We start from the raw sequence: 72,089 nt of genomic DNA, 5'->3' as shown, positions 1-72,089 counted from the left end.
TTAGCCGTTCTAGGTCACTCCCCGTACCTCCCCTACCTCCTCCTAGTGAGTCACAACTCCCCGCGCCCCCGCGCGCACCTATATTTACTGCACTCCTGATACACTAGGATTGTTGTGTTGTCATTAGTATCAGAAAAGCAAGTATCCTGCGAGATACGCATATCCTAGAAAAAGTTTTATATTGCTCTATATTGTGCTGTACTATCTGCTGATTTGTCCTGTGTTTGACTGTGGTAATATACGTGTAAAGGTTGTTGCCGAGAGTTTTTGTGTCCTGCCTCTCTTTATTGCACTAGCTCCGGTCTCGAAAGAGGACCCCGCTCCACGTTGAGTGAAATAGGAACGAGAAGTCGAGCCTAATTTCACCTAGCATTACAGGGGGTGCTTGGTTCGTAAACCACACAGATGCCGAACCTTACCCAGGAAATCATACCTACAAAGTAAGTGGCAGTGCCAGCCCCACTTCAAGCCCCACTACCGTATCTTTAGGTGATCGTCCTCAGCAGGGAAGTACTGTACAAGAAAATGGACGATGAAAGCTTGGTGATATAAGGAAAATTAGTATCGTTTCTCCATTTATTCCTCAACTAAATGGTCGTATAGCTAAAGAAAAGTTTTATAAATAAAAAATGTTATGAGTCATGCATCTAAAAGGCAAACGATATTTGATAAACTGCACGAGCAAAGTGCAATAAGAACATCTACTCTATGCTGTGTAGCCTAGTCCTGTCGGTTAGGCCCACCTTGCTGTTAGCACAGCTTAACTTTGCATGTCCATTTAGATTTTTACAAACCACAGTATATTTCTTCCCAATTACCAACAAATCTTAAGTATTAGCTGGATTCAAGCAATTTTACCTTAGTTCTTAACGATTTACCAACACGGTAGCGTTTTTGGCGACATTTTAACACTAAGGGTAAGCTCAGAGGGTATTTGGCAACTACAAGGCTGCTACTCCCGATTTGCGCTTCCTCTTCGCCCTCGGTCGTATCCATAAACTTTTTTGATCGTAAGGTTTGTATAAGGTTCGTAGTTTATACAGTATTTCTGTCATCACTTATACAGATGCCATACACATCACAACCAAGGATAAGTGATAGTGAAAAATACAGTCAATGATTCCTGGTAATAAGTAAGCGTTATGGAAGTATGTTTGCTGTACTGAGGAAACTGGCATGATAATGTACGAATAGACCTACCAGAATCTCTCTCTCTCTCTCTCTCTCTCTCTCTCTCTCAAATTGTTGTATAATGTACACGAAGTGTAGATCAAATGTTTCAGGTTAGCCTGTACGTTTAATAAGTTATATCGTTTCTTACACGAGAAAAAGAAACATGGATTTACAGCACTATTGCTACAAACTTAACCTTTCCTGAGACGGTCGTAAATATAATAATTTTTCCTACTTAATACCTTTATGATTATTTTAAATCAGTACAATTTATATCGTAAAGAAGAAAGTTAAACGACTACTGTGGTAGGTTTTATTTTATCCGCTAAAGTCCGATAACGTATTTGAGTTTTTCTTTCTCCTATCTTGATTTTATTCAGCTCAAGGGGAGAATTTTCGGGCTGGGGTTCTTAAATGCTGAATGAAATAGTCCGGAAATAGAATTAGCGAAATCGTCTGAAAGGAATAATTATACAAAGTTCAATTTCTGCCCCGTCAACACTGAGTTCTTGTAGGCTACTACTGACTACTCTGTTCTTCACTTAGTCCTGTGCACTGTTCTTTTTCCCCAGTTGTTCTTGACACAAAGGGGGGGTGAATCACTTTTTCTATCTCCTGGGTAATGTTCACTCTAGGTCGCACTCGTAGGTTAGGTGCAGGGAGGCTCTCCCGTCTGGGGGCCTCGACCTGGGAGGCGGCCCTCGTACTAGGGCCGTCGGCTTTTAGTTGCTCCTGAAGGGGAGAACAGCAAGAGAGGGATGCACTGGGGCAACTCTCTCTCTGGTGTACTAAGGCCGGAGCCTGGGGTCACCTTCCCCTTTACACACTTTATAAGGCCGTAGCCTTGGGCCTCCTGCCCTAGAGGGTGTAAAAAAGCCGTCAATATGGTGTTACCTGGGTCTGAAACTGGTTCAGTCCCACCCCTATTCTGACGACCATTGCTCTGCCCGCAATGTAGTCTCCTTTCCCTGATCACCTGGGGTTGGGGCAATTGCAGGGAACAAGGGCCCAGGGTCGTGATGTCCTGGTGACCCTCTTGAACGGGGTCACTAACCCCACCATTGTGTCCTCCTGGGGTGGTGGTGCGGTGGCAGCCCAGTGGTGGGGTGGGGGGTGGTGAGGTGGGAGGTCCGGCGGCGGGCATTTTACCACCCTCCGCATTGTAGAAGTCACGACCTCGTGACTGGAGGTGGTAGGTGGTGGAGGTGGTAGGTGGTGGAGGTGGATGTCTGGTGGGCTAGGGTGAGGTGTTGGGTGAGGCTGACCCAGTGGGTGGTGAAGGTGTTGGGCTCCTGATGGGGGTTGAGAGTGAGCCGGAGGGAGGACGGACGGTTGGTCCGGCGTACGAGCTGGAGCAGGTGGTGGGTGCTCCTGATTCTGACAGGTGGGCAGTCGTGGTGGCGCCATAGCACCCTCTCAATTTTTGTCTCTGGTTGGGGTGGTACAGTGGTGGTGGTTGTTTCCGTGGCGGTGAAGGTGGGAGTTGGTGATGGGTGGTGTGGTGCGATGTTGGTGATGGGTGGTGTGGTGCGATGTTGGTGGTGGGCGTTGCGGGCGGTGATTGAGAGTGGTGGGTTGGAGGAGGTGGGGTATTCGGAGGAGGTGAGGTTGGTGAAGGATCAGAATCGGAGGAAGGTGGTGGTGGGTCAGGCAAGGGTGACGTGGGGGAAGGGGTTTGTGGGTATGGTGAGGTTGAGGGTCGGGTGGGGGAGGTGAGCGAGGAAAGAGAGGCAGGTGAAGGTGAGGAGGTGGATGGTGTGATAGGGAAGGCGAATGAGTTGGCTGTGTAGGTGGGAAAAATGAGTGGCGGGGATGTGATGGTGGTGGGTGGTGGGTGGTGCGGGGTGGTAGGTGGGAGGGAGTAGACAGGAGGAGGCAGTTTTGGGAAGTAGGTTTGGGAAAGATGAGGTAAGGGTTCTAGGAGGCCTGTGAAGGCGGGAGGCGGTAGTAGTGGAGAAAGTGGTGTGCGAGGTGGGAGGGTTAGGAATAGTGGTAGGAATAAGGGGTCCAGTGGAAGTCGATGCCGCAGCCCTCCCCTGTCGGCGCCCCTAGACACATGGGCGCGATCTCCATATGCCCCCACGACGCCGTAAGGCTCCCACTTCAGGCAGAGACTTACAACAGAGGTTCCTGGAGCTATTCGGCCCTAGTCCCGAGGGCCACACTCCTGAGCCCAGCCCAGAAGCCACAGGTAGCCCAGGACGTGAGAGGACGCCCTTACGAGTTGTCCCGTGCCCTCTTGGCACGCCTCACATTGGTGGTGCCCCTAGCCCAGCAGGATTGCCGACGGCATGTTCCCGCCTATCCCCACGATGAATACATGTGATGTTACAGTGCGAGTGATTTAGGTTAAGTGTGATTTCCCCTAGTATAGTATTGTGCAGTGACTTAATATAGTGAATATCGGGGCGAGTAAGATCACAGTAAGAACCTAAAGGACCAGTGTGTGGAACAAGATCTGATGAACTATATTTATGAGTGACGTCCCTTATGTACAATTAGTAAGCCTGTGCCACCTGGAGATTCCTCTGTAGAGACATACCCCTACTACTGTGAGCTCTAAAGGAATATTATGAAAGAGAGTATTAATGGTATTCCCTCCCCACCCACGCTGCCCATAAATCTTGTATGTCACTCTCTCATCCCAATATCTAGAGTATGTGTAAATCAAGAATAAAATCAATTACCAAAGTCCCTTTGCTAGTGGAAAACGTATATGCTTCATTGCTAATATCTGCCTCTCCCCAGTGTTACCATAACTTTCCCCTAGCCGTCACAAGTCACTCCCCGCACCCCCCCCTCTCCCCTCCTCGTGAGACTCACCCCCCCCCCCGCGCACGCCTATATTCACTGCACCCTTGATACACTAGGATTGATTGTGTTGTCAGAGAAGTATCCTGCGAGATACCCATACCCTAGATAAGGTTTTATATTGCTATGTATTGTGCTGTAATATCTACTGACTTGTCCTGTGTCTGATTGTGGTAATATAAGTGGAAAGGTTATTGCCTAGAGTTTTTGTGTCCTGCCTCTCTTTATTGCACTAAGCTCCGGTCTCGAAAGAGGACCCCGCTCCACGTTAGGCGGAATAGGAACGAGAAGTCGAGCCTAATTTCACTTAGCATTACACTGGTGGCCAGCGGTGGTTCTAGACCCGGGCGTAAAAGAGAGGTAATCAGGAATATTTGGAAAAATGGCAACTAAACCGCACGTTCAGTTACCCAAATTTGACCCTGACCAGTATGATATACACACATATCTGGCAATAATTAAACCCTTACTGGATATTGGCTTTGAAAATGACCAACAAAAAATTGCAATCACACTACCACTGTTGGGTAAAGCGGCGGCGAACATAGCACCGAAAATCGTCCCTGAGCTCACCTTGCAGAACTTTACAAAGTTCACTGTACAAGCCATCACCCCATCATTAGGGAAAGTGGTGGAACTATCTCAACTGGATAGTCTAAAATTTGACGGGAATCTAAATGATACCCTAACTCTGGCAAGACGCCGAGTCACCACTGCCTACCTGGAGGCAGGTGAACAAACCCGGGAACAACTCACGTTTCATACACTCCTCAGGATTCTCCCTGATTATATTAAAGAACATTTCATAATACACAAACCGATGGGAGACCTGGATAATGAGATCAGTTTAATGAGGCGCCTTCTAGCCGTCCATGCCACCCCTCAACGCATCGGCGAAATAAATCAATTCCCCGTTGACCTCATCACCGTCAACCCGTGGGAATTTTCTCCGTGCTACCACGGATGCCCGATCCACGACATCCGTGAGCAGCTAGAAGCTGCCCAGTGCAGCCAAATGACACGAGGGTGCTTACAAACCTCCCCACCATACACAAATTCCCCTAAGCCACCATACACAAATTCCCCTAAGCCTCAGGGGAAGAAAATACAAAAAAGGAAACACAAAAAGCGCCCCCCCCCACTGCCCCCGCATCCCACCGTAATGGCGGGGGCCACCTCACATCTCCCCCAGTCTACAACAGGGGGGAACGTTATCTTTCCTTTTCTTCCCCTCTCACTATCTCTTCTGTTCTACTTTCCCCTATTCCTGCCCCTAGTTCTAACCTTCCCACCCCACACACCACTATACCCCCTCAACACAAAACCAGCCTCCCTCTTCACAGGCCTCCTAGGACCCTTTCCTCATCTTCCCCTAACCTTCTTCCTAAAACCACCTCCCCCTGTCTATTGTCTTCCACCTACCAACCCGCACCACCCACCACCATCACTTCACCACCGCTTGCTTTCCCTGTCCACATGGTTAACTAATTCACCTTCCCTATCACACCCTCCTCCTCATCCCCACCCACCATTTTTTCCTCGCTCACCTCCCCTACCCCACCTTCAACCTCACCATCCCCACAGACCACCACCTCGTCCCCAATAACCTCACCAGATGCCTCGCCGCCCACCACACCCCGCACCCCACCACCCATCACTCTCTCATGAGCTCAACCCCCTGCTACCACCTGCACCGCCCCATCCCTGAACATTCAGACAACCCCGCGAGGCCGCATCTCCCCACCACCACCGGCTCCCTCTCCCCCTACACCTCACCCCACCTTTCCTCGCCTCCGACGACACACACCACCTGCCACATCCCACTCCACAGCCCCTGCCAAGCCACCACGGTTCCAGCACCGCACACCGTTCACCATCACCCCCACACCCGCACCATCCCCTAGCTTCGTACCCACCGCCCACCCCACACCACTAGCACAGAACCCTGCTACCGCCCAAACCACTCCACCACCAAACACCGGGATGGCGCCACAAGATCGCACTCCCTCCTCTCCACCTACCCTCCAAGCCAACTCTCCTGCCACCTCACCACCGCTACCGACCCCACACCCCCAACCTCCCCCTGCTTCTGCACTGCCTGTCACTTCCACATACGAGTGCTATGTTTCCTCCTCGCCATCCCCCTCCACCCCCCCCTACCACCTCAGCCTCCACTGCCTCCACCACCCCCCGCATCTCACCTGACATCTCACCCGCCACACCTCGCTCACCCTCACCCCTTCCCTCCGCCGCCTCACCCTTTCCACCCAAGCCCACGTGCCCCGCCCACCCCGCCACCCCCACAGGACAACCCACTACCACCGCCCTCTCCCCTCCACACTTACGCACGCCCACTCCGACGATCTCACCTTCCACCGCGCCCCCAACGCGTGCAACAGCCCGTGCTAACTGACCCCGCCCACCCCGCACGCCTACTTCCCCACCCACACCCACCCTCAGAACCACCACCACCACCCCCTCCGGCCGACTCTCATGCCCACCCACCCAAGACACCCACACTCCTACACCACCCACCTCCCCACGACTTCACACCATTAAGCTACATCAGGCCCAAACCCCCTCCACCGGTACTCCCCAGAGACTCAACGCCGCATTACCACGGTACAAAGCCCGGCCCCTACCCTCGGTGTCCAGCATTCGGCTTCCGACCACACCGACAGCCACACCAAACAAGATGAGAGTAAGACGGGCTGTATGGGCGCCTACCCTTGGCAGGAGCCACAGACTCCACGGGCCACACCACCTGCTAACCCTCCTCCAGTCTACCACCACCACCTCCAGCCCGTGTACACCACCTCCAACACGCAAGCATTCCACCTCCAGCCACGAGGACGTGACTTTTTACAGGGGGAGAGTGGTAAAATGCGTGACTTAAAGAACAGTGCCCCCGAAATATACCATAGTGACCCCGACAACGGGGCAAGCAAGATGCAGCCCAGTATGCCCGGAAACGTGCCGACATCCCCACACGGACTCCACGGGGTATCCGCCACCAGTCGGAACAACTCCCGGCAACAGTGACATATGTCAGCCCGGGCCATGCGCCCCTATGTCACGCAGCCACCACGCCGTCGCCGTCGTAGAAGGACACTACCTTCACGGAGTGGGATTGTTGAACCAGCTAGGGGTGGAGTTGTCATAGGCACTCCAGACGGCGCCCCTCTTCGTGAGACGGCCTATTGTCGCTCCGAAAGTGCTCCGGTAGAGACGGCCTATTGTCGCTCCCGCCCTCGTGAGACGGCCTATTGTCGCTCCGAAAGTGTTCCGGTAGAGACGGCCTATTGTCGCTCCCCTCCTCGTGAGACGGCCTATTGTCGCTCCGAAAGTGTCCCGGTAGAGACGACCTATTGTCGCTCCCGCTCTCGTGAGATGACCTATTGTCGCTCCGAAAGTGCTCCGGTAGAGACGGCCTAGTGTTGCTCCCCTCCTCGTGAGACGGCCTATTGTCGCTCCGAAAGTGTCCTGGTAGAGACAGCCTATTGTCGCTCCCTTCCTCGTGAGATGACCTATTGTCGCTCCGAGGGTACACAAAAAGAGGCAAGGAGCGAGACGTCACTCCGGCAGGAGACTAGAGCCCAGGCCTCCCATCCCAGAGTGACCCAGACAGGCCTCACAGCCTCCCCTGGCCTCTGCTCCCTACGTCTGGCTCTGGAGCAGACGCACCTGACAGGCCCCAGTGGAAGTCGATGCCGCAGCCCTCCCCTGTCGGCGCCCCTAGACGCTGGAGACCGCAGTCCGCAGTCTCTCTCGATTCTCCCCAGGACACACGGGCGCGATCTCCATACGCCCCCACGACGCCATAAGGCTCCCACTTCAGGCTGAGACTTACAACAGAGGTTCCTGGAGCTATTCGGCCCTAGTCCCGAGGGCCACACTCCTGAGCCCAGCCCGGAAGCCACGGGTAGCCCAGGACGTGAGAGGACGCTCTTACGAGTTGTCCCGTGCCCTCTTGGCATGCCTCACATTGGCGGTGCCCCTAGCCCGGCAGGATTGCCGACGGCATGTTCCCGCCTATCCCCATGATGAATACATGTGATGTTACAGTGCGAGTGATTTAGGTTAAGTGTGATTTCCCCTAGTATAGCATTGTGCAGTGACTTAATATAGTGAATATCGGGGCGAGTAAGATCACAGTAAGAACCTAAAGGACCAGTGTGTGGAACAAGATCTGATGAGCTATATTTATGAGTGACGTCCCTTATATACAATTAATAAGCCTGTGCCGCCTGGAGATTCCTCTGTAGAGACATACCCCTACTACTGTGAGCTCTAAAGGAATATTATGAAAGAGAGTATTAATGGTATTCCCTCCCCACCCACGCTGCCCATAAATCTTGTATGTCACTCTCTCATCCCAATATCTAGAGTAAGTGTAAATCAAGAATAAAATCAATTACCAAAGTCCCTTTGCTAGTGGAAAACGTGTATGCTTCATTGCTAATATCTGCCTCTCCCCAGTATTACCATAACTTTCCCCTAGCCGTCACAAGTCATTCCCCGCACCCTCCCCTCTCCCCTCCTCGTGAGACTCCCCCCCCCCCTGCGCCTCCCGCGCACGCCTATATTCACTGCACCCCTGATACACTAGGATTGATTGTGTTGTCATTAACCCTTTAACCGCAGGTGTCATTCCAGAATGACATCAACAAAACTGGACCAAACCGCGGGTGTTATTCTGGAATGTTCGTGAATATTTTGAACACCACGCGTTTTTCCTGTGCGCAAATTGTCTCACGCAAGAGTAGCTGTCGAGTTCTTTCACGCCAGCCATCCCACACCTCCCTCCTCCCACCCCAAGGGGGCCCCCCCCACCTCTGCCCTGACACGCATCAGTCAGTATCTGTCCAGCTCTGTGCGTGATAATGGCACTCCGTCCCGACTCAACATTGTTCGCTTCCTCCTGGCAAATGATTAGTGCTAGTGTGCCTTCGACCTCTACACTGGTGAAGGGACTGCCGACGGCGAGGCAGAAGGGGTTGAGCACTCCAGAAATTAGAAAAGAGCTGGACAAAACTGTAAGCACAACTCTGGATTGTGGCAGTGAGAGTGATACACTTACAGCAAGTAGTGACGATTTTGCAGTGATTGGTGGTGAACCCTTTAGCATTGACAGTGACAGTGATTAAAGTGAGCGTGTAGTTTCCCCCCCACACCCCCAACTTACTCTGGGAAAGGGAAGGTGCCTATGGGGAAAATTTGTGTTGCACGTGGGAAGGGAGTGAAGCGCAGACATACATCTCCTACACCAGGCCCTAGCAAGCATTTCCCACCACTTTCCTGTTCCCCTAGCCCTATTGCCCTCACATCATCTTCATCTTCTGCCGTGCCCTCTCCTCAGTCTACATCACCTGAGGAATATGAATTGCCAGAGCCTGCACAGCGAGGGAAGGCAGGCCGTGCAGGCAGGGTAAGCAGGGCAGGCCGGCCTAGAACAAAGGGGATGCGTGGCAGTTGGAGGGCAAAGCTGGGTGATAAGCGAGGTGATAAGCGGGGAAGAAAGGGTCAAATTTCACCACGCACCAGATCAGTAACCCCCCCGCCTGCCCCCCGCTCAGCTCCCTCACCCTCGCCACCCCCCCACTCACCCCCCTCCCGCTCGCCTCCTGCCTCACCCATTGCCTCCACCTCAGCTCCTTCTCACGGGGAAACGAGTGCAATGCGACCTGCCACTTCCACTGAACCACGCACAGGGAAAGTTGATGCATTTGTTTGGTCTGATGATGCAGATTTTCAGCCACACAATGTGCCGTTTGATATGACAAATGCTGGAATACAGCCTGCCTTTCCATGCAACGCAGGAGATGATTTTGTGGACTACTTCCTGGCCTTCATGGATGACGAAATCGTGCAGCATGTCAGTGATGAGACCAATAGGTATGCAGCTCAGTGTGCAGCAGAAGGGCTGGGACCTATTGGCTCACCAAAGCAAGTGTCGTGGTTGCCTGTCGGGCTCAGAGAGCTGTATGTGTTCTTTGCACTGATGTTCTTGATGCCCCATATCAAGAGACATGGGTTGGAGGAGTACTGGCTCGTGGATGACATTACTTCTATCCCAACATTCGGGAAGTATATGTCACGGGATCGGTTCCGACAGCTGCTAGGATACCTGCACTTCGCTGACAATGGAAACCCGTCCCAAACTGACCCTTTGTGGAAAGTGAGGGATTTTCTCAACAGGATTAGGGATCGATTTATGCGATTTTTCCGTCCTATGCAGAAAGTCGTCATAGACGAATCCCTGGTATTGTTCAGAGGACGTCTCAAATTCATGCAGTACATCCCCAGCAAACGCCACCGCTTTGGGATAAAGTTCTTTGTGCTGTGTGACTGCGAGACGGGGTATATCCTTGATTTCGTCATCTACTCTGCAAGCACAATGGACATGAACAGGAAAGACCCCCTTGGCTTCTCTGGCTCCGTTGTAAAAGTGCTGATGGAGAGGTATTTTGGTGGGAATCATGTGCTGTACACAGACAATGATTACACAGCACCGAAACTCTCCAAATACCTGGCTGAACACGGCATTGGCACTGTTGGCACTGTATGGAGCTTTTGGCCAAGTTTCCCAGAAGCATCATCCTCATCCAAGGGAGATGTGCACCTGAAGAAGTCAGACAATCTTCTGGCGATCAGGTGGCATGACAAGAAGGTCGTGAATATGATCAGCACCATCCACAAGGGGGAATTGCAGAGAACTGGGAAGGTCAGCTACAGGACGGGAGAGCCAATCATGAAGCCTGATGCCATCATTGATTACAATCTGAACATGAGACTTGTTGATAAGTCTGATATGATGACTGGCGAAATAGACTGTCTCAGGAGAAACACCCGATGGTACAGGAAGGCTTGCCTGCACATGCTCGATATGTGCATGCTCAACGCCTTCATCCTTTACAAGACACAAGTCGGGGGCATAAGGCAACCATCCCTGAGACAGTTCTCCAAGACTGTCGTGCAGCAGCTGCTTGCACGATTTGGTCAGGTGACGGCATTGATCCCGAGGCGACACTCTGACACACAACCTGACCGTCTTGAGTGCCGCAATTACATGAGCCGGCACCAGCTTGTGAAATTGCCTCTTACCGCAGGCGGCAGGTTGTCACAGGGCCGCTGCAGAGTATGTCATAACACCACACGGAGGCCTCGGACGAGAAAAATGAGCACACACCAGTGCCAGGAATGCCAAGTCGCTCTCTGTGTGACTCTGTGCTTTGCTGAGTACCACTCTCTGAGTAAATACTGAAAGTGACAGTGATATACAGTGATGCGACAGTGACGTGCTTTACCAATAATTGTATAATGGATAATGTAGTAATAAGGGATATTTTGCCTAGAAAAAAATGTAAATATTGGCCAGTATAATAAGTGATATTGTAATAAGAGAATCTGCGGCACTTGTGTAATTCTGCGGCACTTGTGTAATTCTGTGATGCGACAGTGACGCAATATAGTAATAAGTGCAGTGTAAATGTAATGTATATTGCCCAGATTATATGTAAAATAATAATAGAAGTTAGAAATAATGAAAACATCGCTGCTAACCAAACGTCAGTGAGCGGGTGAAGCCGCAGTGAAGTGCGGGCAATTACAGTGCCTTTTACCTACCTCAGTGAACACAGAGTGGGCGTTTATCGTATGTGCAGTGTTCATATATGTTTATATTACTATTATCAGAGAGTGGTTGGCATTTGGTACTGGTGTGTGGGGCATAAAATAGTGATTTTACACCCCTCACTTCTATCGGCACTGCCTGTCTTGTGAAAGTCAACAAAGTCATGAAACCTACATCAATGGAAAGCTGAAGGTTAGTACTTTCTAATGGTACCTTATTTTTTTCTCTAGCTTTATTGTGTGCAGAGTTATTAAGGTTTAAAGGTTTGTTTACATTTGGCTGAAACCCCCGCGGGAGAGGACAGTCAGGCCAAAACAATGCCCGTGGTTAACCCTTTAACCGCGGGTGTCATTCCAGAATGACGTTGCAAAAACTGGACCAAACCGCGGGTGTCATTCTCGAATGTTTGTGAATATTTTGAATACCCCGCGTTTTTTCCGTGCGCCAATTGTTTCAAGGGAGAGTAGCTATTAAGTTCTTTCACTCCAGCCGACCCCCACCTCCCACTTCCCCCTGGGGCCCCACCTCCCACCCCCTGGGCCCCCACCCCACCCCTGACCAAGCGCATCAGTATCTGTCCAGCTGTGTGAGTGACAACACATGTTGATGTGGCAGTGAAGTGCAGGCAATTACAGTGCCTTTTACCTGTCTCAGTGAACACAGAGTGGGTGTTTATCGTATGTGCAGTGTTCATATATGTTTATAGTATTATTATCAGAATGTGATTGGCATTTGGTAATGGTGTGTGAGCGAAAAATAGTGATTACAACACCGCTGATGTGGCAGTGAAGTGCAGGCAATTACAGTGCCTTTTACCTGCCTCAGTGAACACAGAGTGGGTGTTTATCGTATGTGCAGTGTTCATATATGTTTATAGTATTATTATCAGAATGAGGTTGGCATTTGGTAATGGTGTGTGAGCGAAAAATAGTGATTACAACACCGCTGATGTGGCAGTGAAGTGCAGGTAATTACAGTGCCTTTTACCTGCCTCAGTGAACACAGAGTGGGTGTTTATCGTATGTGCAGTGTTCATATATGTTTATAGTATTATTATCAGAATGAGGTTGGCATTTGGTAATGGTGTATGAGCGAAGGTAATGATGTGTGAGCGAAAAATAGTGATTTTACACCCCTCACTTCTAACGGCACTGCCTGTCCTGTGAAAGTCAACAAAGTCATGAAACCTACATCAATGGAAAGCTGAAGGTTAGTACTTTCTAATGGTACCTTATTTTTTTCTCTAGCTTTATTCTGTGCAGAGTTATTAAGGTTTAAAGGTTTGTTTACATTTGGCTGAAACCCCCGCGGGAGAGGACAGTCAGACCAAAACAATACCCGCGGTTAAAGGGTTAAAGGGTTAATGTCAGAGAAGTAAGTATCCTGCGAGATACCCATACCCTAGATAAGGTTTTATATTGCTATGTATTGTGCTGTAATATCTGCTGACTTGTCCTGTGTCTGATTGTGGTAATATACGTGGAAAGGTTGTTGCCTAGAGTTTTTGTGTCCTGCCTCTCTTTATTGTACTAAGCTCCGGTCTCGAAAGAGGACCCCGCTCCACCTTAGGGGTAATAGGAACGAAAACTCGAGCCTAATTTCACCTAGCATTACATAACTCTTCCCATCCTGTAGTTTTAGCTATACTGGAGTGGCTGTTCCTTATTCGTCGTCGGGGGAAGAGAGTGGATTTCTGCTGGGTTCCCGCACATGTTGGTGTCATAGGTAATAAAAGGGTAGACGTACTTGCTAAGGCTGCGGCTTTGCAACCTGTAGGTGCTCCTTGCCCTCTACCTGCTACTGATTTATGCGCTTCAGTATTGTCTGCTGTTCGTACTTGTTGGCATTTACGATGGGATAACGTTCCTGTCAGCAAACTAAAGGAGGTCACCAAGTTCGTCTCTCAGAGAGTTTGTTTTACAATGCCTCGTAAGTTAGAAACTGTTCTGGCTCGCCTTCGCATTGGACATACCAAGCTCACGCATGAGTTCCTCATGTGTGGAGGCGTGCAGCCATTCTGTGATGACTGGCTCCCCTTACTGTCAGGCATTTGCTGGTTGAGTGTCCCAGTTTGGGCGACTTACGTTGGAGGCTGCTACTGAGGCACCGAGGGGAGGGTGGTGTTTACTGTCTCTCTTCGGTGCTTGGGGGAGAGCCTGGTACCCCTGTGGATGATGTGTTTTTATTTCTGAAGGAGGCTGGCCTCCTTCACCCTTTATGATTCCACTGTTTTTACTTTGATGTCTAGTTTTTAATATGGAGTTTTACTTTTTAATGTTTTTATATTTCTACTACTTATATTTTTGCTTATACGGCACCATATGACCATGTTGTTGCGGTGCTATGCGTTCTATCGATCAATCAATCAATCTCCGGAACCAGGGTAATGTACTTGTAATGCTGTGTTTTTAAGGCGACTTCTCGTCGTAAAAACACTAGCTACTGAAGCGGGGTCCTCTTTCTAGACCGGAAGTAAAGCACTAACAAAGGAACAGGACATAAAAACCAGGCAGTATACCTTAACACATCTATTACCTAGATCCTACTCGTAACAATACACATAGAATGATATTTAAGATACAGGGACACAGAGATACAGAGTTAACACTTGGCTTCACAGAGTAATCGTACACACTACAATAATCACACAGGGAGATTGTGAGTGTTCTTTAATAGGGTTCTTATGTCACTTGGAGGCAATATATAAATGGGATTGTTCACTTTAAGAATACACAAGGTTGGGAGTCTGGTTTGGGGATATTACTATAAAAGAGGTAGGGTGCGGATAGCGACACTCGATACTGTCACCTTGTCACGGAGACACGTACACTTAGCTTTTGACTCGCCCGCGCCCTTACCTCGAGATTCACAGAAAACTCCCTGGTTCCTTTATATGGGGAGGGACTAGGATAATTCACAAATTTCACTTTCTGCCCTGGTAGCACTTAGTTCTGATGGGCCACTGATTACTATGGTTTTTTGCGGAGTCACTGTCACTGTTTTCTCTGTTTCCTGGGTATAGTCACTGTCAGTTACACTCGAAGTCAGAGTACAGGGAGGCTCTCCCGTCTGGGGGCCTCAACCTGAGAGGCGGCCCTCGTACTAGGGCCGCGCCGGTGGGGTGCAGGGAGGCCCTTTGGTCTGGGGGCCTCGACCTGATAGGTGGCCCTCAGGACTGGGGCCAAACAGCCTGAGCAATCGGGCCTGCTTCTTCCGACTCCGGGGAGTGAGGGAGCCCGAATCACCTTCGTTGTGGGTTGAGGAGTCTAGCCTGGGCGTCCTGGGGCTGTGGGCACCAAGAGGGAGAGGCGCCGTCAGGACTGGACTGCGGCAGCGTCTCCTACGGGGCTCCGACAGGAACAAGGAACTCCCGGGTGTGGGTGGTAAGCTCGATATCGGGCCTTGCCACCACTCTAGTGTCTCCTCTGGGGCTATATCCCCGGATGGTGACGAAGGGCTCCCCGAAGGGAAAGAGGCTGGAGGAGGACTCACGTTGCCCGTGTCTCTCGGGTGTGTCTGGAGGCCGGAGCCGGGGGTCTCCTTCCCCTATCACACACTTTGGCTGTAGCCGTGAACTTGCCCGGCGTACGGGGGACACCTATAGGGTGATCGGGGTCGCCCTTTTGCCGCGGCTTGGGACCGCCAGCGTGGTGTTGCTCCCGTAGTAGGAGACAAGCTGGAGGGAGGGGCGCAGAGGCCACACCCTCTCCAATACGGATTGAGTCTACCTTCAGGGAATTCTCTACCCTGGTACGTGCCTCGGCCGGAGCAGAGTGTCTACCCGTACGAAAGACAACTGCCGGGCAAACGGGGTCGCCCACACGCTGCAGCTTGGGACCGTCCACGGGGTGTTGCTTCCGTAATAGGGAAGTGCTACACATACGGTAGCAGGGGCTCTTTACCCTGATCCGTATTCTGGCCGTAGCCGAGAGCCGATCGCCCCCAACAGGAACATCTGCCGGGCAACCGGGGTCGCCCTCATGCTGCGGCTTGGGACCGTCCACGGGATGTTGCTCCTGAAGGGGAGAACAGCAGGAGAGGGATGCACTGGGGCAACTCTCTCTCCCTGGTGTGTTAAGGCCGGGGCCTGGGGTCGCCTTCCCCTTTACACACTCTGTTAGGCCATAGCCTAGGGTCGTCTTTCCCTTTTTACTTCTTATTAGGCCGTAGCCTTGGGCCTCTTGCCCTTGGGCCTCCTGCCCTAGAGGGTGTAACAAAGCCGTCAATACAGTGTTACCTGGGACTGAATTTATTTCAGTCCCACCCCTATTCTGTCGATCACTGCTCCGCCCACACAGTAGTTCACTTCCCCTGATCACCTGGGATTGGGGCACTTGCGGGGAACAGGGACCCAGGGCCGTGATGCCCTGATGACCCTCTTGCCCGGGGTCACTAAACTCACCGGTGTGTCCTCCTGGGGTGGTGGTGGGGTGGCGGCTCGGTGGTGGTGTGGGGGGTGGTGAGGTGGGGAGTCCTGCGGCGGGCACGGCGGGCATTTTAGTATCAGTGCGTGGCCAAGAGGCTAACCTACCAAATGCGGTCCAAAAGACAGTGTGTGAAGAGTGTCGCCATGGCTATGTGATATTCTCTCGTGCATTGATTCAGGCATAAATACCGTCCCCATGTGATATGTTGTACTATTATTAATTAACTTGTCCCTTTACCCTATTCGTGTTCAGTGTATCTTGATGTGGGTATTGAAAGGAAATTGTGCACTGACTTAGACGTCAATACCGTGCCCATGTGATATGTTATGCTAGCATTAGTCACCCTGTCACTTTACCCCATCCATATTCAGTGTATCTTTGTATGTATATTGAAAGGGAATTGAACTGAGACAATAGATGTGTTAAGGTGTCCTGCCCCGTTCCTTTGTAAATGTTATACTTCCGGTCTAGAAAGAGGACCCCGCTCAGTCGCTGGTGTCTTTAGAGCGAGAAGTCGGTCTAAAAACATCCAGGATAACAGTATTCATGGCATCTACCCATTCCACTGTAGAATTCAGTAATACACGTATAAGGTTGTTGCCTTGAGTTTTTGTGTCCTGCCTCTCTCCTATTTGTCTAAGCTCCGGTCTAGAAAGAGAACCCAGCTACACATTAGGCGTTAGAGGGACGGGGAGCCGACCCCTGAACACCTACCATTACAATTGATATACTATATACATACATTTTATCTGCACTAAATCAGTGTTTAAGAAAATCGGAAGTCTATCAAGGCTTGTTTGCGATGTAAAAGGGATGGATTTACAGAACGAGTGCCACAAACTTAACTTTTCCTGAGACAGTCGTACATATATTCATTTTTCCTACTTAATATCTTTATGATTATTTTAAATCAGTACAACTTATATCGTAAAGAAGAAAGTTAAACGACTACTGTGGTAGGTTTTATTTTATCCGCTAAAGTCCGATAACGTATATGAGTTTTTCTTTCTCCCACCTTGATTTTACTCAGCTCAAGGGGAAAATTTTCGGGCTGGGGTTCTCCAATGCTGAATGAAATAGTCCGGAAATAGAATTAGCGAAATCGTCTGAAAGGAGCTGGAATAATATATGAAATCCGTGGCTTTAACAGACACATTTACAGTACTCCCGAAGAAACTCCCGACGACAGGGTGAACCAGGAACAACAGAGTTCGCCCACAAAAATGCCGACACCCCCACTCAGACCCCACGGGGTAGCCGCCACCAGCCACCACCACCCCGGGCAACAACGACGCATGTCAGCCCGGGCCGTGCGCCCCTGTGACATTCAGCCACCACGCCGCCGCCACCGTAGGCGAAAGACACTACCTTCGCGTGTGTCACGAATCAGTTCGCGACATTTCCCTTTTGTGAGAGCCACGAACTATTAGTGGAAAACTCACTGTGTATCGCTCAGTTAACCGTTTCTCTCTCCATTTCGGAGTATACTTTACAAAACATTCGTCACCGTTTTCAAAAAGTGACCGATTTAATGCACGTCACTAAGTGCGCTACTGAGCGATACAATTGTTTCTTTATCGTTCGCCTCTACTTGCCTCAACCGTTAGCCACGCCTTGCGTCCTGCCCATACAATGTATTTGAATTCAGTCCAGTTGTTGCTGCGACGGAGAGAGGTCCTGTGTTAGCAGTGTGAGGTCAGCTAGTACCCAAACTCCACAGTTCTTCAGTACTTCCATCCTAGTTCAGCTTGGGTGATACGCAGCATTCATCGACTATAGTATTTCCTTTGTGTATTTCCTAGTTTTAAGAGTTTAGTTAAGGTGTTTTTCCTAGGCGTAAGTATTTAGCTATTGCGTGAGTGAGTGAGCGAGTGCGTCTCATTTAATTTGATTTGAATTGTAACGTTAAATTTATTTTGTGATTAATAAATTTAACAGTTCCTTTTTTGAGCTCAATGTAAAGTAAAATCGTGTTTCATTTAATCCAAATTAAGCTTATTTTCCATATAGCTCCTAGCTTGCATAAACGTTTGCTTTCATAACTGGTACTTAGACCAGTCTTGTTGTATTAACGTAAAATCCGTTGTGCCATAGGAGTTAAGCATCAGCAAGGACCTGATTATTGTTATTAGTATTAGTTATTTATTGTCAAGGGTGAAGTAACTTTCTCCAGAGGCTAACAGTACAGTAATTCAGCAATTGTGAGTAATTAGTCTCTGCTGTGTACTGTGGAGAAAGTTTATAAATTCTCGTTCTCAGAGAGTCGTGCGAAGAAGCAGCGTAAAGTAATCATTGCTTGATGTAGCAAGACAATCATTGTCTCTGCTCTTCAATATTATTGAATATTATTATCAATTTAAATAATATTTAACCATTTATTTTAAAATTGCTGTGTTATTATAAAAACCCCGTGACAGTGTGGCAGAATCAATGAGTTAGCTAGGGGTGGAGTCAGAAACAGTACTCCAGACAGCGCCCCTCTGGTAGAGACGATCTATGGTCGCTCCCACAGTGTTTAGGTAGAGATGATCAATGGTCGCTCCCACAGTGTTCAGGTAGAGACGATCAATGGTCGCTCCCTTAGTGTTCTGGTCGAGACGATCAATGGTCGCTCCCACAGTGTTCAGGTAGAGACGATCAATGGTCGCTCCCTTAGTGTTCCGGTCGAGGCAATCAATGGTCGCTCCCACAGTGTTCAGGTACAGTAGAGATGATCAATGGTCGCTCCCTTAGTGTTCCGGTCGAGACGATCAATGGTCGCTCCCGCAGTGTTCAGGTCGAGACGATCAATGGTTGCTCCCTTAGTGTTCCAGTCGAGACGATCAATGGTCGCTCCCGCAGTGTCCAGGTAGAGACGATCAATGGTCGCTCCCTTAGTGTTCCGGTTGAGACGATCAATGGTCGCTCCCGCAGTGTCCAGGTAGAGACGATCAATGGTCGTTCCCTTAGTGCTCTGGTCGAGACGATCAATGGTCGCTCCCACAGCGTTCAGGTAGAGACGATCAATGGTCGCTCCCCCAGTGTCCAGGTAGAGACGATCTATGGTCGCTCCCAGAGCGTAGCTAGGAGAGGGACGTCTCCACAACCAGAGACTGAACTCCAGGTGTCCTGTTCCAGAAGATCCCGGACAGACCTCCCTGCCTCCCCCGGTCTCTGTTCTTTACGCCTGGCCCTAGAGCAGACACACCTGTCAGGCCCCAGTGACAGTCGCTGCTGTAGTCCTCCCCTGACGGTGCCTCTGGTCGTGGGAGACCGCAGCCTGTCGCCTCTCTCGGCCCTCCCTAGGACACCCGGGCGAGACCTCGCCACGCCCCCACGACGCCGGGACCTGACCCAGAGGTTCCTGGACCTATTCGGCCCCAGTCCTACGGGCCTTACGCTGGAGCCCAGCCCGGAAGCCACCGGGAGACCCGAACGCGAGAGGACGCCCTTGCGAGCCGCCCCGTGCCCTCTCGGCTCGCCCCGCCTTGACGGTGCCCCCAGTCCAACCAGATCACCGATGTCGTGTCCTTGTTTCCTTCCATGAGAAAATACGGGTGATCCTGTAACAATAGTGAATTAGGTTAAGTGTGACGCCCTCTCTCCTAGAATAAGTATTGTGCAGTGAATTTATGTAATGTATATTGGGGTAAATCAGATCACAATGAGAAGTTACAGGACGAGAATGTGGACTAAGATCTGAGTGAAAATATGTGCGAGTGTCGCCCCGGATCTTTATAAAGACATATCCCCATAGTTAGAAGAAAGACTGTGAGGAAGAAATATCATTAGTGTTCTATTGGCTAGCCGCGAAGTAATATTGTGAAGTAGTATTACGAGTATCCCGACTTTGTTACGCGTTGTGAAGCGAGAGTCTATATATCATACTTGTAAGATGTGTAATTAATAAGCCTGTGCCTACAGAGACATGTTCCCACTCTAAATATCAAGAAAGGAAGTATTAATGATATTCCCTCCCCCTGCACGCTACCCCTTAAAACCCTCCCCATTACTCGCTCACGCTCGTAAAGCCAAATCAAGAATCAGAGTTATTTGTCAAAGGACCTTCGCTAACAGAAACCACATAAACTCCCCTGCTAATATCGGGCACCTTCCAATATTACCATAACTTTCTCCTCGCCGTTTTAAGTCACTCTCCGCGCCTCCCCTACCTCCTCCTAGTGAATCACAAACCCCCCCCTCCTCCCCCCCCTCCCGCGCTCTGCGCGCACCTGTATTTACTGCACTCCTAATACTAGGATTTGTTGTGTTGTCATTAGTATCTAGAAAGCCAGTATTCTGCGAGATACACATATCTTAGATTTCTAAGGTTTTGTATTGCTCTATATTGTGTTGTAATATCTGCTGAAATGTCCTGTGTCTGACTGTGGTAATATGTGTGTATGGTGTTGCCGAAGGTTTTTATGTCCTGCCTCTCTTTATTGCACTAGCTCCGGTCTCGAAAGAGGACCCCGCTCCACGTTGGGTGAAATAGGTACGAGAAGTCGAGCCTAATTCTACCCAGCATTACACTGGTGGCCAGCGTTGGTTCTAGATCCGAGCGTAGAAGAGAGGTAAGCGGGAAATATTTGGAAAAATGGCAACTAAACCGCACGTTCAGTTACCCAAGTTTGACCCTGACCAGTATGACATACACACATATCTTACAATACTTAAACCCTTACTAGATATTGGCTTTGAAAATGACCGACAAAAAATTGCAGTCACACTACCACTACTGGGTAAAGCCGCAGCAAATATTGCACCGAAAATCATCCCAGAACTCACCTGGCAGAACTTTACCAAGTTCGCTGTCCAAGCCATCACCCCATCATTAGGGAAAGTGGTGGCTCTATCCAAATTGGATAGTTTTGCATATGATGGGGATTTAGATAATACCCTGTTGCAGGCTAGACGCCTGGTTACTGCTGCCTACCCGGAGGCAGACGAAGAAACCCGGGACCAGCATACATTCAATACTCTGGTCCGAGTACTCCCAAGTGTTGTGAAGCAACACTTTACTATCCATGACCCAACAGGAGACATGGATAGAGATATACAGCTGATACGGCGCCTCCTGACCGCCTGCCCTTCTCCACAACAAATTAATGTCATCAAGAAATTCCCCACCCGACCCCCGGCTCCCCCAGCCACACTGCGTCCGCCCCTGCCCCACACCAGCCCGACCCCGACGCCTAGCCCACCCAGGGCGCACCCCTCCCATCGGCGCCCCACCCCGCGAGAAAATCCAAACCTAATTCTGATCAACTCGTGGGAATTCACAGCCTGTAACTCCCGCTGCCCCCTTCATGACATACGGGACCAGTTGAAAGCTGCTCGCCGCAGAAACATAACCCCGGGTTCGCGTAAAGTGTCCGCCCTAGAAGGCGAGGCCCCAGGGGACGAGCTGGCGCCTGCGGACGAACCCCCTCCAGGAGAACTAGAGCAGGAACAGGAACACGAGAGCCCTAGCCAGCTGGATTTTTAGGCCCGCCCCCGCACCAACCCACGGTGGCGTGGGCCATCACCCCTAAGTATCGCCCCCCAGTATACCACAAGATGAAAATATATGGCGTGAAGGCCAGACTACTAGTTGATACGGGAGCAGCCAGATTCTGCCTTTACAGCCATTATTTCTCCCGCTACAAATCACGGTTTGGCCCACTCCGCCCTACTACCACTCACCTTGTGGATGCGGGGGATGGCCCCCTGCCCATCCATGGGGAGACTCGGGCCCTATGGGTCGACACCCACCAGCCAGTATCCGCTCAACACCCATTCATCATTTTTTATTCCTCCTGCCGGAGTTATGACGGGTATTTAGGGCTAGACTTACTTCAAAAACTGGGAGCCACGATCGACTGTCGCCACCGACAACTCCAGTTCCGCCCCCCACCCCGTCCCTCTCCAGCCGTTTGCACCTGCACGCCGCGGCCCCAGCTGGAGGACTCACCCCCCCCGGCCCCCTCTTTTCTCCCCCCCCTTCTTCGCCTCCCTCCTTCCCCCCCCCGTGCTGCCCCACCCCACTCTTGCCCCCTCCTTCCCCACCACCCTCTCCACCGCCGTTACCATCCCCTCACACCACGAGGCATGGGTGCCCCTGAACAGGCCCTCGGGCCCGTCCGTTTTGTTCTCCCCCCTCCTACCCTCCGGACCCCTTTCTGCCTGCCTTGTTTCCCCTACCTTCCTCCCTCCCCACCGCACTGCCATTCGCATCGCCAATCTCGCCCCGTCCCCTCTCACCCTCCCCAAAGGGCTTATCATCGGAGAGACGGAAGAAGCCGAACCCTGCGCCCCGTCCCCCTCCCACCACCCCGCCCCCCTTCCCCCCATCCCTGACCATCTCTCCGACCAACAGTCAGACGCCTTATGCCGCCTCCTCCTGGAGTTCCAGGATTTGTTTGCGACAGGACCTGCGGATATAGGATATACTACGTACCTGTCTCACGAGATCCATACGACAGGCCCACCGATACGACAACCTTCCCGACGTAAGAACCCCCGACAGAGAGAAGAGGAGGACCGCCAGGTGCGCGAGATGGAAGAGGCAGGTGTTATCTCCCCCTCCACCAGCCCGTGGTCCTCCCCCGTCGTTTTAGTAAAGAAGAAAGACGGCACATTGCGGTTTTGCATCGATTATCGCCGCGTGAACGACGTCACAATTAAGGATGCCACCCCCCTCTCCCGCATTGACGATTCCCTAGACTCCCTCTACGGGGCGTCTTGGTTTTCTACCCTTGACCTCCAGTCTGGATATTGGCAGGTCCCCGTCCACCCGGATCATCGAGGCAAGACGGCCTTCTCTACCAGTAATGGCCGACATTACGAATTTAATGTCCTGCCATTCGGTCTCTGCAACGCCCCTGCCACATTTTCCAGGCTGATGGAATCTGTCTTAAGCGGCCTCACTTGGGAGATATGTTTGGCCTATCTTGATGACGTCATTGTTTTTAGCCAGACCTGGGCCGACCACTTGCAGCGCCTCCGTCGAGTTTTCACCCGAATTCGCCAGGCAGGCCTCAAGTTACATCCATCCAAATGTGTCCTGGCCGCGAAAACCGTCGCGTTCCTAGGCCATACAATTTCCCAAGCAGGAATTTCCCCAGATCCCGACAAGCTTCGTGCCATAGCGGACATACCACCTCCGCAGGATGTCCACGGCGTCCGTGCCTTCTTGGGACTCGCGTCCTACTACCGCTGTTTCGTGAAGGGGTTTGCACAGATTGCTAAGCCTCTTCACGACCTGACACAGAAAGGGGAACCTTTCCTCTGGACCGAGGACCGACAAGCCGCCTTCCAACAGCTGAAAGACAAGCTCGTCTCGGCCCCCAACGTGGCCTTCCCCGACTATGCCCTCCCTTTTCGCCTCTACACGGACGTCTCCCTTGACGCAATTGGCGCTGTTCTAGCCCAGGTACAGGCCGGTCGGGAACACATTATCGCATGCGCCAGCCGCACACTGAACCCGGCTGAGAAAAATTATGCCGCCACCAAGCGAGCATGCCTTGGCATAATCTGGGCCCTCCAATATTTTAGGGCTTATCTTTCCGGGACCCAAGTCACTATAATAACCGACCACCAATCACTCCAGTGGCTGCGACAATCGGACTCCCAGAACGCTCAAATCGTCCGATAGCGTGACACCCTAGAGGAGTTTCAGTATGAGATTTCGTACAGACCCAGGAAGCTCCACACCAACGCAGATGCCCTCTCCCGCCTTTCCATCCACGCGGTCCAACCAGACCCTGACCTGCTGAAACTCTGGCACCACAAGGAACGGCCCCCCTGGATTCCAGCCCACCTGTTTCCCAAATTGTGCCGACAGGGCGACCACCTTTTAACCCCGTCCGGGCACATTCTCTTGGCCCCCGATGTGGCACGCGACACGCTGCGCCAGTTACACGCCCACAACGGCATCCATTTGGGCACAAAAAAATTGCTACAGGTGTTTAATGACATCTACTGGGCCCCGAACCCCTCCTGGGTTAGTTAAATGATTTCATCAGTTTAATATAGACCTTCTTGTTTTGAGGTTTGTTGCTGTTATTTTGACTATAATTCAGTGGTGACGAGATGTAGTACGTGAAAGGACTTATCAAGGATTACATACTAGAGTTGTGGTTGCTGGATTGCGGTGGGGGATGATTTTGTTTATTGTCTCGGAAGTTTTCTTCTTTTTTTCGTTTTTTTGGGCCTTTTTTCATAGAAGGTTAGCCCCTGCTGTGGAAATTGGTATGACTTGGCCGCCTAAGGGAATTGTTCCGTTTAATCCGTTTCAAATTCCTCTTTTGAATACTATTATTCTTTTGTCTTCAGGAGCTACGGTGACTTGGGCTCATCATGCTATTATGGGGTCTAATCATAATGAAGCTCTTCAGAGTCTTGGTATTACTGTGTTTTTAGGTGTTTATTTTACGGCTCTTCAGGCTTTTGAGTATTTTGAGGCTCCATTTACTATTGCTGACTCGGTTTTTGGATCTTGTTTTTTTGTAGCTACAGGTTTCCATGGTTTACATGTGATTATTGGTACTACTTTTTTGATGGTATGTTTATATCGTCTTTATATGTGTCATTTTTCTCCGACTCATCATTTTGGTTTTGAGGCTGCTGCATGATATTGGCATTTTGTTGATGTAGTTTGATTGTTTCTTTACATTTTTATTTATTGATGAGGTGGTTAAAAAATAAGTAAGTAGATTAGAAAGCGAAGTTTTGCACTTAGTTTCGGCCTAAGCTTTGACTATGTAGTCTCTAATTTTGGTAGAAGCCAAAGGAGAGGCTAATCACTGTTAATGATTGAAATGAAGTTATCTTCCTATCAAGAGAGGGCTTCTGTGGTGTAAGTATAACACGATACGTTTTCGCTGTATAGTTAAAATATCTTTTTTAGAAGCTAATCACTTTTAGATGTATTCACCTCTTTCGCAACTTCAACGCGATATTCTACAAATAAATTATAAAAGTAAATATTAAAGAATGAAAGTATAAGGGTTAAAATAAGGAAGATCTTTATAAAGGATTTAAAGTTTCTATCACTAATTATTTGATGTAGTTTGGACGAGTTTATTAATGTTTGGAAGATTCCTTGGCCTCCTCTGATTTCGGATCATCCCTTATCGATTATTTTGGAGTAGTTTTGACCTAGATTAAGGCTAGATTTTGATAGGTTGAAGGTAGATAGGAATGGTAGGAATCATATGGAACCTGAAAATACTACTAGAGGATAGAGGTTGAGTGAGTTTAGTTTAAAGTTTACGTTTATAATATCGAGTAGATAGCCTATTAGTTCCCCGAGGATTCTGATTGTTAGTACTAGGTTTTTTATAAGGGGAGAAAGGCAAATAATGTAGGATTCTGGAAAAATTAGCCAAGATAATAGTGCTCCCCTGAGGATTGCCCCTCTTCTAAGAGCTAGTATAGGTGAAGTTATGATGGAGGATGAGTCGTCAATGTTTCTGAATCTGGCTAAGTTAAATTCTCCGGTTATAGAGTAAAAGATTAGGCGGAAGGTGTAACATACTGTTAATATGGTTGCAAAGACATAGAGAAATAGGATTACAGTATTGATTCATCTTATAAAGGCAATTTCCAGGATAAGGTCTTTTGAGTAGAATCCTTCTAGGAACGGGGTTCCGCATAATGCTAGATTTGCCAGGTTTATGCATATACAGGTTAGGGGTATGGAGGTTACTAGTCTTCCTATTAGCCGGATATCCTGGTATTCTTCTACATTATGAATTATGGCTCCGGCGCACATGAATAAAAGAGCTTTGAATAATGCATGGGTGAGAAGATGGAAGAATGCGAGGTCTTTAAACCCTAGGGCTAGGATTCTTAATATTACTCCTAGTTGTCTGAGGGTTGATAGGGCAATGATTTTTTTTTAAGTCGTATTCGAAATTAGCTCCTAGACCTGATATAAATATTGTTAGAGATCTAAATAGTAGAAGGGTTGGTAAAGTTGTTTCTGATAATGCGGGCCTAAATCGGATGAGGAGATAGACTCCAGCTGTAACAAGGGTTGAGGAGTGAACTAGAGCTGACACTGGTGTTGGGGCTGCTATGGCAGCTGGAAGCCAGGCGGAGAATGGAATTTGGGCTCTTTTAGTTATTGCCGCTATAATAATAAGTCTTTTTATTAATAGCGTGGAGTTGTCATCTAGGTAAAATACGTGGAAAATAAAATTTCAGCTTCCTTCAACGAACATTAGGGCAATTCTTAACAGAATTGCCACGTCTCCGACTCGATTGGATAGGACGGTTAGTATTCCGGCGTTTGCGGATTTCTCGTTTTGATAATAAATTACTAGTGCATAGGATACTAATCCTAAGCCGTCTCATCCTAAAAGAATTCTAATTAAATTAGGGCTGACGATTAAAAAGATTATTGATAGAACAAAAGCTAAGACTAAGTATAAAAATCGGTTTATGTTGGGGTCTCCTTCTATGTATCTTCCTCTATAAAAAAGTACTATTGCTGAAATAAATATAACGAATCCTATGAATATTAGAGATATTCAGTCGAAAATGTATGTAGCAACGACAGAGGATGAGTTGATTCTTAGAATTTCTCATTCAATAACATAGCATGTTTTGTCGAATAGGCATAGGAGGGATATGAATAGTGAGATTAGGGAGAAGAATATTAGGAAAACTATCCTTGTTAAGTGTATTGAAATTTTTCAAATCATGGTTCAGGATAAGATTTTTATTTTTTTAGCGCCACAAACTAACGTTTTAGTAATAAACTACCCGAACGAGCTGAGTTGAAATATAGTTAGAATATAGGAAGGTGGTAAAGGTTTAATTAGATGTTAGGTATAATCAGGTTCCTTTTTAGAATTAGGATATTTAGGGGAATTCAATGAAGTCTTAAAACTAGGTATTCTCGTACTTTTCCTGAGCAACAGGAGTATGGTGATCTAGAGAATACACCGTGTTGTCTGAGTGAATAAAGATAGAGAGTATAAGCTGCTCTGAAAAAAGATAGCAATCTAACCCTTAGGGCAGTTAATTTGTTTCATCTAATGATTCTTATGATTAGGTTGATTTCTCCTAGTAAATTAATGGAGGGAGGTGCGGCTATATTACTGATTCTTAGTAAGAATCATCATAGTGCTATTCTTGGCATAAAGTTTAATAGGCCTTTATTAATTAGAAGGCTTCGTCTTCCGATTCGTTCGTATACTATGTTTGCAAGGCAGAATAGCCCTGAAGAACATAGACCGTGGCCTACTATTACTACAACAGCTCCGTTTATTCCTCATCACCCAAAGGTCAAAAGTCCGCAAAGTACTAATCTTATGTGGGCTACGGAAGAGTAGGCGATGAGTGATTTTATGTCTACTTGTCGTAGACAGATAATACTAACGAAGAATCCTCCTAGGATTCTCAATCTAACTCATAGTCATCTTAAGTTCTTGTTTATTTCGGTAAATAGAGGTAGGATCCGGATTAGGCCATAACCTCCTAGTTTTAGTAAGACTCCAGCTAGGATTATTGATCCTGCTACGGGAGCTTCAACATGTGCTTTGGGTAGTCAAAGGTGAAATAAGTATATAGGTAGTTTTACGATGAAGGCTATAATAGAGGAGACGAATCAAATAAGGGATAGTATTCTTAGGTTGATTCTTTGGTAGATAGCTCCGATAGTGAGTGTTCCGTTTGTTCTATAGATGTAAAGTAAGGAGGCTAGGAGTGGTAGGGATGCAAATAGGGTATAGAATAGCATGTAAACTCCTGCTTGGATTCGTTCTGGTTGATATCCTCAGCCTAAGATAAGGATTAGAGTTGGGATTAGGGAAGCCTCGAAGGTAATATAAAATAGTACGGTAGGTAGTTTCTAGATCTAAAAGTTAGTACTAGGAAAATTAATAAGGTTAAGTTGACTAGTAGAAATAGTCTAGGAAAGTTTGAGGTGAATGTAATTTTTACTCTGGATATAACAATGAGCGCTATAATTCAAATGCTTAGCAGGATTAGAATGTAGCTCAGGTAGTCTGTACCTAGTCTAAATCCTAGGTTATATATGAAGAAGTCGTGATTGTATAAAATGGCGAATAAAAACGATACAGTTAGGATTCCTATTTGAATTAGAGATCAGTCCTTTACGAATGTCATTAATATAAGAAGTATGAACAAGTATTTTAGCATTCTAAACTATTGAAGGTTCTGAAGTAGTCATTTCCGTGGGAGCGGACAATGGAGACTAGTAGGGCTAGACCTAGGGCGCCTTCGCAGGCTGCTAGGACTAGGAAAAAGAGAGAGAAAAATAATTCGTTTCCGATTGAGGAAAGGCAGTTGGATATTAAGAAGAAAATTCCAAGCATAATGAATTCTAATCCTAGGAGAGTATTTAATAAGTGTTTTCGGTTTGAAGCGAAAGCTCATAGTGAATGCAATAAATAAGAACAAGTTATTTAAAGTTAACATTAGTTTTAATAGTTTAAATAAAAACTCTGGTCTTGTAAACCAGTAATGAAATTTTTTTCTTAAAACACCAAGAGATTGGAGTGATAATGTATGGTCTTCCTTTTATTATTTTGTTTTCTTTGATTTTTATGCGTTTAATTCATCCTTTGTCAACGGGTCTTGTGCTATTAATTCAAACGGTTTTGATTTCAATTACTACTGGATTGTTTGCTAAGAGTTACTGGTTTTCGTATATTTCATTTTTGATTTTTTTGGGTGGAATGTTGGTATTGTTTATTTATGTTGCGTCTTTAGCAGCTAATGAGCAATTTAAGGTTAGAAGAGAATTCTTTTTTATCTTTTTTTTAGCGTTGATTATGAGATTTTTTCTGATTTTTGTGGATCCTGTAATAGTGGCAAATAAAATTGGAGAGTCAACTACGACTTTTTTATCTAAGTATTCTGATATTAGAAATTCTGCTATGAATGTGAGGACTATTTATAATGAACCTAGGGCTATGTTTACGATGTTTATTATTAGCTATTTGTTACTGACGCTGTTTGTAGTTGTTAAGGTAATAAGTTCGTCTTCTAGTCCTTTGCGGTTAATAACTTATGATAACACCATTGCGTAAGTTTCATCCATCGTTAAAAATTGCTAATGGGGCATTAGTTGATATGCCCATTCCGAGAAATATCTCTATTTTTTGGAATTTTGGGTCATTACTTGGTTTGTGTTTGGTTGTTCAAATTGTTACTGGTCTGTTTCTTGCTATACATTATGTTGCGCATATTGATTTGGCATTTTCTAGGGTAGCTCATATTCAAGGAGATGTTAATTATGGGTGGTTATTACGAACTTTGCATGCTAATGGGGCGTCTTTTTTCTTTATTTGTTTATATCTTCATATTGGTCGGGGGATGTATTTTGGTTCTTATATGATTTTTCATGCTTGAATAGTAGGTGTTGTGATTCTTTTTTTAGTGATGGCGACGGCTTTTTTAGGTTATGTTTTACCGTGAGGTCAAATGTCTTTTTGAGGTGCGACTGTGATTACTAATTTGTTTTCAGCAATTCCTTATATTGGTACTTCTTTGGTTCAGTGGATTTGAGGTGGATTTGCTGTGGAAAATGCTACTTTAACTCGTTTTTTCACTTTTCATTTTTTGTTTCCATTTGTTGTTGCTGCTGCGACTTTGGTCCATATCTTGTTTCTTCATCAGGCTGGGGCGAATAATCCTTTGGGTGTTTTAAGGCAAGTGGATAAAGTTCCTTTTCATCCTTATTTCACTTTCAAGGATATTGTTGGGTTTTTGGTTATGTTAATGACCCTTGTGCTGCTTACTTTGCTTCATCCTTATCTTTTAGGGGATCCAGACAATTTTATTCCTGCAAATCCTTTGGTAACTCCGGCTCATATTCAGCCGGAGTGGTATTTTTTATTTGCTTATGCGATCTTGCGATCTATTCCTAATAAGTTGGGGGGTGTAATTGCTCTGGTGCTCTCAGTGGCAATTCTTATAATTCTTCCTTTTACTCATTTCTCGAAATTTCGAAGTCTTAGATTTTATCCGTTAAATCAAATTTTGTTTTGGTTTTTGGTTTCTACAGTTGTTTTATTAACTTGAATTGGGGCTCGTCCTGTTGAAGATCCTTACATTATTACGGGCCAGGTTTTAACGATTTCTTATTTTAGGTTTTATTTGGTTATATCTCTGGCAGCAATGTGGTGAGATAAAATGTTAGATTGGTTGCTTAGTTTAAAAGAAAACAAGTGTTTTGAAAGCATTAGATAAGATTGGTTCTTAGTAATCTTAGGGAGAAGGTGTTTACCTTGTCTTTAATTCCCAAAACTAAAATTTTTATTAAACTACTTCCTAGTTAGATTATTAAAGAAAAACAAAATAGTTTAACTCCTATAAAAAAGATTAGGTAGTTAAGGGAAACTGGAAGGAATCTTTTTCAGGCTAAGTATATTAGCTTGTCGTATCGTAAGCGTGGTAGAGTCCCTCGGACTCAAATGAAAACGAAAGCTATGAAAACTAATTTGAAATAAAATAGTAGGCTACATGGATCGGCTCCTAAGAAAATTAATACGAATAGTATTCTTATAAATAGAATTCTTGCGTATTCAGCTATGAAAATTAAAGCAAATCCTCCTCTTCTGTATTCGGTATTAAATCCTGAGACTAGTTCTGATTCACCTTCGGCAAAATCAAACGGGGTACGGTTTGTTTCTGCTAGACAGGAGGCTAGTCATATTAGGGATAGGGGGAGTGTGAATCAAATTATTCAAATGTCTTTTTGGAATCGAGTGAAAAGTTCTATATTGAATCCGCCAATTAAAAAGATAAAGGATAAAAGAATGAGAGCAAGTCTGACTTCGTATGAAATTGTTTGGGCTACGGCTCGGAGTCTTCCAAGCATTGAGTATTTACAGTTTGAAGCTCACCCGGCTCTTATAGTTGAATAGACTCCTAGACTCAGACAGCACAAAAAAATAAAACTCCTGTGTTAAAATTTACTAGTCCGGTTTGATAAGGTAAAATAGCTCAGACTAGGAGAGAAATAAATAGCCTGAATACGGGAGATAGGTAATATGGTAAAAAGTTGGATATAGTTGGCATTGTTTGTTCTTTGGTGAATAATTTTACAGCGTCGGCAAATGGTTGAAGTAGCCCCAGGAATCCTACGATATTGGGTCCTTTACGAATTTGAATGTAACCTAGAATTTTCCGTTCTAAAAGTGTTACAAAAGCAACTCCAATTAAAACGCAGATAATTAAGACTAGGTAGTTTACAACGATAACTGCGAACACAAAATAGTTAGCTTGAACTATTTATAAACCTGTTTATGAGTTTCATAAAATTGAAGCACAAAATTGATTGTTTAGGTAAAAGTGATGTTCATATTTAGTAAAATTATTTTAACTACCTAATCCTTTCGTACTAAGGTAGATTAATTTTTTTTAGAAGATAGAAACCGACCTGGCTCACGCCGGTCTGAACTCAAAGCATGTAAAATTTTAAAAGTCGAACAGACTTTCTTTCATAACTGCTGCATTATGTAGAGATTTTAATTCAACATCGAGGTCGCAAACTTTTCTTTCGATGGGAACTCTCAAGAAAAATGACGCTGTTATCCCTAAAGTAACTTAATCTTTTAATCTTTAGAAAGGATCAAATTTATTATCAAAAATCTTTGTTTAGAAGTAAAAACAGTTAGTTTATTTATATCTTTGTTGCCCCAACAAAACATTTTTTTAGTATTTTTCCTTACACTAACAAATTGGCTTAATACTAAATGTGATGTAAAGATTTATAGGGTCTTATCGTCTTTCTAAAATATTAAAGCCTTTTCACTTTAAAGTTAAATTCAATTTTTTTTGTTAAGACAGTATATCTCTCGTTCGACCTTTCATACGAGCCTTTAATTAAAAGACTAATGATTATGCTACCTTCGCACGGTCAGAAATACCGCGGCCCTTTAATAATTCAGTGGGCAGGCCAGACTGTGTAAATCTTCACAAAGACATGTTTTTGTTAAACAGGCGGAAATAATATTTGCCGAGTTCCTTAAATAAATTTTTAATATTTAAAAGATTTTATTTATAATAAAAAAATATTTTAACATATAAATTTTACTAATGATTTCATAGTAGCTAAACGAGTTTAGTTGAAGTTAATTTTCTAATACTTGATAAAAAGAACCTGTAAAATTTAAAATATTTTGTTATATTGGTTGAAAAACCTGGAAAAGATGGCTACTTTTAAGCCTACTTTTATAAGTGTCTATGTATTGGTTCTATGATTTTTCATTTTGGAAGAAAAAGCTCTACCCTAATCTTCTTAGTTGCATAGCTAAATAGCTAAGCACGTAAATTAAATTTATTTCTTAGAAAACCAGATATAAAAGCTCGGTTGGCATATCACCTCTAATGTTAAGTTTAAAATTTTATTGCTACAAAAACTTTCTCTTAAAATTAGCTATCTTTTTTTCGGGATGATTATTTGTAGATCTAATTTTGAAAACTATTATACACAAGATACAATTTTTTATATTTACTTTTAAGAATTTTAAGTGTTATTTCTACTTTCTTTCACAATACTTTTTACTTTCACTATATTTATATTTCGATAAAATCTACTATTTAGAAAAGTGCAAAATTAGTTTTCTTAGAATGTTAACGTTCTTATAACAAAAGTAAGATTACTGATTTCAAGATAACCTAGATTATAGGTACTCTTCTCGGTGTAAACGAGCTGCTTATTTCAAGCTCTATCTTGCTTTCCAGGTACACTTTCCAGTACACCTACTATGTTACGACTTATCTCATCTTAGGTTAATGAAAGCGACGGGCGATATGTGCACATTTTAGAGCTAAAATCAGGCTGTCTTATTAAAGCAAGCCTTACTTTTAAGTCCACCTTCAAAATTTGTATTCTGAAATTTGTTCGTGATAATATAAATTTTATTGTAACCCATCTTAGCCTATATATTTGCTGCACCTTGATCTAATATTTTAACGTAATTATTTCAATAACTTGTTCTGTAAAAGTTATCTTAATGACGGTATACAAACTATATAACATAGGTAAGATTTTTCGTGGTTTATCGTTTAAAAGACAGGTTCCCCTAATTAGACTAAAATACCGCCAAATTCTTTGAATTTAGAGCACATAGCTGTTACTAATCAGATATAAATTTTTCTTAAAGGTATAGGAGGGTATCTAATCCTTGTTTATTTCCTTTGTTTGTTAACTTATTAATTGAGATGGGTTGATTTATTTATCTTTGAAAAATTGATTTCACCCTTTATAAAATTAAAAAAATCATTGTTTGTTGGCATAAGAGTTAAATATCGACTTGTATTCACTCTCCCTTCGAGTATAACCGCGACTGCTGGCACAAGATTTAGCCGGAGATAATTCAATTTACTTTTTCCAGTTTTCACTGATATGAAAATAATACACACTGAGATCTACTAGAGCTTGGAGTTTTGAACTTGTTAGCCTGGGAGTACTGGACTTTTCATATGTTATTAATTGAAAAGCGAATATTTAAAGCAAGAATCAAACTTATATTTATATTGGTGAAATAAATAGCGCTCAATTGTGTATAACCTAAAAACATGAAAAGTAGATTTTTAAGCATAGTAAATTTTTTCTTAATTCTCCGTTGTTATATATATACATCAAACTAAGACTTAGATACAAAATTATACAAGGATCCAGGTAAACACAAACAGCACCCTTACACACCCTCCTTCTAGACAGCCCCCAACACCAGTTTCATTCCAAACGAACTTCAAATAACTAGTGCCAGTATATGAGAAGTCCTATCTTGATCTTATAAGGCACTGACTCATGCGGCCATATCTCTGATGGAACGGGGTTCGGCTTGGCCTAAGAGGCTCTCCCGCATGTGCTGAAAGCACTTATGCTCATAGAGCCTCAGGAGCCTCACCTCAAGATCCTACTCATAATTTTTATTCTAAAATGGGTCTAATGCCACTCGTTAACTCAGTATATTCGGGAGGTCTGAGTCAAGTCTCTCTCATGAATACATAGTGACCCTTTATTTAACAGATTAGGGTATTGGAAAGCCTGGTTTGATCTTACCTGATTTTGCTTTTTGGTTGAAATAAAGCGTTATATTACTATAATTTTTTATAGTGTATTTGATCAAGAAGGAAAGCGAATTTAAAAAATTTTCTAAAAAGATTGTTCCAGCACGGGAGGGGGTTGGAACAAAAAAATAATAAAATATTTTGTGGAGCTCAAAATTTCTTCTAGATTGGAATTGCTATAACGTTTCTGTTATCAGTCTGACTACAATTTAAAAAAGAGACTATATTCGGTAAAGTAAAATTTAGTTTTCCAATACCCTAATCTGTCCAATAAAGGGCCACTATGTATTCATGAGAGAGACTTGACTCAGACCTCCCGGATATACTGAGTTAACGAGTGGCATTAGACCCATTTTAGAATAAAAATTATGGGGCCGATCTTGAGGTGAGGCTCCTGAGGACCCTGGGAACACTGCCGTTGAGAGCGTGTGTGAAAGGGTCCTCAAGCGAAGCCGAACCCCGTTCCATCAGAGATATGGCCGCATCGAGCTCTTCTATATAAGGGCCTAGCCCCATTCGATATGTATGTTTATTTGACCCCAGATTGTGTATATATCATAACTTAGATAAGCAGGACCGATGGTGGAATGTTCCGTGCCCAGCTCTTTTACAGTTGTATATGGCTGTCGCTCTACATTATCTTTATTTTCCTGTATAAGCTAGTACATAAGGCGATTTGATATATATAACCATAACAAGGGGATATTTGAGGGTGTGTTTACCATATTAAGAATTTTACTTTCTATGAAAAATTTAGTGGGGCTGGGGGGAGACTGTATATTGAGAGCTGGTAAACTTCTTATGGAGTTGGAGCTAATAATTTTGTGTAAGAGAAGTAAACGGAGTTTAACCGCTTTAAGTAGAGGTTAGAAGCCTCTCTTCTGGCTTAAATCTCTGTGGTTAAGCTAGTCTAGGAGGACATCTTTTGAGTGCAAATCAAAAATTTTTATTAAACTGCCAAGGAAATTATTCAGACTTGACGCGCCTGCGCGCTTGGGTAAGACATTACCCGGACCGCCGGGCCATCTGGCCATATCACCGCCCACAAGCCCTGGCAACTCCTGGCAGTCGACGTAGTAGGGCCTCTTCCCCCCAAATCTGGATATAAATACGTGATCACTTTTGTCGACACGTATTCCAAATTCGTAGTAGCCTGCCCCGCTAAGGAACATCACGCTGTCGCTGTCGCCGATGCCTTACTCCGACACGTGTTCCCCTACTTTGGCATTCCCCAAACCATCCATTCCGATAATGCCCCCGAGTTCTCCGGAAAAGTCTGGGAAGAACTGGCCAGGATTTTTGGATACGAAATCTCCCACTCCTCACCATACTGGCCCCAAGGGAACGCGGTGTGTGAACGCAGCCATCGTACCCTGGTCAATCAGCTACGTACCAGAATCGAGGCTACAAAAGACAACGATTGGCCGGCACACGTGAAAATCATCCAGTGGGGCATGAATTCGTGCCCCCGGGAAGACGGGGTTTCCCCCCACAAAAGGATCTTTGGCGAAACCCCCCTCCTACTACCCTTATGCCATCACCTGCAACCGCCCACCTCCACCCCTGCCACAGACCCGCTGCACTTGCTAAAAGGGCGAATATACCACCTACAGAGGAATTTAGACCTTGAACCCGACACAGCCACCAACCCCTTCAAACCGGGCGACACAGTCGTCGTCGCCCAACTCCCCACCCCCCACAAACTCACCCCCCGTTTCACGGGCCCCCACACCATCACCAAAATCCCCAACCCTTACCAGGTGGTCGTGGACTACCACGGCACTCCCCGTACCCTCCGCAACCCCACACCCCCAGCCCCCCCGGCCCCCGCCCCACCATCTACAGCCGCATATGAGTGCTACGTCTCCTTCTCACCCTCCCACTCTGCCCCCTCTACCACCTCCACCTCACCCGCCCCCGGCACCTCACCTGACACCTCCCCCGCCACCCCCCCTCACCCTCGCCCCATCTGTCCACGGTTTCCCCCTCAATCCCCACTCGCACATCTCCAGCCCCCGCCACCACCCCCTCCCCCCAGCCCACTACCACCCCCCCTCTCCTACCCCCCCTCCGTACACCTACTCAGCCCACTCCGCGCCCCACCGCGCACCCAAACCCAAAGCAACGCGCCCATCCCAGCCACCCACTCCCACCTCTTCCGCCCGCACCACCACACCCTCGCCACAACCCCCTTCCACCCCCCTCCCCCCACCCACCACCCGTACGCCCACTCCACCAATACCACACTCCACCACGCCTGTGGCGCGCAAGACAACACGCCCACCTCCAACGCCCACTTCTCCCCCCACCCCAACCCTCACCACCACCACCACCCGCTCAGGCCGCCTCTCATGCCCACCCGCCCGATACGCACCCCTACACCACCCACCTCTCCGCGACTTCACACCGTCAAGCTACACCAGGCCCAAATCCCTCCTACCTGTACTCCCCAGAGACTCAACGCCGCATTACCACGACACAAAACCCAGCCTTCACCCACTCTATCCAGCATTCAACCTCCAACCACACTGACAGCCACACCAAGCAACATGAGGATTAAGCAGGCCATATGGGCCCCTACCCTTACCAAGAACCACCAACTCTGCGGGCCACACCACCTGTTAAATATCCTCCAGTCGACCACCGCCCCCTCCGCCCTCTTCCTCACCTATGACCAAGCACAGGAGGAAAATTCCTACACTGTCGCCTGGCAGAACACACTCCAACACCTCCAGCCCGTTTACACCACCCCCAACACTCTAGCGTTCCACCTCCAGCCACAGGGACGTGGCTTTTTACAAGAACAGGGTGGTGAAATGCGTGGCTTTAACAGACACATTTACAGTACTCCCGAAGAAACTCCTGAATACCGTAGTATCCCCGACGACAGGGCGAACCAGGAACAACAGAGTTCGCCCACAAGAATGCCGACACCCCCACTCGGACCCCACGGGGTAGCCGCCACCAGCCACCACCACTCCGGGCAACAACGACGCATGTCAGCCCGGGGCGTGCGCCCCTGTGACATTCAGCCACCACGCTGCTGCCACCGTAGGCGAAAGACACTACCTTCGCGTGGCGGAATCACTGAGTTAGCTAGGGGTGGAGTCAGAAACAGTACTCCAGACAGTGCCCCTCTGGTAGAGACGATCTATGGTCGCTCCCACAGTGTTTAGGTAGAGATGATCAATGGTCGCTCCCGTAGTGTTCAGGTTGAGACGATCAATGGTCGCTCCCTTTTCCGGTCGAGACGATCAATGGTCGCTCCCACAGTGTTCAGGTAGAGACGATCAATGGTCGCTCCCTTAGTGTTCCGGTCGAGACGATCAATGGTCGCTCCCACAGTGTTCAGGTAGAGAAGGTCAATGGTCGCTCCCTTAGTGTTCCGGTTGAGACGATCAATGGTCGCTCCCACAGTGTTCAGGTAGAGACGATCAATGGTCGCTCCCTTAGTGTTCTGGTCGAGACGATCAATGGTCGCTCCCACAGTGTTCAGGTAGAGACGATCAATGGTCGCTCCCTTAGTGCTCTGGTCGAGACGATCAATGGTCGCTCCCACAGCGTTCAGGTAGAGACGATCAATGGTCGCTCCCCCAGTGTCCAGGTAGAGACGATCTATGGTCGCTCCCAGAGCGTAGCTAGGAGAGGGACGTCTCCACAACCAGAGACTGAACTCCAGGTGTCCTGTTCCAGAAGATCCCGGACAGACCTCCCTGCCTCCCCCGGTCTCTGTTCTTTACGCCTGGCCCTAGAGCAGACACACCTGTCAGGCCCCAGTGACAGTCGCTGCCGTAGTCCTCCCCTGACGGTGCCTCTGGTCGTGGGAGACCGCAGCCTGTCGCCTCTCTCGGCCCTCCCTAGGACACCCGGGCGAGACCTCGCCACGCCCCCACGACGCCGGGACCTGACCCAGAGGTTCCTGGACCTATTCGGCCCCAGTCCTACAGGCCTTACGCCGGAGCCCAGCCCGGAAGCCACCGGGAGACCCGAACGCGAGAGGACGCCCTTGCGAGCCGCCCCGTGCCCTCTCGGCTCGCCCCGCCTTGACGGTGCCCCCAGTTCAACCAGATCACCGATGTCGTGCCCTTGTTTCCTTCCATGAGAAAATACGGGTGATCCTGTAACAATAGTTAATTAGGTTAAGTGTGACGCCCTCTCTCCTAGAATAAGTATTGTGCAGTGAATTTATGTAATGTATATTGGGGTAAATCAGATCACAATGAGAAGTTACAGGACGAGAATGTGGACTAAGATCTGAGTGAAAATATGTGCGAGTGTCGCCCCGGATCTTTATAAAGACATATCCCCATAGTTAGAAGAAAGACTGTGAGGAAGAAATATCATTAGTGTTCTATTGGCTAGCCGCGAAGTAATATTGTGAAGTAGTATTACGAGTATCCCGACTTTGTTACGTGTTGTGAAGCGAGAGTCTATATATCATACTTGTAAGATGTGTAATTAATAAGCCTGTGCCTACAGAGACATGTTCCCACTCTAAATATCAAGAAAGGAAGTATTAATGATATTCCCTCCCCCTGCACGCTACCCCTTAAAACCCTCCCCATTACTCGCTCACGCTCGTAAAGCCAAATCAAGAATCAGAGTTATTTGTCAAAGGACCTTCGCTAACAGAAACCACATAAACTCCCCTGCTAATATCGGGCACCTTCCAATATTACCATAACTTTCTCTCTTCGCTCGTTTTTTAAGTCACTCTCCGCGCCTCCCCTACCTCCTCCTAGTGAATCACAAAGCCCCCCTCCTCCCCCTCCCGCGCTCTGCGCGCACCTGTATTTACTGCACTTAATACTAGGATCTGTTGTGTTGTCATTAGTATCTAGAAAGCCAGTATCCTGCGAGATACACATATCTTAGATAAGGTTTTGTATTGCTCTATATTGTGTTGTAATATCTGCTGAAATGTCCTGTGTCTGACTGTGGTAATATGTGTGTATGGTGTTGCCGAAGGTTTTTATGTCCTGCCTCTCTTTATTGCACTAGCTCCGGTCTCGAAAGAGGACCCCGCTCCACGTTGGGTGAAATAGGTACGAGAAGTCGAGCCTAATTCTACCCAGCATTACACTGGTGGCCAGCGGTGGTTCTAGATCCGAGCGTAGAAGAGAGGTAAGCAGGAAATATTTGGAAAAATGGCAACTAAACCGCACGTTCAGTTACCCAAGTTTGACCCTGACCAGTATGACATACACACATATCTTGCAATACTTAAACCCTTACTAGATATTGGCTTTGAAAATGACCAACAAAAAATTGCAGTCACACTACCACTACTGGGTAAAGCCGCAGCAAATATTGCACCGAAAATCATCCCAGAACTCACCTGGCAGAACTTTACCAAGTTCGCTGTCCAAGCCATCACCCCATCATTAGGGAAAGTGGTGGCTCTATCCAAATTGGATAGTTTTGCATATGATGGGGATTTAGATAATACCCTGTTGCAGGCAAGACGCCTGGTTACTGCTGCCTACCCGGAGGCAGACGAAGAAACCCGGGACCAGCATACATTCAATACTCTGGTCCGAGTACTCCCAAGTGTTGTGAAGCAACACTTTACTATCCATGACCCAACAGGAGACATGGATAGAGATATACAGCTGATACGGCGCCTCCTGACCGCCTGCCCTTCTCCACAACAAATTAATGTCATCAAGAAATTCCCCACCCGACCCCCGGCTCCCCCAGCCACACTGCGTCCGCCCCAGCCCCACACCAGCCCGACCCCGACGCCTAGCCCACCCAGGGCGCACCCCTCCCATCGGCGCCCCACCCCGCGAGAAAACCCAAACCTAATTCTGATCAACTCGTGGGAATTCACAGCCTGTAACTCCCGCTGCCCCCTTCACGACATACGGGACCAGTTGAAAGCTGCTCGCCGCAGAAACACAACCCCGGGTTCGCGTAAAGTGTCCGCCCTAGAAGGCGAGGCCCCAGGGGACGAGCTGGCGCCTGCGGACGAACCCCCTCCAGGAGAACTAGAGCAGGAACAGGAACACGAGAGCCCTAGCCAGCTGGATTTTTAGGCCCGCCCCCGCACCAACCCACGGTGGCGTGGGCCATCACCCCTAAGTATCGCCCCCCAGTATACCACAAGATGAAAATATATGGCGTGAAGGCCAGACTACTAGTTGATACGGGAGCAGCCAGATTCTGCCTTTACAGCCATTATTTCTCCCGCTGCAAATCACGGTTTGGCCCACTCCGCCCTACTACCACTCACCTTGTGGATGCGGGGGATGGCCCCCTGCCCATCCATGGGGAGACTCGGGCCCTATGGGTCGACACCCACCAGCCAGTATCCGCTCAACACCCATTCATCATTTTTTATTCCTCCTGCCGGAGTTATGACGGGTATTTAGGGCTAGACTTACTTCAAAAACTGGGAGCCACGATCGATTGTCGCCACCGACAACTCCAGTTCCGCCCCCCACCCCGTCCCACTCCAGCCGTTTGCACCTGCACGCCGCGGCCCCAGCTGGAGGACTCACCCCCCCCGGCCCCCTCTTTTCTCCCCCCCCTTCTTCGCCTCCCTCCTTCCCCCCCCCGTGCTGCCCCACCCCACTCTTGCCCCCTCCTTCCCCACCACCCTCTCCACCGCCGTTACCATCCCCTCACACCACGAGGCATGGGTGCCCCTGAACAGGCCCTCAGGCCCGTCCGTTTTGTTCTCCCCCCTCCTACCCTCCGGACCCCTTTCTGCCTGCCTTGTTTCCCCTACCTTCCTCCCTCCCCACCGCACTGCCATTCGCATCGCCAATCTCGCCCCGTCCCCTCTCACCCTCCCCAAAGGGCTTATCATCGGAGAGACGGAAGAAGCCGAACCCTGCGCCCCGTCCCCCTCCCACCACCCCGCCCCCCTTCCCCCCATCCCTGACCATCTCTCCGACCAACAGTCAGACGCCTTACGCTGCCTCCTCCTGGAGTTCCAGGATTTGTTTGCGACAGGACCCGCGGATATAGGACATACTACGTACCTGTCTCACGAGATCCATACGACAGGCCCACCGATACGACAACCTTCCCGACATAAGAACCCCCGACAGAGAGAAGAGGAGGACCGCCAGGTGCGCGAGATGGAAGAGGCAGGTGTTATCTCCCCCTCCACCAGCCCGTGGTCCTCCCCCGTCGTTTTAGTAAAGAAGAAAGACGGCACATTGCGGTTTTGCATCGATTATCGCCGCGTGAACGACGTCACAATTAAGGATGCCACCCCCCTCTCCCGCATTGACGATTCCCTAGACTCCCTCTACGGGGCGTCTTGGTTTTCTACCCTTGACCTCCAGTCTGGATATTGGCAGGTCCCCGTCCACCCGGATCATCGAGGCAAGACGGCCTTCTCTACCAGTAATGGCCGACATTATGAATTTAATGTCCTGCCATTCGGTCTCTGCAACGCCCCTGCCACATTTTCCAGGCTGATGGAATCTGTCTTAAGCGGCCTCACTTGGGAGATATGTTTGGCCTATCTTGATGACGTCATTGTTTTTAGCCAGACCTGGGCCGACCACTTGCAGCGCCTCCGTCGAGTTTTCACCCGAATTCGCCAGGCAGGCCTCAAGTTACATCCATCCAAATGTGTCCTGGCCGCGAAAACCGTCGCGTTCCTAGGCCATACGATTTCCCAAGCAGGAATTTCCCCAGATCCCGACAAGCTTCGTGCCATAGCGGACATACCACCTCCGCAGGATGTCCACGGCGTCCGTGCCTTCTTGGGACTCGCGTCCTACTACCGCCGTTTCGTGAAGGGGTTTGCACAGATTGCTAAGCCTCTTCACGACCTGACACGGAAAGGGGAACCTTTCCTCTGGACCGAGGACCGACAAGCCGCCTTCCAACAGCTGAAAGACAAGCTCGTCTCGGCCCCCATCGTGGCCTTCCCCGACTATGCCCTCCCTTTTCGCCTCTACACGGACGTCTCCCTTGACGCAATTGGCGCTGTTCTAGCCCAGGTACAGGCCGGTCGGGAACACATTATCGCATGCGCCAGCCGCACACTGAACCCGGCTGAGAAAAATTATGCCGCCACCAAGCGAGAATGCCTCGGCATAATCTGGGCCCTCCAATATTTTAGGGCTTATCTTTCCGGGACCCAAGTCACTATAATAACCGACCACCAATCACTCCAGTGGCTGCGACAATCGGACTCCCAGAACGCTCAAATCGTCCGATAGCGTGACACCCTAGAGGAGTTTCAGTATGAGATTTCGTACAGACCCAGGAAGCTCCACACCAACGCAGATGCCCTCTCCCGCCTTCCCATCCACGCGGTCCAACCAAACCCTGACCTGCTGAAACTCTGGCACCACAAGGAACGGCCCCCCTGGATTCCAGCCCACCTGTTTCCCAAATTGTGCCGACAGGGCGACCACCTTTTAACCCCGTCCGGGCACATTCTCTTGGCCCCCGATGTGGCACGCGACACGCTGCGCCAGTTACACGCCCACAACGGCATCCATTTGGGCACAAAAAAATTGCTACAGGTGTTTAATGACATCTACTGTTTGTAGTTGTTAAGGTAATAAGTTCGTCTTCTAGTCCTTTGCGGTTAATAACTTATGATAACACCATTGCGTAAGTTTCATCCATCGTTAAAAATTGCTAATGGGGCATTAGTTGATATGCCCATTCCGAGAAATATCTCTATTTTTTGGAATTTTGGGTCATTACTTGGTTTGTGTTTGGTTGTTCAAATTGTTACTGGTCTGTTTCTTGCTATACATTATGTTGCGCATATTGATTTGGCATTTTCTAGGGTAGCTCATATTCAACGAGATGTTAATTATGGGTGGTTATTACGAACTTTGCATGCTAATGGGGCGTCTTTTTTCTTTATTTGTTTATATCTTCATATTGGTCGGGGGATGTATTTTGGTTCTTATATGATTTTTCATGCTTGAATAGTAGGTGTTGTGATTCTTTTTTTAGTGATGGCGACGGCTTTTTTAGGTTATGTTTTACCGTGAGGTCAAATGTCTTTTTGAGGTGCGACTGTGATTACTAATTTGTTTTCAGCAATTCCTTATATTGGTACTTCTTTGGTTCAGTGGATTTGAGGTGGATTTGCTGTGGAAAATGCTACTTTAACTCGTTTTTTCACTTTTCATTTTTTGTTTCCATTTGTTGTTGCTGCTGCGACTTTGGTCCATATCTTGTTTCTTCATCAGGCTGGGGCGAATAATCCTTTGGGTGTTTTAAGGCAAGTGGATAAAGTTCCTTTTCATCCTTATTTCACTTTCAAGGATATTGTTGGGTTTTTGGTTATGTTAATGACCCTTGTGTTGCTTACTTTGCTTCATCCTTATCTTTTAGGGGATCCAGACAATTTTATTCCTGCAAATCCTTTGGTAACTCCGGCTCATATTCAGCCGGAGTGGTATTTTTTATTTGCTTATGCGATCTTGCGATCTATTCCTAATAAGTTGGGGGGTGTAATTGCTCTGGTGCTCTCAGTGGCAATTCTTATAATTCTTCCTTTTACTCATTTCTCGAAATTTCGAAGTCTTAGATTTTATCCGTTAAATCAAATTTTGTTTTGGTTTTTGGTTTCTACAGTGGTTTTATTAACTTGAATTGGGGCTCGTCCTGTTGAAGATCCTTACATTATTACGGGCCAGGTTTTAACGATTTCTTATTTTAGGTTTTATTTGGTTATACCTCTGGCAGCAATGTGGTGAGATAAAATGTTAGATTGGTTGCTTAGTTTAAAAGAAAACAAGTGTTTTGAAAGCATTAGATAAGATTGGTTCTTAGTAATCTTAGGGAGAAGGTGTTTACCTTGTCTTTAATTCCCAAAACTAAAATTTTTATTAAACTACTCCCTAGTTAGATTATTAAAGAAAAACAAAATAGTTTAACTCCTATAAAAAAGATTAGGTAGTTAAGGGAAACTGGAAGGAATCTTTTTCAGGCTAAGTATATTAGCTTGTCGTATCGTAAGCGTGGTAGAGTCCCTCGGACTCAAATGAAAACGAAAGCTATGAAAACTAATTTGAAATAAAATAGTAGGCTACATGGATCGGCTCCTAAGAAAATTAATACGAATAGTATTCTTATAAATAGAATTCTTGCGTATTCAGCTATGAAAATTAAAGCAAATCCTCCTCTTCTGTATTCCGTATTAAATCCTGAGACTAGTTCTGATTCACCTTCGGCAAAATCAAACGGGGTACGGTTTGTTTCTGCTAGACAGGAGGCTAGTCATATTAGGGATAGAGTGTGAATCAAATTATTCAAATGTCTTTTTGGAATCGAGTGAAAAGTTCTATATTGAATCCGCCAATTAAAAAGATAAAGGATAAAAGAATGAGAGCAAGTCTGACTTCGTATGAAATTGTTTGGGCTACGGCTCGGAGTCTTCCAAGCATTGAGTATTTACAGTTTGAAGCTCACCCGGCTCTTATAGTTGAATAGACTCCTAGACTCAGACAGCACAAAAAAAATAAAACTCCTGTGTTAAAATTTACTAGTCCGGTTTGATAAGGTAAAATAGCTCAGACTAGGAGAGAAATAAATAGCCTGAATACGGGAGATAGGTAATATGGTAAAAAGTTGGATATAGTTGGCATTGTTTGTTCTTTGGTGAATAATTTTACAGCGTCGGCAAATGGTTGAAGTAGCCCCAGGAATCCTACGATATTGGGTCCTTTACGAATTTGAATGTAACCTAGAATTTTCCGTTCTAAAAGTGTTACAAAAGCAACTCCAATTAAAACGCAGATAATTAAGACTAGGTAGTTTACAACGATAACTGCGAACACAAAATAGTTAGCTTGAACTATTTATAAACCTGTTTATGAGTTTCATAAAATTGAAGCACAAAATTGATTGTTTAGGTAAAAGTGATGTTCATATTTAGTAAAATTATTTTAACTACCTAATCCTTTCGTACTAAGGTAGATTAATTTTTTTTAGAAGATAGAAACCGACCTGGCTCACGCCGGTCTGAACTCAAAGCATGTAAAATTTTAAAAGTCGAACAGACTTTCTTTCATAACTGCTGCATTATGTAGAGATTTTAATTCAACATCGAGGTCGCAAACTTTTCTTTCGATGGGAACTCTCAAGAAAAATGACGCTGTTATCCCTAAAGTAACTTAATCTTTTAATCTTTAGAAAGGATCAAATTTATTATCAAAAATCTTTGTTTAGAAGTAAAAACAGTTAGTTTATTTATATCTTTGTTGCCCCAACAAAACATTTTTTTAGTATTTTTCCTTATACTAACAAATTGGCTTAATACTAAGTGTGATGTAAAGATTTATAGGGTCTTATCGTCTTTCTAAAATATTAAAGCCTTTTCACTTTAAAGTTAAATTCAATTTTTTTTGTTAAGACAGTATATCTCTCGTTCGACCTTTCATACGAGCCTTTAATTAAAAGACTAATGATTATGCTACCTTCGCACGGTCAGAAATACCGCGGCCCTTTAATAATTCAGTGGTCAGGCCAGACTGTGTAAATCTTCACAAAGACATGTTTTTGTTAAACAGGCGGAAATAATATTTGCCGAGTTCCTTAAATAAATTTTTAATATTTAAAAGATTTTATTTATAATAAAAAAATATTTTAACATATAAATTTTACTAATGATTTCATAGTAGCTAAACGAGTTTAGTTGAAGTTAATTTTCTAATACTTGATAAAAAGAACCTGTAAAATTTAAAATATTTTGTTATATTGGTTGAAAAACCTGGAAAAGATGGCTACTTTTAAGCCTACTTTTATAAGTGTCTATTTATTGGTTCTATGATTTTTCATTTTGGAAGAAAAAGCTCTACCCTAATCTTCTTAGCTGCATAGCTAAATAGCTAAGCACGTAAATTAAATTTATTTCTTAGAAAACCAGATATAAAAGCTCGGTTGGCATATCACCTCTAATATTAAGTTTAAAATTTTATTGCTACAAAAACTTTCTCTTAAAATTAGCTATCTTTTTTTCGGGATGATTATTTGTAGATCTAATTTTGAAAACCTATTATACACAAGATACAATTTTTTATATTTACTTTTAAGAATTTTAAGTGTTATTTCTACTTTCTTTCACAATACTTTTTACTTTCACTATATTTATATTTCGATAAAATCTACTATTTAGAAAAGTGCAAAATTAGTTTTCTTAGAATGTTAACGTTCTTATAACAAAAGTAAGATTACTGATTTCAAGATAACCTAGATTATAGGTACTCTTCTCGGTGTAAACGAGCTGCTTATTTCAAGCTCTATCTTGCTTTCCAGGTACACTTTCCAGTACACCTACTATGTTACGACTTATCTCATCTTAGGTTAATGAAAGCGACGGGCGATATGTGCACATTTTAGAGCTAAAATCAGGCTGTCTTATTAAAGCAAGCCTTACTTTTAAGTCCACCTTCAAAATTTGTATTCTGAAATTTGTTCGTGATAATATAAATTTTATTGTAACCCATCTTAGCCTATATATTTGCTGCACCTTGATCTAATATTTTAACGTAATTATTTCAATAACTTGTTCTGTAAAAGTTATCTTAATGACGGTATACAAACTATGTAACATAGGTAAGATTTTTCGTGGTTTATCGTTTAAAAGACAGGTTCCCCTAATTAGACTAAAATACCGCCAAATTCTTTGAATTTAGAGCACATAGCTGTTACTAATCAGATATAAATTTTTCTTAAAGGTATAGGAGGGTATCTAATCCTTGTTTATTTCCTTTGTTTGTTAACTTATTAATTGAGATGGGTTGATTTATTTATCTTTGAAAAATTGATTTCACCCTTTATAAAATTAAAAAAATCATTGTTTGTTGGCATAAGAGTTAAATATCGACTTGTATTCACTCTCCCTTCGAGTATAACCGCGACTGCTGGCACAAGATTTAGCCGGAGATAATTCAATTTACTTTTTCCAGTTTTCACTGATATGAAAATAATACACACTGAGATCTACTAGAGCTTGGAGTTTTGAACTTGTTAGCCTGGGAGTACTGGACTTTTCATATGTTATTAATTGAAAAGCGAATATTTAAAGCAAGAATCAAACTTATATTTATATTGGTGAAATAAATAGCGCTCAATTGTGTATAACCTAAAAACATGAAAAGTAGATTTTTAAGCATAGTAAATTTTTTCTTAATTCTCCGTTGTTATATATATACATCAAACTAAGACTTAGATACAAAATTATACAAGGATCCAGGTAAACACAAACAGCACCCTTACACACCCTCCTTCTAGACAGCCCCCAACACCAGTTTCATTCCAAACGAACTTCAAATAACTAGTGCCAGTATATGAGAAGTCCTATCTTGATCTTATAAGGCACTGACTCATGCGGCCATATCTCTGATGGAACGGGGTTCGGCTTGGCCTAAGAGGCTCTCCCGCATGTGCTGAAAGCACTTATGCTCATAGAGCCTCAGGAGCCTCACCTCAAGATCCTACTCATAATTTTTATTCTAAAATGGGTCTAATGCCACTCGTTAACTCAGTATATTCGGGAGGTCTGAGTCAAGTCTCTCTCATGAATACATAGTGATCCTTTATTTAACAGATTAGGGTATTGGAAAGCCTGGTTTGATCTTACCTGATTTTGCTTTTTGGTTGAAATAAAGCGTTATATTACTATAATTTTTTATAGTGTATTTGATCAAGAAGGAAAGCGAATTTAAAAAATTTTCTAAAAAGATTGTTCCAGCACGGGAGGGGGTTGGAACAAAAAAATAATAAAATATTTTGTGGAGCTCAAAATTTCTTCTAGATTGGAATTGCTATAAAGTTTCTGTTATCAGTCTGACTACAATTTAAAAAAGAGACTATATTCGGTAAAGTAAAATTTAGTTTTCCAATACCCTAATCTGTTAAATAAAGGGCCACTATGTATTCATGAGAGAGACTTGACTCAGACCTCCCGGATATACTGAGTTAACGAGTGGCATTAGACCCATTTTAGAATAAAAATTATGGGGCCGATCTTGAGGTGAGGCTCCTGAGGACCCTGGGAACACTGCCGTTGAGAGCGTGTGTGAAAGGGTCCTCAAGCGAAGCCGAACCCCGTTCCATCAGAGATATGGCCGCATCGAGCTCTTCTATATAAGGGCCTAGCCCCATTCGATATGTATGTTTATTTGACCCCAGATTGTGTATATATCATAACTTAGATAAGCAGGACCGATGGTGGAATGTTCCGTGCCCAGCTCTTTTACAGTTGTATATGGCTGTCGCTCTACATTATCTTTATTTTCCTGTATAAGCTAGTACATAAGGCGATTTGATATATATAACCATAACAAGGGGATATTTGAGGGTGTGTTTACCATATTAAGAATTTTACTTTCTATGAAAAATTTAGTGGGGCTGGGGGGAGACTGTATATTGAGAGCTGGTAAACTTCTTATGGAGTTGGAGCTAATAATTTTGTGTAAGAGAAGTAAACGGAGTTTAACCGCTTTAAGTAGAGGTTAGAAGCCTCTCTTCTGGCTTAAATCTCTGTGGTTAAGCTAGTCTAGGAGGACATCTTTTGAGTGCAAATCAAAATTTTTTATTAAACTGCCAAGGAAATTATTCAGACTTGACGCGCCTGCGCGCTTGGGTAAGACATTACCCGGACCGCCGGGCCATCTGGCCATATCACCGCCCACAAGCCCTGGCAACTCCTGGCAGTCGACGTAGTAGGGCCTCTTCCCCCAAATCTGGATATAAATACGTGATCACTTTTGTCGACACGTATTCCAAATTCGTAGTAGCCTGCCCCGCTAAGGAACATCACGCTGTCGCTGTCGCCGATGCCTTACTCCGACACGTGTTCCCCTACTTTGGCATTCCCCAAACCATCCATTCCGATAATGCCCCCGAGTTCTCCGGAAAAGTCTGGGAAGAACTGGCCAGGATTTTTGGATACGAAATCTCCCACTCCTCACCATACTGGCCCCAAGGGAACGCGGTGTGTGAACGCAGCCATCGTACCCTGGTCAATCAGCTACGTACCAGAATCGAGGCTACGAAAGACAACGATTGGCCGGCACACGTGAAAATCATCCAGTGGGGCATGAATTCGTGACCCCGGGAAGACGGGGTTTCCCCCCACAAAAGGATCTTTGGCGAAACCCCCCTCCTACTACCCTTATGCCATCACCTGCAACCGCCCACCTCCACCCCTGCCACAGACCCGCTGCACTTGCTAAAAGGGCGAATATACCACCTACAGAGGAATTTAGACCTTGAACCCGACACAGCCACCAACCCCTTCAAACCGGGCGACACAGTCGTCGTCGCCCAACTCCCCACCCCCCACAAACTCACCCCCCGTTTCACGGGCCCCCACACCATCACCAAAATCCCCAACCCTTACCAGGTGGTCGTGGACTACCACGGCACTCCCCGTACCCTCCGCAACCCCCCACCCCCAGCCCCCGGCCCCCGCCCCACCATCTACAGCCGCATATGAGTGCTACGTCTCCTTCTCACCCTCCCACTCTGCCCCCTCTACCACCTCCACCTCACCCGCCCCCGGCACCTCACCTGACACCTCCCCCGCCACCCCCCCTCACCCTCGCCCCATCTGTCCACGGTTTCCCCCTCAATCCCCACTCGCACATCTCCAGCCCCCGCCACCACCCCCTCCTCTCCTACCCCCCCTCCGTACACCTACTCAGCCCACTCCGCGCCCCACCGCGCACCCAAACCCAAAGCAACGCGCCCATCCCAGCCACCCACTCCCACCTCTTCCGCCCGCACCACCCCCCCCTCGCCACACCCCCCATCCACCCCCTCCCCCACCCACCACCCGTACGCCCACTCCACCAATACCACACTCCACCACGCCTGTGGCGCGCAAGACAACACGCCCACCTCCAACGCCCACTTCTCCCCCCACCCCAACCCTCACCACCACCACCACCCGCTCAGGCCGCCTCTCATGCCCACCCGCCCGATACGCACCCCTACACCACCCACCTCTCCGCGACTTCACACCGTCAAGCTACACCAGGCCCAAATCCCTCCTACCTGTACTCCCCAGAGACTCAACGCCGCATTACCACGACACAAAACCCAGCCTTCACCCACTCTATCCAGCATTCAACCTCCAACCACACTGACAGCCACACCAAGCAACATGAGGATTAAGCAGGCCATATGGGCCCCTACCCTTACCAAGAACCACCAACTCTGCGGGCCACACCACCTGTTAAATATCCTCCAGTCGACCACCGCCCCCTCCGCCCTCTTCCTCACCTATGACCAAGCACAGGAGGAAAATTCCTACACTGTCGCCTGGCAGAACACACTCCAACACCTCCAGCCCGTTTACACCACCCCCAACACTCTAGCGTTCCACCTCCAGCCACAGGGACGTGGCTTTTTACAAGAACAGGGTGGTGAAATGCGTGGCTTTAACAGACACATTTACAGTACTCCCGAAGAAACTCCCGACGACAGGGTGAACCAGGAACAACAGAGTTCGCCCACAAAAATGCCGACACCCCCACTCAGACCCCACGGGGTAGCCGCCACCAGCCACCACCACCCCGGGCAACAACGACGCATGTCAGCCTGGGCCGTGCGCCCCTGTGACATTCAGCCACCACGCTGCTGCCACCGTAGGCGAAAGACACTACCTTCGCGTGGCGGAATCACTGAGTTAGCTAGGGGTGGAGTCAGAAACAGTACTCCAGACAGTGCCCCTCTGGTAGAGACGATCTATGGTCGCTCCCACAGTGTTTCGGTAGAGACTATCAATGGTCGCTCCCGTAGTGTTCACGTTGAAACGACCAATGGTCGCTCCCTTAGTGTTCCGGTCGAGACGATCAATGGTCGCTCCCACAGTGTTCAGGTAGAGACGATCAATGGTCGCTCCCTTAGTGTTCCGGTCGAGACGATCAATGGTCGCTCCCACAGTGTTCAGGTAGAGATGATCAATGGTCGCTCCCTTAGTGTTCTGGTCGAGACGATCAATGGTCGCTCCCACAGTGTTCAGGTAGAGACGATCAATGGTCGCTCCCTTAGTGTTCCGGTCGAGACGATCAATGGTCGCTCCCGCAGTGTTCAGATAGAGACGATCAATGGTCGCTCCCTTAGTGTTCCGGTCGAGACGATCAATGGTCGCTCCCACAGTGTTCGGGTAGAGACGATCAATGGTCGCTCCCCCAGTGTCCAGGTAGAGACGATCAATGGTCGCTCCCCCAGTGTCCAGGTAGAGACGATCTATGGTCGCTCCCAGGGCGTAGCTAGGAGAGGGACGTCTCCACAACCGGAGACTGAACTCCAGGTGTCCTGTTCCAGAACATCCCGGACAGACCTCCCTGCCTCCCCCGGTCTCTGTTCTTTACGCCTGGCCCTAGAGCAGACACACCTGTCGGGCCCCAGTGACAGTCGCTGCCGCAGTCCTCCCCTGACGGCGCCTCTGGTCGTGGGAGACCGCAGCCTGTCGCCTCTCTCGGCCCTCCCTAGGACACCCGGGCGAGACCTCGCCACGCCCCCACGACGCCGGGACCTGACCCAGAGGTTCCTGGACCTATTCGGCCCCAGTCCTACGGGCCTTACGCCGGAGCCCAGCCCGGAAGCCACCGGGAGACCCGAACGCTAGAGGACGCCCTTGCGAGCCGCCCCGTGCCCTCTCGGCTCGCCCCGCCTTGACGGTGCCCCCAGTCCAACCGGATCACCGATGTCGTGCCCTTGTTTCCTTCCATGAGAAAATACGGGTGATCCTGTAACAATAGTGAATTAGGTTAAGTGTGACTCCCTCTCTCCTAGAATAAGTATTGTGCAGTGAATTTATGTAATGTATATTGGGGTAAATCAGATCACAATGAGAAGTTACAGAACGAGAATGTGGACTAAGATCTGAGTGAAAATACGTGCGAGTTTTGCCCCGGATCTTTATAAAGACATATCCCCATAGTTAGAAGAAAGACTGTGAGGAAGAAATATCATTAGTGTTCTATTGGCTAGCCGCGAAGTAATATTGTGAAGTAGTATTACGAGTATCCCGACTTTGTTACGCGTTGTGATGCGAGAGTCTATATATCATACTTGTAAGATGTGTAATTAATAAGCCTGTGCCTACAGAGACATGTTCCCACTCTAAATATCAAGAAAGGAAGTATTAATGATATTCCCTCCCCCTGCACGCTACCCCTAAAAACCCTCCCCATTACTCGCTCACGCTCGTAAAGCCAAATCAAGAATCAGAGTTATTTGTCAAAGGACCTTCGCTAACAGAAACCACATAAACTCCCCTGCTAATATCGGGCACCTTCCAATATTACCATAACTTTCTCCTCGCCGTTTCAAGTCACTCTCCGCGCCTCCCCTACCTCCTCCTAGTGAATCACAAACCCCCCCTCCCCCCCCTCCCGCGCTCTGCGCGCACCTGTATTTACTGCACTCCTAATACTAGGATTTGTTGTGTTGTCATTAGTATCTAGAAAGCCAGTATCCTGCGAGATACACATATCTTAGATAAGGTTTTGTATTGCTCTATATTGTGTTGTAATATCTGCTGAAATGTCCTGTGTCTGACTGTGGTAATATGTGTGTATGGTGTTGCCGAAGGTTTTTATGTCCTGCCTCTCTTTATTGCACTAGCTCCGGTCTCGAAAGAGGACTCCGCTCCACGTTGGGTGAAATAGGTACGAGAAGTCGAGCCTAATTCTACCCAGCATTATAATATATAAAATACGTCACCACTGTTAACCCCCACAAGCAGATTGTCTTCCTCCAGTTTATTCTATTTACAGACGATTTTATTCAGCTTGGGAGACCGTGCTGGGGGGTTAGATACAGCCATAAACAACCCCCTGACCATTAAAAACTTTTCCTAAATAGAATAAAACCGTCTGGTGGTGGTAGGATTATCCTCCTCACTCTGATGCTGTATTTTTCATTTAGTTCTTGGTATGCCCAGGCGACTTGACTCAGCACAGGAGAGCCCCATGGAAGAGAAATTAACAGTGTAGTATACCACTCCAGATCGAAAAATAATCTAAGCTGGTTAAAAATCCTAGAGAGAGAGTACACTGAACTGAAAGGGTTTAAGAAAAATTACTACAGTCGTTAGCTCAACACTATAGACCTATATGTAAATCCAAAAATACGAGTACAAAATCATGTAATTACGGCACGGTACACATAGTTGCCTTTCACTTCTTGTTCGTTTTACGTGAAAAATGAATGGATCGATGTGGAAGCATACTCAGGGCAAAAGGGATGTATCTTCCAAGTTAGGCAACGGTGCGTTGAAATACCGAATCGGCCATTTTAATAAGAATTTTTTGTTTTCACCATACAGGTTCATATACACTCAATTATCTGATATCCGGCCCAAAAAAAAAAAAAAAAAAAATAGTCTTTAGGCTAGTGTAGCTATTAATAAAAAATTAGGATTTTGGGCGAAAACGTCCTCAGTTATAAATCCTATTTGTTTATTAATAGCTGCACTAGCCTAAACACCGGATATCAGATAATTGGGTGTATATGAACCTGTATGGTGAAAAATAAAATATTTTTTCTTGTTAAAATGGCCGATTCGGTATGTCACCGCACCGTTGTCTAACTTGGAAGATACATCCCTTTTGCCCTGAGTATGCTTCCACATCGATCCATTCACTCTTCACGTAAAACGAACAAGGAGTGAAAGGCAACTTTATATATCGTGGTTTCAATCACAGGGTTTTATACTCGTATTTTTGGATTTACATATAGGTCTATAGTGTTGAGCTAACGACTGTAGTTATTTTTCTTCAACTCTTTCAGTCCAGTGTACTCTCTCTCTCTCTCTTTCTTTCTTTCTCTCTCTAGGATTTTTAACAAGCTTAAGGGATTATTTTTCGACCTGGAGTAGTATACTACATGTTAAGTAATTTCTCTTCCATGGGGCTCTCCTGTGCTGAGTCAAGTCGCCTGGGCATACCAAGAACTAAATGAAAAATACAGCATCAGAGACAGGAGGATAATCCTACCACAACCAGACGGTTTTATTCTATTTAGAAAATTTTTTTAATGGTCAGGGGGTTGTTTATGCCTGTATTTAACCCCCCAGCACGGTCTCCCAAGCTGAATAAAATCGTCTGTAGATAGAATAAACTGGAGGAAGACAATCTGCTTATGCGGGTTAACAGTGGTGATGTATTTTATATATTATTCCTGCTCCTTTCAGACGATTTCGCTAATTCTATTTCCGGACTATTTCATTCAGCATTGGAGAACCCCAGCCCGAAAATTTTCCCCTTGAGCTGAATAAAATCAAGGTGGGAGAAAGAAAAACTCAAATACGTTATCGGACTTTAGCGAATAAAATAAAACCTACCACAGTAGTCGTTTAACTTTCTTCTTTCCGATATAAGTTGTACTGATTTAAAATAATCATAAAGATATTAAGTAGGAAAAATTATTATATTTACGACCGTCTCAGGAAAGGTTAAGTTTGTATCACTAGTGCTGTAAATCCATGTTTCTTTTTCTCGTGTAAGAAACGTTATAGCTTATTAAACGTACAGGCTAACCTGAAACATTTGATCTACATTTCGTGTACATTATACAACAATTTGAGAGAGAGAGAGAGAGAGAGATTCTGGTAGGTCTATTCGTATATTATCATGCCAGTTTCCTCAGTACAACAAACATACTTCCATAACGCTTACTTATTACCAGGAATCATTGACTGTATTTTTCACTATCACTTATCCTTGGTTGTGATGTGTATGGCATCTGTATAAGTGATGACAGAAATACTGTATAAACTACGAACCTTATACAAACCTTACGATCAAAAAAGTGTATGGATACGACCGAGGGCGAAGAGGAAGCGCAAATCGGGAGTAGCAGCCTTGTATTTGCCAAATACCCTCTGAGCTTACCCTTAGTGTTAAAATGTCGCCAAAAACGCTACCGTGTTGGTAAATCGGTAAGAACTAAGGTAAAATTGCTTGAATCCAGCTAATACTTAAGATTTGTTGGTAATTGGGAAGAAATATACTGTGTTTTGTAAAAATTTAAATGGACATGCAAAGTTAAGCAGTGCTAACATCAAGATGGGCCTAACCGACATGACTAGGCTACACAGCATAGAGTAGATGTTCTTATCGCACTTTTCTCGTGCAGTTTATCAAATATCGTTTGCCTTTTAGGAGCATGACTCATAACTTTTTTTTTTTTTTAAACTTTTCTTTAGTTGTACGACCATTTAGTTGAGGAACAAATGGAGAAAAGATACTAATTTTCCTTAAATCACCAAGCGTTCATCGTCCGTTTTCTTGTACAGTACTACCCTGCTGAGGACGATCACCTAAAGATACGGTAGTGGGGCTTGAAGTGGGGCTGCACTGCCACTTACTTTATAGGCATGACTTCCTGGGTAAGGTTCGGCAACTGTGTGCTTTACGAACTGTTATGCTGGTGTTTTTAAGGCGACTTCTCGTCCTAAAAACACTAGCGACTGAAGCGGGGTCCTCTTTCTAGACCGGAAGTAAAGCACCAACAAAGGAACAGGACATAAAAACCAGGCAGTACACCTTAACACATCTATTACCTTAATTCTAACCGTTACAATACAACACAGTCATATTTGAGGTACAGGGGAACAGGGGCACAGAGTTAACATTCAGCACCACAAAATATAGTTACACTCAGTACACACTACAATGCTCATACAGGTATATCTTGAATTATATATGGTATTGTCTATGTGTCACTTTTAGGCAGGATATACACTGAACTGATCACAAAGGGGATAAACAAGATTGGGAGTCCGTAGGGGAAATATTACTGTAAATAAGATAGGGTGCGGATAGCGACACTTGACACAGTCACCTGGTCACGGCGACACAGCCTACGGTGCGTCACGATGGGTCAATACCCTCCGCCACACCCAGGGCAGGAGGCCCTTCAGTGCGCCACGAGGGTCCAGTACCCTCCGCCACTCGAAGGGCAGGAAAGCCAGAGTTAACATTCAGCACCACAAAATATAGTTACACTCAGTACACACTACAATGCTCAAACTCAGTACACACTACAATGCTCATACAGGGATATCTTGAATTATATAATGGTATTGTCTATGTGTCACTTTTAGGCAGGATATGCACTGAGCTGATCACAAAGGGGATAAACAAGATTGGGAGTCTGTAGGGGAAATATTACTGTAAATAAGATGAGGTGCGGATAACGACACTTGACACAGTCACCACTCAGCCTACGGTGCGCCACGAGGGGTCAATACTCTCCGCCACACCCAGGGCAGGAGGCCCTTCAGTGAGCCACGAGGGTCCAGTACCCTCCGCCACTCCAAGGGCAGGAGGCCCTAGTAGAAAGCCAAAAGTGGGTCCCAGGGTAAAGAAACCTGGAGCCACGGCTGTGACAGACCCAGGAGAGAGAGTCGCCTCTGTGCTTCCCTCCCTGTATGTGGGAGAGGACACTGTCTCCGTGTACACTCCACCTACCGCGTTCCTCTGTGGGAACTGCTTGACACCACCCGGGAGATTTGCCCCGAAGGTGTCACCAGAGTGGAGGCAAAGTCCGAGACCGGACCTGCCCCCCACTTCTGGGAGGTATGTCCTCCTCAGGCACCAGCAGGAGACGAGGCCGCAGTCCAACACTGACGGCGCGTCCCCTGGCAGATAACCGCAGCCCCAGGACCTCCAGGCGAGCCCAGCAAACTACAGGCGAGGGTAACCCTGACCCACTCACCCCGCGGAGCCACCGACGCCAGACCCGCCTCCTCCAACTGTTTGGCCCCAGCCCCGAGGGCCACCTCTCAGGTCGAGGCCCCCAGACAGGCAAGCCTCCCTGCACCCCACCGACGAGACCCTGAGGTAAGGGTCTCCCTTCAGGTCGAGGCCCCCAGACAGGAGGGCCTCCCCGCAACTCACCGACGGACCGGACCCGGGCAGTGACTCCCCTGCAGGTAGTGTGTTGCCCGCCACAGGCAGAGTCCCCCTGAGGTCCTTCCCCTCGAACAGTGACAGAATGAATTAACCCAGGAAACACGGGTAAATCAATGACGTCCCTTAGACCTAAGTAAACCCGAGAAAGAGGAACAGTGAACAGTGACAGAGTGACTGTGATCCATATGAAACCAGTGGCTAATGCTACTTAACCCAACAGACTTACATGTCCCATAAATTGGAAGTATTCAATAATAATAATTAAAGTACTATCACCCTCCCACAATAAGGGAACTTCCCATAACCGTGAATGAGAATCAGAGTGCGCAAGGGAACCAAAAGCCTACGTAGTGTGTCCCGCCTGTCGCCGCGACTAGTTAACAGAGTCGAGTGTCGTGATCCGCACCCTGATTTCATTATAGTAATATTCCTCCCCCAGACTCTTAATCTTGTGTATTCCTCTTGTTATTGTGAGTAAATATATTTTGGGTTTAAATGAAAGACGGTTCTCTACAGTTATAGAACTAACGACATTGGTATACGTGTAACATATCATGTGTTGAGTACAGTTGTATCTTGCGTCATCCAAACCTAACTCTGTGTCCCTGTATCCTGTATCCCAAATATCACTCTATCATATTGTAACGGTTTTAGAATTAAGGCAATAGATGTGTTAAGGTATACTGCCTAGTTTTTATGTCCTGTTCCTTTGTTGGTGCTTTACTTCCGGTCCGGAAAGAGGACCCCGCTCAGTTGCTAGTGTTTTTAGGGCGAGGAGTCGACCTAAAAACACTCAGCATAACAAAAATCCACACATTCCTACAGTGATTATACTTTCTTTTGCACACAAGTCAGTCTAGCACTCTTGTTTCAAGTTACTATTTTTTTTTTTTTTCGTAGCCATAACTGTAGTTTCAGTAGTTTCGCCTCCAATAATTGTGATTTAATTTTCTTAGTCGATAGGTTAAGGAGTTGCCAATACATGTTTATATTTTTGTGAAAATTGATTAAAATTGAAATCTTTGTAGCTGCTTGTCATTTTGTCACAGTTGAAAATATTTTTTCGATCTTGAAGGATTCAGACTCAGATCTTGAGAAAAACTGTTTTTCGTGAGTGGCATCACTAATCTGAATCCGCCCCCGCACAACAACCACACTGTTAAGAGCCGCATCTGCATCACAACCGCACAATTTTAGCAGTCTTGGACATGCACCGCACCCGCAAGACATGGAACCACACCCGCAAAATAGAATCCCACAATTTGCAGTGCAGTCAAATATCCACCTACTAGTCTGCTGGACATTAAGTAACCAAAAGCAAGCATATACAGTATACACAACACCATTTTACGTTACTAGAGTATGATGTATAAAGGAAAGCTTTAAACAAGGGCTGCAATGATTTTTTTTTTTCAATGTGGTTACGAAATATTTTCAGGTTTTCATTACGCTATTTTGACACGACTGTGGAAGTTCGTGACCCATAAAACACTATGCACAAATCAGGAAGACACAAAGATGTCTAAACACAAGTCCTGTGTTAGCCAGAATCAAGTAAATTAGGCACATCAAATAAAGTGTTCACCACGTTCATCGTGAAGGGATTACTATCTTGAGGATAAAGGGGGCATTGCAGACTCACAGACATTATGCGAAATTTTCCTTGTCATGCTGCAGTTCCCTAGACTCTCATGCAATTAGAATGTTACGGTACAATGACTAAAATATATTCCATCGTGTTCAAGTGCGAAAATTATTTAGACAATTACTCACCCAGCCGTACAACGAACACAGCTCAGATCACGGGTCCAGCACACGTTTGTTGAGTTTTCTGTGGCACGTTCCCCCTTTATTGGAGGGGAAGCTTAAACATACTCTGCTTCTGACTAAACACTTTTTCATTCATACTAACTCTACAATTCCGCATATTAACCGCAGCGGAGAAAATACAACCGCACCAGCACTGCATCGGCACGGTGACCCGGGGCTGTGCTTTGGCAGTATTTGGTCTGATGAACAGATGCAGACGACAGACAACGGGCGTGACGTCAGTTACAGATATTTCTCCGTCGCCTCTTTTATTTGTAAAAGCCGCAGTAATGCTTGTTTACGAGATATATGACTGTATCAGTCATAACAATGTCCCCATCACCCAGGGTGGTGGAAAGGGTGAAGGGGATGGCTGCTGCGCCGCAATAATTTATAAGTGAAGCGCGTTCACAAATAAATCGCCGACAGCGCAGGATGATATGACTGATAGATAACACCGCATCACAGATGTCTCAGTGCGGTGGGAATCGTCTTTCCATACAAGGTTTCATGTGTGTTATGATGGTGGCATTAAGCCGCAAACGAGCCAACATTTTCTTCCAGGCGACTGTTACAGTTGGCAGTGTCCCAGTCGCCCAGGTACGGCTTACATGTTGGAATATTTAGTCTGGTCCACTGACCTTGCCACATCAATAAATCTTCTGTGGCAGGGTCAGTGAACCAGACTAAATATTCCGACATGTAAGCCACTTCGTACACAGTTCAAACAAGGAAAGCTTCAAGTAAGTCCTGGCCTGCGTAAAGCTCCTGTTTGAAATCACATAACGCGTGAGTGTTTGCATACTGTATTCAGATTTATTTTGAATACATTAAGTCCCTTGTGGCGTGGTATTACACTTTCTTTGCAACTGACAGATAAAGGGTTAAACTAAAGTTTATCATCATGATGAAATGATATTTTACCAAAGCATTTAATGTTTTACATATATTTCTCTTTAATGTCGTTACCTGTAGGCCTATGTAGCCTACAGACAGCAATCTCTTATTCTTTATTTACACCTATTGATAAACTTTGATTATGGCCTACTCAAATAAATTTCATTTAATGATATACGCTGCAAATGAATGCCAGTTAAACCAGGGGCGTCAACACAGTGGGGGGGGGGAACAAGGGGCAATGCCCCTCGTTTTTCAGAGGTGCATCCTCATTTTTACCACCTGTTCAGTGACGGCTCGTGCTTGGTAGAAAGGCCAATACGACTACGGCGTGGACGTCACACACCTTAGAAGAGGTTGCCAGGCATTGATAAACAGGTCTGTTGTCAGGGGTCATACAGGTCAGTGGTCTAGTCTCTGTTGTCTATAGTCCTCTGCATATAATGTGCCAAGAGTGTAAAAATGCCTTGCAATAGTGCTGTGTTTGGGTGTAATTCGTTGGGGATAAAGGATTGCAATATATAACTGGTACCAGTTTCTAATGTCCATATTTCTCCACAATAATAACTATTTCACCTATCGTCCATGTCAAGGCAATTTTAAATAACAGGTTTAGTAATGACCTTTACTGTTCGAAATGATGCGCATTCTAATAGGTATTTGCATGCAATAGGATTAAACTGATATGGTGTGTTCAGTATTCTGGAAGTGTTTGACACCTATCTCCCCCCCCCCCACTTCTCCTCTACCCTCTTTATCTCCTGTCCCTCTTTCAGGTCTGTTTAATGAGGTTTTGTCTGAAGCTTGAATTTCTCTCTCTCTCTCTCTCTCTCTCTCTCTCTGTATAATAGAAACATGCATAACAATACTATAAAAAATGGCAGTATACCTGTACTGCATTTGCAAATTATATAGCCTACTTTCAGCCTGCATGCTCCACTTAATTATATTAAAACATGGAATGCACTGATTATTCAAGGGAGATGGAAGTATGGTGAAAGCATATAGTTACATTTAATTCATCACCATTACATCATTCTCATTATACTTTAGCTAACTCCACTACCGCTTTCAATCCGATAGCTTCTTTCTATTCTGGGTAAATTCATCTGATGATAACTAGAACAAAATAATAAAAGCCGACACGGTACTAAAAAAAAAAAAAAAAAAACTGAGTCACGGTATGTCCGCCTCTACCTCTCTCCGACGAGCGCTGATACAACAAAAGGTGGTGGGTCTTACCACACACCTCCTTCAGCCAATACAGTTATATACAGTTAGTAATTGGACATTCGAGGGTGTGGCCACACCGTGGTTTTTGGGTGTAGCCACGTGCCCTTTATTACAGAGGCATTCGTAAGATGTATTACACTGAGGAGTAAAGGGTGGTATTCGAGTCGTAAAGGAATACAGTGAACATAACAGAACCCACAAATGTGTGGCAAGACCCAACACCGTCTTTTGTGTATTAGCGCTCTGTACCTTTTACAACAATAAATATTTCAATTCAATTCGGTACCAGCCCTGCCCGATGGAGAGAGGTGACTGGGGGGAGAGAAGAGCAAAATGGGAGGTGACAGTCCATCACACCGCGACGTCACCATATCTGCCCAGGCCTTGCTAATTTTGCTTAGTAGTAGGGAAATAGATAGTAGGGGAGCCAGAGGGGGTTTACGAGCACCCCCCTCAACTGTCGTGAGACGAAGTACCGAATCGGTGGTCAAATACCGAATCGTCACCGAATCGGCTCTTTTAACAGGAAAATATAATTTTGCTTACTATACAGGCTCATGCACAATTAATATCCAAAATCCGGCCAAAAAATTGTGCTAAAAAAAAAAAAAAAAAAAAAGGCTTCAAAGCGAAATCTATCTGACTGACTGATAATATTTATTGTATTTCGTCGCACCCCCCTCAAGTGCTGTGGAAATTAACCTCCTACAGGGGCTGCAGAGGCTTTCATGTATGCATTATCCACTTAACTGAAAGCACTAAACGTTAAAATAATGAATATTTATACTGCTTCTTAGTACACATTAATTATATTCTTCTGCAAAATTATTATAACGATTGTTTGCTGGGGTTATTCATATAGGCAGTCTTATTTCGTTTTATAAGAATTTTAAACGTTTAAATGTTTTGTATGAGTTATATATTTCACTGCTTCAAACATTTTTGCCACAGGCATTATGACAAAATTTTAGCAGACATTACCTGAGCTAAACTGATGCTCAGCTAGTTTTTAAATATTCATGAGTCACTGTGGCCCCCCCCCCCCCGTATTATAAAGTGCCCCTTCACTGAATTTATGCTGGTGACGCCCGAGTTGAAAAAATGAACTCCATCTTTTACAGTGAAGATTACTGCCTGTGAAAATCGTTAGGATGGATATCTTAAAACAATAATTTTCAGATATGTCTCTTCGACAACGCTTCTAGGAGACGCGTGACAATCAAATAACCTCTTCAAATTTTGGCAAACTAGAGTGCCTGGTACTCCTACTAAGGCATATTGCCAGGTATGCCACAAGCTGCATAGCGCTAAGATATCCCTCAAACGTCATCGGGAGTAGAGACAGCAAATGGCCCTCAAGCAGAGACCCAGAGCGACCACCGAGGCCCACAGATCTGCAAAGGTAGGAGGTGCTTCAAAGGAGTGACCTGGCTGGGGGTCACTCAGATGAAGTGGGATATGCAACTGTCTTACTTAGAGTGTTCTTAGCAGAACACAGCTTGCCATTTACGTAATTCATTTTATATATCTTGCTGAATATGAGAATGCAACAACAAATATGTCATGATAATTTGCTGTTACTGAAACTAAGAAGTAACTAATCACTTAGTGTTAAAGTTGCAGCCTGTACGACGATATCACTGACCTTCAAGAGGATTTTTCTGGATTCCGAGACAGCGGCACAAATGGCAATGTAAAAGAAGAAAATCCGTGTCTCTTGTTCACGTGCTAGGAGACCATGTTGCCAATAAGTTGGCCGGAAAATTAAGAGTAAATAAATTTAGTTTGATAACTGATGAAACCTCTGAATGTTCAACCGAGAAAGCATATGCGCTGATAGTAAAATATTTTGAGAGGGATGAAAATGAAAATGACATTAAAACGGCGATGCTGAACGCATTAAATGTATATGATGGAAATGGGGGAGGGGGGTAATCTGGAGAGACTATTGAAATTGCTGTTTGTCTGAATTCATTTCAAATAACGTTAAGCAACCCCACAGGATTTGCAGCTGATGGAGCTTCAAATATTATGGGAAGCGTAAATAGTTTGACCAGTAGGCTTAAACATCAAATGCCAGGATATTAAGATGTGTGTTACACAGCATTCATCTTTGTTCCAACGAGCCAGCCAAAACCCTACCTCGATATTGCAGAGACTTGATGCGAAACGTATATATATATTTTTTCCCCTCACAGTGCCAAGCATAAGTATTAAAGAATATCAGTTGTTTTGCAAAGTAAAGCCCCACAAGCTACCCAACCCTTGTGCAACATTCGAGGTTGTAACTACTTGGAGAGGTGGGCATCAAAGGCCATATAGCCCCGCTAGGTTACAGGAGGGAGCTACTCATCCCAGCAACAGTAGACCCGGCGAGACTCGAACCAAGGCCTAAAGACCTTGGCTCGAACTTGCGACCCCCTGTCCACGAGCTCGGTGCTCTACAACTGAGCTACCACGCCCCCTGAGAGAGAGAAAGTGGGGGGCTATCTCTAACTGGGATCCAGTAAAATGCTACAGACAAATCTGAAAAAGGATCAAACAACACATTTCAGACGAACTGAAACAAAAACAAGCTTCCAAATGCCAACATACAGATAGTGTCATATTAAAAGAAAGAAGGAACAAATAATTCCCCGAGCTAGACCTCGCTATATCATATAGCCCCACTAGGGTGACCGGAGAGCGCTACCCCTCCCAGCACAGTACCCACCCCGGCGGGGCGCTAACTCTCGACCTCACAGTCTCCAGCCCGACACCCTACCACTAAGCATATTAACTGAAAAACAACTTCTAAACACCAGCATACTGATAGAGTAACATTAGCAAGCAAAAATAACTTCCAAATGCCGGCATAATGATAGCGGATCGAATTCTACTTGGTATAGATGACTTTATGTATGCTGTGATGACCAACTCCCCCCCTCCATTTTATTCTCGCTGTGTAGAGAATCTATTTTATTCACTATCCTCTGGAGGGAGTGAAATGCGCACTCCTGCCATCAAACCCCCCACTCCACTATGTAGCCGCAGCCCCACCCTCACTCCAGGAGGGCACCACAGTGGGTCAGGTAAACAGGGTAAAGACTTGGAGCGAAACAGGCTTAGGTACGCCCTGGCCCTGTCCCTAATTCCCCTCAACTCACCCAACCACGACATTGCAGTGATGGTCAACTACATCTCGGCCGGACCAGCCTTCACAAGTATCGGGATTGCTCCAGATACAGCCCCAGGCAGCAGTCTGGTAACGGCCGCTGTATGTACCATGGAAGGGATGGCCACTGTATGCCCTTCTGCTGGAGCCACATCTGGAGTTTGCCTTGGCGTGACGGCCACTGTACACACGTCGACAGGAAGGAGTAGAAGTGGAACCGCGGCGACAGCCACTGTATGCGCCGGGGAGGGAACGGCCACTGTACGTCCCTCATCCACTTCCTCCTCCTACGGGAGTAGCACCACAGTAACGGCCACTGTACGTACCGGGTAGGAAACGGCCACTGTACGTCCCTTAGCTACTTCCTGTCGGGCAGGCAGACCCACAGCAACGGCCACTGTACGCGCCAGGGAGAGAATGGCCACTGTACATCTCTCGTCTGCCTCTTCCTCCTTCGGGAGCAGCACCACAGTAATGGCCACTGTACATACCGGGGAAGGAACGGCCACAGTAGATCGTTCTGCTGCTATCCTAAAGGCCTGTGGAACCGCAGCAATGGCCACTTTATGTGCCGGGGAAGGGACAGCCACTGTACGCCCTCCGTCCATAGCCCCAAGGGTTCTCCCGTTGGAGAAGGTCCCTGGCACGGCCCACTCTCCATCCAGAGGCTGTGCAGGACGCCCTTCTGTTTCTCCCTCCAGGTGTGGTTCCCCGGAGGAGCGGTGGCAAGGCCCAGTCTCTGAAGGTGAGATCCATTCCCTGCAGCCTGCCGCTGGATGATGCCCGGCCCTGACGGACGCGACGCCACAGTAGACCCCTGACGGCGCCCCAGTCTAGTGGCGACCGCAGCCCCTGGGCGGGACCGCCCAGGCCCCACTCACCGCCAACCCTCAACCCAGAGTAAGAAGTGGCAGGCCCAGCTCCTGACGCTGTTCGGACCCAGCCCCGAGGGCCACTCACCAGGTCAAGGCCCTAACAGGAGAGGGCCTCCCTGCACCCCTGACCCGAGACACACCCGGGCCGTGACACCCTCAGTAGCAGTCCCGTGCCTCCTCCTACGGAAGGACACACCTGAGGGCCTCTCTCCGACCCCTGGGCGCCACTTGACTAAGCCCAAACATCGGCAGCCCAAGAGACGAAACGGTGAAATCTCAGTGTTGTGACAAAGACCTGAAAGTGACAGTGCCCGTGTATTCTCAGGACAGAGAGACAGTGAAAGTACCAACGAACTAACTACTCTAACATACTGTGTCGATACCTAAGTCCGGAGATCCAGAATAATATATAAGGACTAAGGGGAAAAGGACTTTATGAACTATGTCACCAATCCCTATGTATTATTCCCATGTATACTGACTTGAGTGTCATCACAGTGTATGTGTATTGTGATATACTGTTGTTAACTAGCCTGTCACTGTACCTGTGCTACATCTTGTATACCATTGTATGCATATTGTAAGGGATTTTGGATTAAGGTAATATACGTGTTAAGGTGGCCTGCTGAGTTTTTATGCTCTGTTCCTCTGTTAAAGTGTTCTAGTTCCGGTCTCGAAAGAGGACCCCGCTCAGTGGTGGCTTTAGGACGAGAAGTCGGCCTAAAAACATCCAGCAAAACAAGGAGCAAGGGGAAAAAATGTCATGGGACTTATGGGATTCATTGTAGACAGATCACATCCCTTGAACTGAAATATTATTCATTCACCATACACTATATAAGCAATAGCCTTATTCACTGAACATATAATTACTTCAAAAATGATTAAAATACCTAGATAGCACAAAGCATAAAATACTGTACAACACAACCCATGCGTAAAGTACTTCAAAATTCCACCTTACAGTACATAACGATTAAAGTTTTGAGAGCAAGGTGGACACGTCACCCCCAAATTTCCCCGTAACAGTTGCATATTACGAGAACCATGGATGATTGTTCATTACGTCCTTTAAGACCTGAAGCCAAATATCAATGAGCAACTCGTGGAAACAACGTCATAGCAAGAATCATCCCACATCCCCACTTCAGCTGCCCTCTGACACAGTACATACACAACAAAAGGAGGTGTGGGTCTTGCCGCACCTTCAGCTAACACTTATAAACAGTCAGTGGTTACAAAATTGTGCATGCAGTTGGAAAAACGTGGAACGCTCCACGATTTGGGGTCATCCTTGTGCAGGGGTCATGCCAATCTATTGTTCCAATTTTGGTATATGTACTGCCGATGAAAGTACTGCTTTTTGACACTTCCTACATATTTTCTCAGTTGCAACCCAGAGAGAGAGAGAGAGAGAGAGAGAGAGAGAATTCTCAAACTGCATAACAGAATTCTGAAAACGGATGAAACCACATTTCGGACTAACTAAAGCAAAAACAAGCTTCCAAATGCCAACATACTGATGGTGTCATAGTAACTGAAAAACAACTTCTAAACACCAGCATACTGATAGAGTATAACTATTTTAACTAGCAAAAATAACATCCAAATGCCGGCATAACGATAGGGAATCGAATTCTACTTAATTGGTACAGATATTTTCTTTATGTAGGCTGTGATGATCAACTGTCATTTTATTCGTGTTGTCTACAGACGATTTTATTCACTTCAACCTCCAGTGATTCTCAAACTATGGGTCGCGACCCAAAGGTGGGTCGTAAAAAGAATTTTGATGGGTCGCAGGGATATAGAATAGGCCTGATGCTTTAAATGTATTTTATTTACCTAATTGAAGTTGTAATTATCCTAATTACACTATTAGCATATTCATAATAACTACGATAGGCTATATATACCGGTTACAGTACTTTCTCTCCTCTCTCTCTTTACCTTGTGGGTCACGAAGGATTGAAATATTCCAAATAGGGTAACATACTAAAAGTCTGAGAACCGCTGACCTTTGACTCTTCAAATGGCGAGTTGGACACAGTCTTTAGGAAAATATTATAATTTTTACCATCATATAGGTTCATACACACCTAATTATCTGCAATCCGGCCAAAAAACTATTAAAATTTAACTATTAATAAAAGATAAGGATTCAGAGCGTAACACGTGCTAAAGGGTATTTCCCCTTTAGATCGCCAACACGCCTTGACAGACATATTTTGCATAAATATTGATTTTCAGTGCAAATAATGTATTTTCATGTTAAATCAATATTTATACAAACAACGGTACAAGTCCGTCAAGGCGAGTTGTCGAGCTAAAGGGGAAGCACTGCCGCTAACTTTAGCTGGTCGCTCTGAATCCTGATTTTTTTTTCTTTAATTAAGTTATGAGAAACAATTTTTGACAGGATTTTAGATAATTAGGAATGTATGAATCTATGGTGACAAGATTTATAAACAACTCCATTAACTCTCAGTACAGTAACTCCTCTGTATTAAGGCTCCTGCCGCCACGCGATTTTATTCAGAAAAGCGAACTCGTTTCATGTATTTAAGAGCTTACAGAAAACTTCATTATCCTTCATTTTTTTAATTAGTCTTGCTAGCCCACACAAGTTCACCCAGCTTAAAGGGTTTTCATGGTTTGTGGTGAAATATCAAACATTAGCGAAGTACACAACATACCAACAATTTATTCACTGGGCGAATTAATTTAAAAAATAAAGAACAAGAACAGCAGCCCTGGACAAATATTTCAACGATTTATATAGACAATTCTACTGTATATTCCCAGACGCCTCAATCCCGTAAGGGGTGGCCATAAACAAATCGCCTCCATGTCGCCCTGCTCAACACAATTTCACTGTCCTGTTCCCAGCTCACATCCCCCTCTCATATACCTCTCCATCCCACCCCTCCACCTTATCCTCGGCCTCCCCCTTCCTCCATCTCATCCTCAGCCTCCCCCTTCCTCCGCCTCATTCGCATACACTCCCCGTTAGTCTCTCACTCTCCATCTTCTCCACATGGCCAAACCACCTCAATGTATCAATTTTCGCCTAACGCTTTCAATCACATCCACAATGCTCCTTCCCTTGCTCATTTGTCAGTCTGTCTCCCCATGTAACTCCACATGCTCTCTCAAATAACTCATTTCCACTGCTCTCACTCGTCGGATTGCGGCCAGCAGTCTCGTCTCTGCAGGATCTCGGCTTTAAACATTGTACAATTTTCATATGAAAAACTTTGCAGATTTTCTTCAGTATTTTGGAGATGAAGCATTGTTCTGTTAGAAAACTAAATTATATGGGTTTCAAACAAAAGGTGCAGCTATAATGTGATGATTGCTGTCAAACCCGGTGTGCTTTCACGGATTCTATAGTAATGTTTTCTTGCATTTATTGCACTAAAACATATCTAGGAAATTAGTATAACTACTTAAGAATAATATCATGAAGAACTTACTTACATGGAAAACTTACTTACGGTATATCAATAACTATCACGGGAGAGATTTCTAAAGAACGCGACTTCTGTGGTCTCTGCTTGAGTAGCCCGACTTCCATATTGAATTAGCTGGTGATCAGTGGCAACTCTTGAGTTAGGTCCAAGCTTCACTTCCATATGTTAGGGTTGGTATCACAATACTGTCATGCAGCGACTTTTTTACTTCCATGCTCACTTCCCTGTTCCTTATCACTGCTTTCAAGAAACCAGCAACCTTTCTTCCCTGTTGTACCCTTTCAAGCACTTCACCCTCTAAACTTCCATCCTTACTCGTCACACTACCCAAGTACTTAAACGCACTCACATTTTCCATTTCTTCCTCATCCAGCCTCACTATACATTCAGTGGCTTCATATCTCTCGAAGATCATAACTACTCTTCCCCACATTCACCTTTAGATTTCGTTTCTTACACTCACACACTCCCAAATTCATTCACAAAGCCTTGCAGTTCCTTCGTCTTCACTTAACAATACAGTATCTGCAAACAACAGTAAGGGGTGTTTCCAAACACTGCCCTCTTTCGTTAGGGTCACTCCAACATCCACTGCCTTACCTTGTACCTCTTTTATAACCCCATCCAAATACAGACTGAACAATTTAACTATGGGGACATGTCCGATATGACATCCCTGTTCAGGGGTGCACCCAGGAATTTTCTAAGGGGGGGGGGCGTAGTGAGGTTACGTCAGGTAATCCGATAATTACCGGGAGGTCACATGCAGGTTTAGAATCAGAGAGCTGCTGGCTCATGTGTTACTCTTTGTTTGTATTTGCCAATTTTTCATGTTTTGCTGTTATCGAAATAATTATATACAAATTTTTAAAGGACCCAGAGAGCCAAGGGGCGGGGGCCGGGCCCGGTGCCCCCCCCCCCTTGGGTGCACCCCTGTCCGTTTCAATCCAACGTTCAAATAGAAAAATTCACTCAGTTCACTATCAGCACCCACTGCAGGCATGGCCCCTTTCATACATATTCTTCACGGCTTTCAGCAACTTCCCATTTACTCCATATATTCTTAATACTTTTCACATTCCTTTGTATCCACCCGGTCACATGCTTTCTCCAAATCCACGAAAGCTGCATACAACTTCGTTCTCTTCTCTAGAAACTTTTCCACTATAGACCTAAGAATAACTATCTGATCTACACAACCTTCCTAAAACCTCCCTGTTCTTCTCCAACTAACTGCTCTGTTACTCCCCCTGATTCTGTCAATAAGTACCCTATCATATACTATTCCTATTATACTAAGAAGACAATGACCATATGATTACCACACACTTCTTTTTCCCCTTTTCCTTTATACAGGGGAATAATTATTCCTGACTTCCAATCCTCCAGGACTCTACCATCCTCCTAAGCCAATCTGCACATCTTCCATATCCATTCTACCACTATCTCTCCCCCATGCTTCATCATTTCACCACACACTCCAATCCCTGGGGCTTTCCCCATTTTGACTTTATTACCTCCACTACTTCCATCCTACTGATTTTTTCACCTCCAAAAAATCCTGCATATAGCATGATTATTAGTTTGAAAGTAAGGCTAACAAATGCCAGTCTTCATTTCTAACTGTGAAGTAGATATTTGGTTACAATATCCTTACAGGTCTGAAGCAAAATATCAATGGGTAACTCATATCAACAACGTCAGAGCAAGGATCATTCCACATACCCGCCTCAGCTGCCTTTCGCCACTTAAAATCTACAAACCAACAGCACTGACGGATTCCATAATTACGGTATCCAAAGAATTTTGTGGAATTTTGAGTTAGAAGTTGAGTGATTCTAGTGAGGTGCAGTGCTGAGCGAAGATCAGAATGGTTTTAGAATAACCGATGGAAGATGGAAAGAAGTTTGTTGTGAGAGAAGTGATCGAGAAAATGGCTTATGGGAAACAAATAAGAGGCATATTTTTGGTATTTTTATATACTGAGAAAGCGTGCGACAGGGTGAACAGGTACAAACTAGGCAGGGTCATGGAATAACGGTGAATAGGAAGCCATTGGTATAGATAAGATAAGATATACCTGGGGATGCAAGTGTGAGGCGAGGGAGTGTTATCACCACTGATGCTTGGTGTGTGAACAGAACGGGCAGCAAATAGTTACAGTCACAGGTTTCAAACTGAATAGGTAGAGAGGCAGCCTGCAGTTCTGATGGACCCAGGTTCAAATCCCGGCTGGGGCAGGGAACAGTTTAAGGATTTGAATTTCATAAAAGGCAGACTTTCCTGATCCACCAGATGACCCGCCGACATGTTGTAAAAATACCCCTGCTAATACCAATACACCAGTCCTGTATGAGACAGCCCTAGCATGTATTCAGTATGAACGGTGGGTGTTAGCGCCGAAGTGGTGACATGTGGAGGTGTAGGACTACTGGGCCTTGGGATAGGCTACTGCCCCCGAGATATAGGCCCTGAAGCCTTTGCCAAGAGTTGGACAAAAAAAAAAAAAATAAATAAATAAATAAATAAAATGCGTCTTGCCACACGCCCTTTAGCAAATAGAAATGGAGGAATGTACATTTAGTAGATATAGTATACACTATAAAATATAAAGGAGTTATGTATCACATACAGGAGAGCGCAACACCAGAGCAGCACAGAAGCACTTGCCACACAAACTGAAAACCACGGACCTGGCAACTCGGACAACATTGATTGCAAAGAAAATGTTCAAGGGCAAACGACTAAAAACATTTAACAAACAAGTTACTGCAACAACATATGCTTAAAATGTTCGTATGGTCACCTTTTGTTTACATGCAAGCCTGCCAGTCAAAAGGATCATCCAACAGAAGCCACTGAGGTTATGTTCGTATCCTGTCACTCAATAACGGGAGAAACGAGAGTTAACAGATGCTTCTAGGGTTTACCGAGTCGCATCCTAGGTTTCAGAGTCGTCCATACTATGCTTTTTGACCGACTTCTAAGAATACCCTTAGTACCCCTTCTGGCAAGCCACCTGCGTGTTCACAAAAGTTTTCCAATACAACTCTTTCCCATCACTAGCACTGCCAGAGAAACAGCCAAAGAAGGTGCAGCCTCGTCAGCATTTATGTTCACTACTGTTGTTGTTTAATCAGACTTGTTGGCCTCCAGTAGGCCTCCGTGTGAGAAAACACGATCGTTTTGTCCACACGCATGCCGACATTCTCCCTGTTCTTGCTAGGACTGGAAAGACTCGTGTGACCAATTTCGACAAATTCATTATGGGTTCTGTTACGCTTTTGATTGAGATTTAAAAAATAAAAGCTAATGGACCACAGCTCCCTTAGCCTTCGGCGTCGGCAAGCCATATGTCCTTTAAAAATAAGGCCGATTAGCAAGCAACTTTGATAACTATGTCAAGATATTAGGGTGGGTTACGTTGACTGATATTTTTATAGTACTACTCAGTCATTATAGTAGTACTTTGAGAATTATAAATATTATAGCCTGTTGTTCGCCCATTGAGCAATATTTTAAAAATACTTAATGTCATGTTAAAAGTTCATTTTTTTAAAACATTACATAAAGGAAGTTTGTTCATTGCAAAACAGCTCATACGACCAGGCTTTTCCTTTCAGGAAAGCTATCCATTGTGTACAAATACAGCATTTGCAAAGAATGGAAATATACATCCTTTCACGTATGTAAACCCTGCATTTTTGCAAGG

General features: G+C 45.8%; 2 non-coding genes and 7 pseudogenes across 2 annotated transcripts; 3 read left to right on the top strand and 6 right to left on the bottom strand.

Annotated features, from left to right (window-relative positions):
- Nucleotides 1–23,894: 23,894 nt before the first annotated feature.
- On the top strand, nt 23,895–24,692 carry LOC145407394 (cytochrome c oxidase subunit 3 pseudogene; annotated as a pseudogene).
- A 224-nt stretch (nt 24,693–24,916) lies between these two features.
- Nucleotides 24,917–26,714, bottom strand: LOC145407512 (NADH-ubiquinone oxidoreductase chain 5 pseudogene; annotated as a pseudogene).
- A 2,335-nt stretch (nt 26,715–29,049) lies between these two features.
- LOC145407511 (cytochrome b pseudogene) lies at nt 29,050–30,168 on the top strand (annotated as a pseudogene).
- A 248-nt stretch (nt 30,169–30,416) lies between these two features.
- Nucleotides 30,417–33,804, bottom strand: LOC145407510 (NADH-ubiquinone oxidoreductase chain 1 pseudogene; annotated as a pseudogene).
- Nucleotides 32,720–33,519, bottom strand: LOC145407594 (small subunit ribosomal RNA). The gene has a single exon (XR_013898744.1). It is a non-coding gene; the product is annotated as a small subunit ribosomal RNA (ribosomal RNA).
- An 8,831-nt stretch (nt 33,805–42,635) lies between the features above and the next one.
- On the top strand, nt 42,636–43,770 carry LOC145407559 (cytochrome b pseudogene; annotated as a pseudogene).
- A 267-nt stretch (nt 43,771–44,037) lies between these two features.
- LOC145407509 (NADH-ubiquinone oxidoreductase chain 1 pseudogene) lies at nt 44,038–55,616 on the bottom strand (annotated as a pseudogene).
- Nucleotides 46,304–47,103, bottom strand: LOC145407593 (small subunit ribosomal RNA). The gene has a single exon (XR_013898743.1). It is a non-coding gene; the product is annotated as a small subunit ribosomal RNA (ribosomal RNA).
- A 10,547-nt stretch (nt 55,617–66,163) lies between the features above and the next one.
- LOC145407592 (U6 spliceosomal RNA) lies at nt 66,164–66,261 on the bottom strand (annotated as a pseudogene).
- Between the last annotated feature and the right edge of the window lie 5,828 nt (nt 66,262–72,089).

Source organism: Coenobita brevimanus, chromosome 73 (genome assembly GCF_032717465.1).
Source record: "Coenobita brevimanus isolate Jiangsu-jjx chromosome 73, ASM3271746v2, whole genome shotgun sequence".
NCBI classification, from domain to species: domain Eukaryota; kingdom Metazoa; phylum Arthropoda; class Malacostraca; order Decapoda; family Coenobitidae; genus Coenobita; species Coenobita brevimanus.
This window is presented reverse-complemented; position numbering and strand designations above follow the sequence as displayed.